Source organism: Pinus tabuliformis, chromosome Q (assembly GCF_031772625.1).
Source record: "Pinus tabuliformis cultivar Carrire ecotype Pingquan chromosome Q, CPIR1, whole genome shotgun sequence".
Classification (NCBI taxonomy): Eukaryota; Viridiplantae; Streptophyta; class Pinopsida; order Pinales; family Pinaceae; genus Pinus; species Pinus tabuliformis.
The window spans coordinates 1,387,545,992-1,387,618,080 of record NC_142296.1 but is presented as its reverse complement, the minus strand read 5'-3'; the positions used below and the strand labels follow the sequence as shown (position 1 = coordinate 1,387,618,080).

At 40.6% G+C, this 72,089-nt stretch overlaps 3 pseudogenes; all 3 read right to left on the bottom strand.

The window, feature by feature from the left end:
• Positions 1-41,535: 41,535 nt before the first annotated feature.
• LOC149225098 (protein DETOXIFICATION 41 pseudogene) lies at positions 41,536-43,338 on the bottom strand (annotated as a pseudogene).
• Positions 43,339-49,056: 5,718 nt separating this feature from the next.
• LOC149225097 (protein DETOXIFICATION 41 pseudogene) lies at positions 49,057-52,144 on the bottom strand (annotated as a pseudogene).
• Positions 52,145-56,154: 4,010 nt separating this feature from the next.
• Positions 56,155-57,693, bottom strand: LOC149225096 (protein DETOXIFICATION 41 pseudogene; annotated as a pseudogene).
• Positions 57,694-72,089: the final 14,396 nt, after the last annotated feature.

Below are 72,089 nucleotides of genomic sequence, written 5' to 3'. Positions count from 1 at the left end.
TGTCTCATATGCGATGAGGACCATTGTACGAAAGATTGTTCGCATAAAGCTAAGATCAGGAAGTTCTTTAAGAGTTCAAATACCTCAGCAGTGTTGACTGTTTCGTTTCCAAACCCAGAAACCAATCTAGTTGCTAGCGACAATGCTTTCCCATCTCAAGTGGTTATGCTATCCATTTCGAAACAACAAAATGATGCTTTGATATCGACAAGGAATAAATATTATGGGAATCCACAGCTATCGAACAACAAGGCTATAGATCAACCTAGTAGTTTGACAAAAACTTCGACCAAAGTTGTGCCACCCATCATTCCTGAGCTAACAATAAAACCGCCAAAGGGAGTAGTACACAAATTGACATTTAATCCTCGTGCTCAAGTAGCACAAAATTATAATATAGTAGAGGATCTAGCCCAATCACCATCCGCTATGTTGACACTTGAAGTACTTCAAAATTGCCCCTCCCAAAAGCAGGCTCTATTATCAGCAATAGGTGGGATTGACCCAACATATTCCAAACTTGTGGTCTTTAATCATAAAGGATACGAACCTCAGTTACCGGCTCAACTCGTTTTCCTTGTACAAGTGAAAGCCCTCAACAAAACTGTTCATTGAACAATCATTGATGAGGGGGCATCTACCTACATTATGTCAATGAGTTGCTGGAAAAATTTAGGCCCACCACCCTTATCAAGATCATCAACGACATTAAAAGCATTCGATGGATGAACATACACCCCGTACGGAATTTTAAGTAACTTGCAAGTTGAACTGGGAGGAAAGAAAGTAGAAATTGACGTCGAAGTTATCGATGGAAACCTCGATTACAATATACTACTGGGAAGGCCCTGGATTTATGCTATTGCTGTTGTTGTGTCAACATACTTTATAAAGATTGCATTTCCCTTTCAAGGAGGAATTACAATCTTTGATCAACAAACCTTCCTCCCCAACAGTTCACAAGTTACAAGAAGCATTCCAATGATCCATGGAAGCTCTCATTCGCTTCAAAATGTTGGAGTAGGCCTCCTAAAAGACCCTACCTTAATGGGTACTTTTTCCCTACCACCTCCGAGTAATCTGGCGGAAGTGGCCACGGTGGAAACCTACAATATGATATCTTTCGTATCTACACAGATTTAGAAGATTTCTGAACATTTTGTTAGCATGGATCGTCGATAGGTATTGCCTCCAAGCCCAACAGAAATTTTGTAGCAAGTAATTTTCTTGGCCTAGGCGGCAAACCCAAATCAATGCTCATCGAGTGTTTGGATAGATAGGTCTAAGGAAGATGGCACCTCTTCAGATCCTTGGTGGCATGTACATTCTACAGATGAAGGAATCATTCAGTCAATGATGATAGAAGAGGCACCATGGGAAGATTACCACCATCGTTCCCATCTTCCGGATTACAACGAAGATTATTCCAGTGACCTTAATCACCCTTCAGTTTTTTATTTTCTATCAAATACCGTAAATATGGTGGATTCCGAGCAAAATCTATCCAATATTGAAGAAACTATTGCCATAAATATCTCAACCAAACCTAATGTTGTAGAGAATATTCATGTCGGCAAATCTTGCTCTTCTTCAGAACTAAAAATATATGGCACTCTCTTTCGTGAATTCAGAGATGTCTTTGCATGGTCATATGAAGAAATTCCAGGCATTAACTCGAGCATAGTTGAACATGAAATCAAGATGTATCCAGATGTCAAACCGGTATGACAACGGCTTCGGAAAGTACACCCGAAGAAAGCCGCTGCCATCAAGGCAGAAGTTGAAAAAATTTTACATGCTGGTTTCATTTACCCGATTCCTCTAACTGATTGGGTATCGAGTACTGTTCCCGTGATGAAAAAGCAAGGAACGATTAGAGTGTGCGTCGATTACAGGGATGTAAATCAAGCTTGTCCAAAGGACAACTACCCTACACCCTTCATTGACCAGATAATTGATGAATGCGTCGGATGCGAAATATTTTCATTCATGGATGGATTTTCCGAGTATAGTCAAATAAATATCTGCCCACAGGACCAATCAAAGACTGCATTTATATGTCTGTGGGGCACATTTGCGTATCGCAAACTACCTTTCGGTTTAAAGAACGCAGGGGCAACTTTTCAAAGGGCTATGAATTATGCCTTCCATGACATCAAGAACATTGTTCAACCATATCTTGACAATCTACCGACTCATTAGTGAAAGTGGACTGATCATCCGCAGCATTTGAGAGCTATATTTCTATGTTTCCCACACTACAAGATACGACTCAATCCGCACAAGTGTGTGTTTTGTGTCGGTTTTGGTTGCTTACTTGGTTTTGTAGTTTCTAAAGACGGGATTTGACTCGACCCATGTAAGGTTCAGGCAATCATCGATATGCCTCCACCTTCAAATTTGCTTCATATTCAGAAACTCCAAGGGAAAGCAAACTTTCTAAGGAGGCTCATTCCAAATTACGCCGAACTTGCTAAAGGTTATGCGTGTCTTTTGAAAAAAAAAGTTCCCTTTAACTGGGATCAGGTTGTGCAAGCTTCCTTTGATGCTCTAAAGGAATCCCTAATAAAAGCATCATTAATGTACGCTCCTAACTATCAAAAATACTTTAACCTATATCTAGTTACAGCAGATATGACCATCGCAATGGTTTTAGTTCAAGAAGACAATGGAATTGAACATCCTGTCTATTATTTAAGTCGAAACTTAAACGATACTGAAAGAAAGTACTCCTATGTTGAAAAGCTAGCTCTTGCAGCTGTTCAAGCAGTACAGAGATTTCGACACTATATCCTCTTTTGCAAAACTACCATTTTGTCAGATTACAACCCTACGACTTACGTTCTGTCGCGTCAGTTACTTGGGGGAAAATATTCAAAATGGATAGCCATTTTGCAAGAGTTTGATATGGAATTTTTAAAATCCAAATCAAAGAAATCTCTAGTTTTCGCAGAGTTACTATGCGACTTCCCATCGTTGTCCAACGATTCAACATCCAAAGCATCAATCGTGGATGAATCTTTGTTTCTGATATCGTCAAGCAATCCGTGGTATGGAGATATACTGATCTATCTCCAAACCCAAACATACAGGCCTAATTCCTCTCACTCCGAACAACGACGTACTCGATACCAAGCAAAAGACTACATGATCGTCAGTGATACACTTTACCGTCGTAGTATCGATACAGTTCTGCGAAGGTGCCTAACGCATGAGGAGGCCGAAAAAGTCCTGAATGATTTCCATTTAGGCGCCTATGGGGGGCATCAATCTAGTTATGCTACGACGCAAAAGATCTTACGAGCAGGTTACTTTGGGCCTACTATGTTCAAATATTGCATAATCGCAGTCAGAAGTTGCCATGCTTGTCAAATCTTTGACTGCAAAACCAGAATACCACCCGCACCTCTGCATCCAGTAGTTGTTGTTGGCCCATTCACCAAATGGGGCATAGATTTCATGACATGTAACCCCACCTCGGCTGAGAGGCATGGGTATATCATAGTCGCTGTTGACTATTTTATAAAATGGGCCGAGGCGACGCCTACATTAAACAACAACGGTGAAATAACTGCTCTTTTCTTTTTCAATCATGTAGTCTCTAGATTTGGTGTTCCAAAATCTATAGTCACAGATCATGGATCACATTTCCGCAATCACATGATGGTTGAATTGGCTGCCAAATTAGGACTATCCCATGATAGTTCTACTCCGTATTATCCGCAAGCTAACGGGCAAGTTGAGGCCATCAACAAGGTCCTGAAGCGCATGCTGCAAAGGATGATTGGAGTCCACAAACAGAGTTGGCACCTAATCCTATACTCAGCCTTGTGGGCATATAGGAAATCAGTGAGAAATGCAACCGGATTTACACCCTTTCAGCTGGTGTATGGCCTGGAAGCGGTCTTACCGGTTCAGTGTGAAATTTCATCTCTCAAGCTCGTAGTCGACCTCCTCCCCGGAACTTTAGAGGAAGAGGTTCATTTCTTGGAACTAATCCAACTAGATGAAACCCGTTGTGACACTGACTTAGCTAACAAAGCTCATAAGAAACAAGTCAAGGCACAATTTGATAAAAATGTCAAACCCCGTGTCTTCTCAGAAGGTGACCTGGTCTTACTTTATGATCAAGAATCCGATAAATTGGGAGCAGGTAAGTTCCAATAATTGTGGATGGCTCCCTACATTGTTAAGCAAGTATTAGCAAAAGGAGCCTACGCGCTAGTAGATTATGATGGGATTCCACTGTCGCAACCCCGAAATGTGTTGTACCTTAAGTGTTACTATGCTTGACTAAGTGATGTAATCTCTTCATATTCTTTTGTTACGTTTTTTTTTTTGTCAAGAGTGATCGTTTTGGTTAGGTAATCCACTTTTTCATTTGTTGCAGATGTCAAACCTATTGGAATCATTTGTTGGATATGCCGACAGAGCTAGTCGTAGTACGCAGAACCTATCTTCTGTAGCCTGGGCCATTTTTGATCCAAGTGGCGAGTTAGTGAGTTTCATAAGGGTATTTATTGGTCGGTCAACAAACAACATCGCTAAGTATAGCACGTTGATAGAGCTTCTCTCTGATGCCATCGCACATGGCATACGCTGACTTGTTGTCAGGCTAGACTCACAACTCGTCATCCTACAGCTTACTGGCATCTATTCCGTTCGGAATCCAGCTATCTATCAGATGTTCCTAAGGGTTAGGATTTTGGAAAGGTAATTTGATTCTATTCAATATTAGCACATTTCCAGAAACTTAAACATATTAACTGATTCATTAGCAAATTATGTGTTAGATAGACATTTGCAGCATTTATAAAAGAAAAGCATTTCATCAACATTTGCATCAGGATCATATAACTTAACCAAAATAAAGCTTCGAAAATAAAAAATATATATATCTGTTTATAGTTTTTACAAAATGTTCTGCGTCCACGACGAAATCAATCATATGACCCAAAATCTCAAAATGCAGGGATACACCCTAGACTAATGGTGCTAGTGATAACAAGTCACCACCTGTGCGATCATACGTAAGAGCCTAGTCCATCGACTCGACATGCCAGTAGTATGGCGTTGTAATCTCAGAGGTAACTCGTCGGTCCTCACATCGTGAATACCGAGGGCGAGACCCTCGATCTGATCCTGCAGTACTGCAAGGGTCTCAGCTACATCCAAATCACAAAGGACAACCCTCCCTACAGCCTCTCCTGCTGGAACAGTAGCTGCTACCCTCAGGTGCACTGCTAGTCGCACTGGTCCAATATCTGCACAAATATATGGGTTTGATTAGTCCTGATAAAATTTAAAAAACATAAGAACATTATAAAAGCAATAAATAGAGATATGGTCAGATCTTTTTACCTATAGCACCCCACTGCTCGACAGCTGGCCGCATCAAATCTGGGTCACCCCGGAAATCCATCCCAACATATGGATACTCGACAAAGACCATCTCCTGACAGTCAAACCGCTCAAAGAAAACATCAGAGAATGAAATCTATGACTGACCAGCATGTCTGGCCATAAGATCAACCCATCTCTGCATCCGTGGTTCCGTCGGTGCTGGCAGTCCGAGTGAAATGTACTGTGGCTGCATCAGTGGGATCTTCTCCAAGGCAAAAGCAGTCAGAATAGAACCATAACCAAAGTTCTTGGATCTTCTGTTCTTCACCTTGGTAAGTTGTTCTTTTATAACCAGAAGTACTACATCACACCAGTTGAATACCTTTGGTTCAAGGCATTCCAGGGCATACTGCATATAGGACCTGTTGGCCAAGTGAAGAGCCGTGCTACCAACCAATCTAGCAAAGGTGAATAAGATAGTCCTCAAGGACTGGTTAGTGACATCTCAAATACTAATCTTGCCGTCCCTACTCGGCTGAGATCCATCTCTACAGAATCGGCGAATGTAATCCCTCATGAATTCACCCCCACGAGCGGATCCTGATAGTGAGAGAGGGGCACCATGCCTCGACAACCCGGTCAAGAAATAGATATCCTCAACTGTCAAAGGGATGGATTTACCTCTAATCTAGAGCATTTGGTTGGTAGGATCACATGCATCGAGAAGATATTGCAACAAATTGATTTGTTGCCTCATGCTGGATATGCGGAAGAATTTGAGCAAGCCAGAGTTCTGCAATGCAGTCACCGTACCCGGATCATGTAAGGCAATCATATGCTCTTCTTCATGCTCATGTTCACGCCATGTAACAACCATCTTGATCCGATGAATCTCTGAAAAACAAACAAGAGAATAATTAGGATCCTAATTTGGGCAAAAACTGGCAAAATTTCCATGAAAAACAGTGCATAAAATATCCTCCCTGCACCCATCGCACCCTATCTGTGTACTGGGTGGGATGCATACTAACTAACCAATGGCTAGCTCAGTATGCATTGCACCTTTCGATGTATACTAGGTGCGATGGGGAGAGAACGAATTGTTCAAATCCATGAGGCCAAAAAAAATAGGAAAAGATGCTTAGAATCAGAAAAGGAAAGAATGCAATTAAAGAGCTCAAGGTTAGCTCCTACCTGGTTCAAACGGCACCGAAAATAGTCCACCAAATCTCCCAGAATCAACTGATGAAAATCAAGGGGGAAAACACCTCCAGAGCTCCAACAATCCCAACTTTGAATGAAATGGTAAAAATAAGAGGTAAAAACTACTTTTATGTTATTGTTCACGTAATTCAAGTAAGATGTTGCTTTTAACTCATTTTTCAGACATGTATTTACATTTCGAATCAATTTGATGGAGCAATTGAATAGGCAGTACGACCGTCAAGAGAACATAGTGTTAATGGTGAATTGAACATCACTCACTATTATTACGAGCAATGTTTCCGCAAAGTTCAAGCTCGTTAAAAAATAAACCGAGCAACGAGCAATGTTTCTGCAAAGTTCAAGCTTGTTAAAAAATAAACCAAGCAACGAGCAAAGTTTCTGCTAGGCTCAATCTCATTAAAAAATAAACCTGCTAATGAGCATATGTTCCCCCAGAGTTCAAGCTCATTAAAAAATGAACCCACCTTCGGTAATTAACCTTTGTGATCGCATTGCTATCAGCTTTTGAGCCTTGGTCATGTTCTTAATGTCACCTCCACCCTTTTAGTCGATCATATGGCTCCACTTGATTGTTTACCCTTTTGAGGAACATCTGCGACGAGTGATTCTGTTAGCCACCTTCTTTACACTGCCATGCTTGAAAAGTTTCAAACTTACCTGTGATCTGAATTTGAAACTACTTGAAATTTGTTTGCAAGGTATCCAATTCAGAAATAAACATATTTAAAAGCTTCCCATGTCTTGCATAAATGAAACACATGAACTTTTCAGCTGATTACAACCCATTTAAGCATAGCAGAATTATTTCTTTTTACTTTTTACACATAAAAATGAATTTTTTCTGCAAAATAAACCAACCACATATGCACAAGAAGTTGATAAAGCAGTTCACCCCCTCCAGGGCTACGTCTGCTGGGTCCAAAGCCTCCTAATGGGCTTGTCCTTGTTTTTATTAAATGCTCAAATGGAAAATACAGCTGAATAGAAGCATCTACAGGAGAAATAGATGGTAGAAATGGATTCAGAACACATGAATCCTTCATGATTGACTATTGGATCACCTCCAATGGATACCTGCAACCCTGTACAGTCTTCCCAACACTGGCCCCTAGTGGCTCCTAGAACTTTCATGGCTCCAAAACATTTTCAAATGACCTCTAATGGCTGTAAGACCTGCACCAATGGCTTCAGAAGGTTGAAATTATCCAAAATAAAAAAAAAATTGTCCAAAACCGACTTTCTGGGCCAAAGTTATGGCCATTTACTCCAGACTGCCAGTTTCCCCTAAAAGAACTCTAGCTAACTTTAGTGAAAGTCCAGTTAACCCCGCCAAATATGGCGGGACCGCCAAATATGGCAGGACCGCCAAATATGGCGCCACTGCCAACTAAACTGCCAGCTGACTGCTGTTACATTTATTGTTTGCGTCGGATTTCGTGCTGACCGTTTGGGCTGGCGGTTAGCTTAAGCTCCCGGTTCTGGTTCAAGGTCATATGGAGGGCGGGCTGGGCCTTAGGGGCTGGCCCCCTTTGCTTTTCCCGCTCATCACTTTTAAAATTTAAAACAATTTGCTCCGCCCTTTGAGCAAGTCAACCACCGGTGGCGCGTTGGTAAGTTTGTTTATTGAAAAGGTAGAGGTCGCGGGTTCAAACCCGGCCCCTCCCAAATTGACATTTTTAACATGCGCCCAACGAAATTTGATGACGTCACACAGGGCCACGTGGCGCCCTCCGGGCCTGCCACATGGCATATTTTGATTGGCTGCTGTAGAGGAAATATTCCCTGGAATATTCCTCGGAATATTCTTTTTTTAATTTTTAAAAAAAAATTCCAATTTTCTAATGTTTTGGGCAAAATCGTGTTTTGGCCATATCTCCCTCATACGGCGACCGTTTTCCGAACCGTTTACGGCACCGGAATTGGGAGGACGAGAACTTTCCATTCGTTCAGCTGTGAACCAGTTCTGATCACTTTGAATTTTGAGCGTTTTTACAACACCTAGGACTTGAGCACCTGATCACGCCTCCCCATTGGGAAGCTTTTGGATCCCAAAAGCCTTCAACTACCTGTTAAAGAGGTGAGGGTACAGCTCCCTCACTCTGTCCTCCTCCATCCATTTTGCCTTGTTCAGTTTGCTGCCTTTGAAACCAACCCGAACATAATCTACACTGCCCCTCCTTGAAGTACGTGTCCTTCTGTCAAGGATTGTATCTTCTTTCAGCTCATCTAAGAATTCTGGCGAGAAATCTTCTATAGATGGCAGCAGAACATCACTTTCATGATCAGCAATCAAAGGAGGTTCATACAAACGTAAGTTCTCCACATTGACAACAGAATACATTTGCATGTAGGAAGGAAAATCTAATTGAAAAGCATTATTTCCAACCTTCTTGAGGATTTTGAATGGACCATAACGAATAGGCTTCAACTTTTTACCTTCTCCTTGCATCCTTTCCTTACTAATGTACAGCCATACCTCATCCCCTTCTTGAAACTTGTGATCGACTCTATGCTTGTCGTGCCTTTCCTTGTACTTGCCTTGACTTTTCTCAAGCTGTTCTTGAATTTGCTGATGTATTTGCTGAATTCTTTCAATGAATGAACGAGCTTTGTCAATGTCACTATGTCCCTCAATGGCGACATCTTTCTCAAGAATGAAATCAAGAGGTGATTTTGGCAAGTAACCAAAACAAGCTTCAAACGGTGAGGTGTTTGTGGAAGAGTGCTTGGCACGGTTGTAAGCATGCTGTATGTAGTGCAAATGTTCATCCCAAAGCTTGGGATGCTTGCTGCAATAACCTCTCAAGAGGTGCACAATGGTTCTGTTCACAACTTCGGTTTGTCCATCTCTTTGTGGATGGAAAGCAGTGCTTTTCTTCAACTTTGTGTCCATCATCTCCCATAAGTTGGACCAAAAATTCCCCACAAATCTAGAATCCCTGTCACTAATAATGATAGTAGGCAAACCAAAGTGAATCCATACATGATGAAAAAATAATTCAGCAGTTTGTTCAGTAGTTATAGTTTTCTTACAAGGCATAAGTATACACATTTCGCTGAAACGATCAACTACTACATATAAATAATCATGCTTCTTTCTAGATGTTGGCAAACCTCCCACAAAATCCATAGAGATGCTCTCCCATGGTCTAGAAGGTACCGGCAAAGGAGTATACAAACGAAGATTCCTATTGCTAGGCTTGCTTGTAGCACATAATGAACAACCTCTTATGAACCTTGAAACAGAATCTACCATGTGAGGCCAATAGCAATACCTCTGTAGATGTGCAACTGTTTTTCTCACACCAAAGTGGCCAGCAATAAGAGAAGAATGAGCTTCTCTCATGACATTTATCCTCTCCCCCTGTGGTATACACAACTTGCCCAAATGAAACAACAAATTGTTATGCATGTGATAATCATTTTCCTCTACATGATTCCCTTTTCTCAAGTTAGCATACACATCTTTAAAGTCATCATCAGATGCATATTGTTCTATGTAACTATCATGTATAATGGAATCATTCTTAAGTAAAGTAACAGCACCAATAATAGGCCTTGAAAGGATATCAGCAACCTTATTCAAAGTACCTTTCTTGTACCTTATTACCAAATGGAACTGTTGCAAGAAGCCCATCCATCTGAAGTGTCGTGACTGTTGTAACTTGCTTTGTGATTGCAAGTACTGTAAGGGCTGATGGTCGGTATGTATAACAGTTTCTTTGCCCATCAAATAGTGTTTCCACTTTTTTACGATTTGTACCAACGCATACAACTCCTTATCATATGTAGGATAATTTACAACAGCACCATTAAAAGTTTCAGAATGAAATGCAATAGGCTTACCATGCTGTAGAAGAACTGCACCCATAGCATAATCACTAGCATCCGTTTGTATCTCAAATGGCTGTCTCAAATCCGGTAATGCAAGGACTGGAGCTGAACTAATCTTCTCTTTCAAAGATTCGAAAGCTTTTTGCTGCTTGCCTCCCCATTGGAAAGCATGCTTCACACTTGTCACTGCATGCATAGGAGCTGCTATAGCAGAGAAGTTAGAGATAAACTTCCTCCAATATTGAGCTGCACCCAAAAAACTTCTTACCTCTGTTATGGATTTGGGAGTAGGCCACTTCACAATAGCCTCAATCTTAGCAGGATCAATTCTCAAAGAACCTCCTCCTACTATGTGTCCCAAATAAACCAAAGAAGTCTTTCCAAATTCACACTTTGACATTTTAAGAAATAACCGATTCTTCTTCAAAACATCAAGTACTTTTCTAACATGCATGACATGATCTTCTCTAGACTTGCTGAAAATTAAGATGTCATCTAAGTAGACAATAATGAAATCATCAAGAAAAGGACGCAAGACATCATCCATTACCCGCATGAAAGTTGCAGGTGCATTGCACAAACCAAATGGCATCACAAGCCACTCAAAGAGTCCTTGTTTGGTTTTGAAGGCTGTCTTCCATATGTCACTTTCTTCAATTCTTACTTGATGATATCCACTACGCAAGTCTAACTTAGTGAAATATCGAGCATCTTTCAGCTGGTCTAGCAAATCATCTATCCTTGGGAGTGGGTAATGATTCTTTACTGTTATCTTGTTCAAGGCCCTGAAATCAACACACATACGCCAAGTGCCATCTTTCTTTGGAATCAATACAATCGGTGACCCACATGGCGAAGTACTTGGCCTTATGAAACCCTTGTCCAACAAGTCCTTGATTTGCTTCTTTATTTCAGCATTCTCCATAATAGACATGCGGTACATGCCTATGTTTGAAAGAGGACAATCTGGATGCAAATGAATTTCATGCTGAATCTCCCTCTTAGGACGCAAACCTGTTGGCTCCTGAAACATCTCATGATATGCATCAACTACATCATACAGATCTGATTTAAGTTTTGGATCACAATTTTCAAATGACTCATGATTCACATCAATCTTGGGCTTAATCATAAGAAGAACAAAATTCTTACTTGAATTGACCAGGCTTTTTACCTGTCCTGCATTCACCATCGCTATATTTGTCTTCTTGCGATGAGCTCTAACAATGAACTCCTTGCCATCTTTGAACAGATGATATTTGTTTTCATGGCGATGAAAGATAGCTTTCCTGTCAAACAAATAAGGACTTCCCAAAACAATTCCTGCTATATCAAAAGGTACCACATCAAGTTCAACTGTATCAATAAAATGTGCAGTAATTGCAAAGCGCAATGTGCACTTTCTTGAAACTTGTAAATTTGCATCCTTGCAAATCCATCCAAGTGGATATGGCTTCGGATGTGGAACGGTCTCAAGTTTAAGCTGCTTGACCAAGTCTTCTGATATAAGGTTTGCTTGTGACCCACTATCAAAAAGTGTGTCAATCTTAGTATGTTTTGAAATCACCCTCACATGAAACAGTTCGATTCTTTCTTCCTCTTTAGGAGCTTGTACATGGCAGTTTGAGGTACTAGTGCTGGCTTGAGTTTCAATTTCTTTTCCCTTCAAGTTTTTCAAACCCATGGCTGCAATTTTGGTTTCATCACCTGAATCTTCCCCTAAATCTTGTGGTGTAGATGCAGTAGCAGCAGTTTTCTGTTTCCCTTTGGATTTGTTAAATTGAGGTCTTTTTTCAGGATATAATTTCCAACAGTTTTTCTCCTCATGGCCTGGTTTAGAACAGTGTTTACATATCACTTTCTCACTCTCCTGTTTGACAGATGCATTCTTTTTACCCTTTCCCTTGGAGGTTTTCTCTTTGCTTTTCCCCTTGGGGGGCTTGTTTCTACCCTCTTCAAATGTGTTTTTTCCCCTTGCCTCTAAATGGGTAGCTTGGACACAGACCTCGTCCAGGCTAGTAGGGTTAAACATCAAGATGGTGTGTCTAAGGTAGCTATGCAAACCACCAATGTATTTCAGCAAGGTGTCTTGGGACTGTAAATCTACCCCTAACAAGAGAGCTCTTCTCCTGAATTCTTGGGTGTAGTCTTGGACACTCTGACCCTTAAGTTGTCTGAAATTTTGCCAGTTCATAATGGCTTTCTGCATGTGAGCAAGAGGATAAAATTGCTTTTTAATGGCTAACAGAAATTCAGGCCATGTTAAGGTAACCTTACCAAATTTCTTGATCTCCTCTTTAGTCTTGGCCTCCCACCAGACCAAGGCTGCTCCATCCATTCTCAAAGAAGCCAACTGAATCTTTGTGGCATCATCATGCATATTTTGGATCCTCAAGTAAACTTCCAACTGCCTAATCCAGTTGTCAAGCTTTTCTGCATTCACTTCACCATTAAACATAGGTAATTCGAATTTTACATCAAGCTTTAAAAAAGGACTTTTTCCAGAGGATCTATGCTTATGAACAGAAGAAGATGAAGATGAAGAGGAAGAAGGTGAAGATGGGGGTGGTGGATCACCATTTCCTCCATGTCCTTTCTTGGAATGATCATCATCCTTCTTACCTCCTGAAGAGCCTTCTCCTTCAGGTGGATGTTTGGACCCTTCTCCAGCCAATTTCTCATTTCTTTCTTGGTACAATATCCTCACCATTTCAGTGAGATCTAAGAAAGCCTTTCTGAAGATTCTTTCTTCTTCTCTTGGATCTGTCTCTATAGGAATTTCTCCTCCATGTTCAGACATCCTTGAAGCTTCTGCTGAGACTCTTGAGGGTGAAATTGAAGGTGGAGGTGATGGCTCTCTGGCCCTCCTTGACTGAGGATTCTCTCGTTCTCTAGTCAACTGTCCTTCCCCTCTTTTAAGTTTCAACCTGGTAAGCATCAATACTTGCAAGACAGTTAGAAGATCTTTGCACAAAAACCCTGAGCTCTGATACCAACTTGATCTGAATTTGAAACTACTTGAAATTTGTTTGCAAGGTATCCAATTCAGAAATAAACATATTTAAAAGCTTCCCATGTCTTGCAGAAATGAAACACATGAAATTTTCAGCTGATTACAACCCATTTAAGCATAACAGAATTATTTCTTTTTACTGTTTAACACATAAAAACGAATTTGTTCTGCAAAATAAACCAACCACATATGCACAAGAAGTTGATAAAGCAGTTCACCCCCTCCAGGGCTACGTCTGCTGGGTCCAAAGCCTCCAAATGGGCTTGTCCTTGTTTTTATTAAATGCTCAAATGGAAAATACAGCTGAATAAAAGCATCTACAGGAGAAATAGATGGTAGAAATGGATTCAGAACACATGAATCCTTCAGGATTGACTATTGGATCACCTCCAATGGATACCTGCAACCCTGTACAGTCTTCCCAATAGTGGCCCCTAGTGGCTCCTAGAACTTTCACGGCTACAAAACATATTCAAATGACCTCTAATGGCTGTAAGACCTGCACCAATGGCTTCAGAAGGTCGAAATTATCCAAAATAAAAAAAAAAATTCGTCCAAAACTGACTTTCTGGGCCAAAGTTATGGCCATTTACTCCAGACTGCCAGTTTCCCCTAAAAGAACTCCAACTAACTTTAGTGAAAGTCCAGTTAACCCTACCAAATATGGCGGGACCGCCAAATTTGGCGCCACCGCCAACTAAACTGCCAGCTGACTGCTGTTACATTTATTGTTTGCCTCGGATTTCGTGCTGACCGTTTGGGCTGGCGGTTAGCTTAAGCTCCCGGTTCCGGTTCAAGGTCATATGGAGGGCGGGCTGGCCCTTAGGGGCTGGCCCCCTTTGCTTTTCCCGCTCATCACTTTTAAAATTTAAAATAATTTTCTCTGCCCTTTGAGCAAGTCAACCACCGGTGGCGCGTTGGTAAGTTTGTTTATTGAAAAGGTAGAGGTCGCGGGTTCAAACCCGACCCTTCCCAAATTGACATTTTTAACATGCCCCCAACGAAATTTGATGACGTCACACAGGGCCACGTGACGCCCTCCAGGCCTGCCACGTGGCATTTTTTGATTGGCTGCTGTAGAGGGAATATTCCCTGGAATATTCCAAGGAATATTCCTCGGAATATTCTTTTTTAATTTTTTTTTTTTAAATTCCAATTTTCTAATGTTTTGGGCAAAATCTTGTTTTGGCCATATCTCCTTCATACGACGACCGTTTTCCGAACCGTTTGCGGCACCAGAATCGGGAGGACGAGAACTTTCCATTCGTTCAGCTGTGAACCAGTTCTGAGCACTTTGAATTTTGAGCATTTTTACAACACCTAGGACTTGAGCACCTGATCAACCTGGAACCAGTTGCTACCCGAAAACATCACTCGTTCCTCAAAAACGAGTCTCTGGTAAGCTCTTTTTAGAATCCCGAGCAATTGGCCTCTCCAGCTCATTAAAGTGATTGGAAGTGCCATCCCTCCTCTATATTTTAATCTTTTTGGACCTGAGGGATCATTACACAAAAATATCGAGCGCTTGTCTTTTTCGGCTCGCTAAAGTGATCGAAAAAGTCATCCCTTTCATATTATTTTATACTTTTTTACACTTAAGGGATTATACTATGAAAAAGGTCTACTGGAGTTTTCTTTCCATCTCTTTTCAGACTCTCTAAAACTGAAAAGGACCGAGTTATCTTTGTCGTTAAACTCGTTAAAACAATAGCGAAAAACTTGTCCATACGGACAAGAGCGAGTTTCACTGTCGCTAGGCTCGCTAAAACATAGCGACAGGTTTTCCTGAAGGGAAAATTATAGAACAAGAATATGTTATCCTCCTCAAGATTGAAAAAAATAAAGAGGTACTGGTCAGCAATGACTGGGGAAAAAGGGAAGAAAACTTGAAGAACTTCATTGGTAGCAGGTTTCTCTTGAACATGACACTTTCACTCCATCACCATGATTGAGTCAAGTTGGGTTATTCTGTTCACCGGTCACATCACCATTGGTCCTACGTACCATCAATTTTTGGGGTTAATGCTACCAATCCATTTCAGTGTCTCCGATATGTTCAAGAGAAGTCACTCAGAGAATTCACCAACCCAGCTAATGCCTCAACTATTGCAATACCTTCATGCTCCATTATTTCATGACCGCCGCCCTGAACCTTGTATCATCGAATCGTTTTCACCTCCACAAAAACATTTGCTCTGTTTCACATCGTAGATGTGGGATTCATTAAGGCCCTCCTACGACGGGTCACTTCTTGTTGACATCAGCTCATTATCCAAGAAGTTGACTTAGGAACAACCCTTTCATTACTTTGAAGCTTGCATGCCTCAATGGCAAGTTTCTCACTTACAGTGACAAGTTTACATCAATGGCCTTCAACCGAAAGATTTTGCATGGTGTTCGACATCAACTCATGTATTCACACCATGTGAATTGTATTGCAGTACCTTGAGGGTCATTATCATTATCGGTGATTCCTCTTGTTCCTGTTAACAGCTTACATCATTGTGTGGTAATCAGGTGATGTCTTTCCATGCTCGACATCAGAACATCTTTTCACATGGACCGACTTGTACATCGGGCGAAGATTGAATGAGTTTGAAGACCCTGGATCTAGTTTCATCCATCCGGCCTGCGATATATTCAGGAAAATAAAGACATCAAATGTACTCCATAGATGCACAGATAATCATCCAAGCTAAGGGATGATGGCTCTACCAGAATCATCAGTCTGCCACACAGACGGTTGTCTGTCCTATGTACATGAAAATGAATTTATATAGCTAAGCATGGGAATGCCCACCTCAGCTAGATCATGAAAATATTATGAATATAATGTATTGTATTGTATTTTATACAGGTCACGTTGTAGTTCGAAAAACCTCGGATCCTCATGATAAATAATTTCACCCGACATCAGAAGCTTTACAACCTCATGCTTTAGGGGACAACTGTTATAAATGTATTTTGGAACTGCAACCCCAATCACATATGTCAATAAACCAAGGGCTCTCAAACCCCTAAAAGTGTTGTTTCAAACCCTAAAGGATCAAGGTCAACTGATTACATCATTTCCTAGAAGTTCTCCCTGAAAAACTGCTCAAAACTAGTCAAAACTGGACCATACAGACTGCTCCATGCTGAGGGTGCGATGCATCTCACCTGTTACACACAGAGGGTGCGATGCATACTAAAAAGCCCTTCTATAGGGTGCGATGAGTGAGAGTAGACAAATGGCAGAGGTAGTTTACTAGGTGGAAACCCAGAGAATCTTCTAGAAACTGCTCATATGACAATTGCCTCTCTGAATTCGCCCAGGGATGAGTAAGAGATCATGAAATCTCCAATTGGAACCAAGAACTATCAGTGAAATGACACTAGTCAAAATCCCAGAAGCTGACTCAACCCCTTGCAAATATCTATATATGGATCCCTCATCCTAGAGATCCAAAGGCTGGAATTTTATATTTTGTAAGGAAGTGTTGTTGGTTTCTCTGTGAGACATTGTATTGTTGGGTGATCTAGCTTTTCATGAGGTGAAGAGGGCTTTCATGCTGGGAGGATGATGCTGGATCAGACAGCTGGGTTGTAATCCTCTCTTCTACTTCTACTATCAATAAAGCTATTTGAGTTTTCCTCCATATACTTATGTACTTGTGAATTTTGTGTTTGTGTATGCATTTGTATGGTTAATGTACATCTGATTCTACATTGTTTATGGTATCATAGATCTCTATGCTTTGATGGTATTTTGCTGCTTTGACTCTACAGGTGTTCTTTGAAGCGGGACAACTAAGAAAGGAGTGGCGAAGCTCTATCAAAGGAGAGAGGAAACAAGCAAGGAGCCAAGCGAAAGACTAAGGTTGGTGCTCTCTGCTTCTCTCTTATCTATCTCTCATAAAGGAAAACACAAGTTGCTTTGAATTGTTTGTTTCTAAGATAGCTACCCATCTTAGTGGGACTAGCAGCTCTGAATAGACACTAGTTTTCTTGGAAACACATATATTAGACGCCCTTGGAGGGTTAGCAAGTTCCATATTTTCACCTCCAGATGCACTGTTATGCCACCTAGGACACCTTTGTGTTCCTTCAAGCGAGCATGCCAAGATGATTTGAGAAGTGCACTACAGTCGAGTCGCTGGGAATTTTAGGGTTAAGAAAGCAATGACAACACTGCAGAAGTATTTCTATTAGCCGAATATTTGACAGGATGTCAGGAAGTACATCATATGTTGTGTTCCCTATGCCATTTCCAAACGAACCATCAAGAAGTAAGGCCTTTATACTCTGTTGCACCCCTATTCGACCTTAGGAATCCATCTCCATGGATTACATGTCAGACCTTCCTTCTACTAAGCATGGAAATGACTTTGTTTTTGTGGTTGTCGACAGATTCTCCAAGATGGCCATTATGGCGGTCTGCAAGAAGAATATCATAGAAGAAGCCACTACTAAACTCTTCTTTGAATGAGTGTTGGTACACTTTGGGATCCCACGATATATCATCTTAGATTGGGACAACAAGTTCCTCATTACATTTTGGTCCATTCTCTAGTCGATGCTGGACACCAATCTCACTAAGTCCACAACTTTCCATCCCCAAACTGATGGCCAAACAGAGGTCATCAACAGGATAATCGCACACATTCTGCGCATGTACAACTTAAATAATCCATGAAAATGGGATGAAAGCATCCCCTATGTCCATCACACCTATAATCGGGCTCTCCATAGCTCGACTAGCCACAACCCTTTTTAGGTGGACTTGGGATTCCAGCCACTATCTCCCATTGATGTGGTCATACCATTTGCAGCTACTCAAGCAAACTCAGCTCATGTCCAGTCCGAATTCAACAAGGAAAACAACTTCATTGAGCACGTTCAGCACATCCACCAATATATCCATGACATATTGGACAAATTCAGTGTTAAGTACAAGAAGCGACATGATCAACATTAGGTGCCACACAAGTTCCAGGTGGGTGACAAAGTTTGGCTACATTTGTAGAAGGAGCACCTCGTTGGGCCCCACTGCAAGCTTCGCTCACTCTGATATGGGCCATACACCATCAACATGATAGTAGGGGACAATGCCTTTGAGCTCAATATTCCACCATTCCTTTGTTTGCAACCAATGTTTAATGTGGGCCGCCTTCAGCCCTACTTTCCACCATTGTTGGACACATCCGACATTGCAGAACAACTCATACCAATAGAGTTAAACCCAAACTACATGGAACAAGCCACAACTAATCATATCATGGACACAAAGATCAAGAATGCCTGACAGTAAAGGATCCAACTATATCGAGTTTTGAAAGCAAGCCAGCTCCTTCACTAGGGCAAGTGGCTCACCCAGGACCAAGTTTAGCAGAAGTTTCCTCATCTCATGGAGGAACTCAATGCAATGGGGACCATTGCTTCCTAAGGGGGGAGGAATGATCCAGGAAGATATTGGTGGTCACCCACCTATTCCACTTGGACACCCACCATTGTTTGTTTCATTTTTTTAGTTTCCTTAATTATAGCACAGTTTACTAATTTTGGTAGTTTATCGAGTCTTGAACTTTCAGATCCGTTTTGAGGCCCTAAATGACATTTTTTGGGAAAACCACCATGGGTGAACACAAGTTGCCAACTCATTTTTTTTTTGTCAGCAGTTTTAGTCCTCGGATAGATGTTTCTAACGAGGTATTGTGTGCGTCAAACGGAAATTGTATGCCAAAGTTACGACCCCGGGAAGTTGATGTACCAACTTACCCCAACAGGGCTCATAGTTTGGCTTTTCATCTCCTAGGGTTAGGTTTTCGGATGTTTAAGGTTTTCCATTGTTTTCAATAATAAATAGACCTTCAAGCCTCATTGTAACATGGTTCAAAGGCATGTAGCTAATGAGTGATGGTATTGAAGCAAGGATGCTGCAACTCCTGGGCTACTAGCTTTACTTATCAACCCGAGGTTTGTACAAACTTGGAGGTGACAGTGTTGTATGCACAAGTAAAAGTGATGGTTCTACCTGTCATCACTGTTTAGCTAGCAAGAGGCCATTGGGGTTCCAAGCTAGACTTCTATAGAGTCAGAAGAAGCTTGATTCTTTGATGGAAGAAATTCAAATCTACTCTAAGAGAGTTACTCTACAGCAGTAATGGAGAAAGCCAACATGTAATGCTAAACCACACCATACCCTAATTAACCATTTAAGAAGCTATGCTAAGTAGAAATTCTAAATTAACAGCAAAAAAATTCTACTATCTAAGTTGCAGAAGTAAGAAGCATCAAACAATACTAATGTGTAGGTAAAGAAACTAACTAAATATGTTTTCACTTTTGTGGTCTTTTTATGCAAAATCAAGTGTGAAAACTAATTGTTCTTGTGGATGTGACAGGTGGACTGAAGGTGTTTGAGGATGGCTAGAACGTTTATGAGGTGGTTGGATGGTGTGGAGGGCTCATAGGAGGATTTTTGTGACTTCCTATAGGTTTTCCCTCAATTCAGCCTCAAAATAGGCCATTTCAGGAAAACCTAAAGGATGTACTAGAAACCTACAGGATGATCCTGTAGGAATTGCAAGAAACCTACATGATACAACCAAGAGCTAAATGTGAGGTGTTGGAGGTGTTGGGAGGCTTAGGAAAGGTGTGTGATGGGTGGAATGAAGTGTTAAAAGGTCTAGGAGCACTCAGGAGTCAATATCCAAGATAAGGGATGGCTAGATTTGCTCAATGTGTTTGGGAGAATTTTAATGAAAAATGATGAAAAACTAGTGAGGGCAATGGTGAAAGTAAGGGATGGCTAAGGTGGATGAAGTGGAAGGTGGATGTTTTCTATTAAGTCTTGGTTTCCTCCTGAAGCACCTGCTCTGCATAAAACATGTGTGTCTTCCAAAAATTTATGCAACAAGATACATTTTTATAAACTAGAAAAGCAGAACTAATGAATCAACTGCCTATATTATGCATGAAGAAATTTGTTGAAGGGAATGAAATCATGAGTTATATATATTGCATAAATGGAGATGGAAAAGATGACAATGAAATCTACCTTGCAACATTAACCAAATATTGAATTAAAGACAACAAACTCCAAAGCTCATAAAAGAATTAGAAATCTGTGTTTTTTGGGCCACTTAAAGGTCCCTTCCTCAAGCCATGGTCCCAGAGGGAGAAAGTGAGGTCGAGACACCTGCTAACAACCTTGTGGTGATTTTTTTTCTATTTACTAACCTGCTACTTGAATTAAAGCACGAATGGAAGCAAACTATCACACAACCAATCTAATCTACACTACTTGTAATAGAAATGCATCTAATAAGAAAATTAACAATTAAGCTATGAATCTACACTAAACATACATGTACAGTAAAGAGGAGCCTTGGTTTCTAGGGTTGGGCCGTAGACCAAGAGCTTCAGCCCTCTGAGTTAACTCAGTGCTGGCTCAAAACAAAACTAATTCTTATTACCAAAACAACAAATTAGATCAATAGAACTGTCACAAGTCTTGCAGCTCATAAATAGAGTTTAATTTTACAATCAAAAATATGAATCCTACTGAGGTCCTAGGCCTCTCTACTTAAAGATCTAAAGTCTTCAACTACTTCCTTAAAATTAGGGAGACTCGACTCCCCAACTCGAGGTAAACTGGTGCTTTGTCTCTTACTTGCTCGGCTGCCTTCTAGTCCTCATGATTTGGCTGTTTGCACTCCAAGCTGATGGAGGAATATTCAAATGGAAGGGTAGTAAATGAGGAGTATTTACCTCATATAATCCCTCTCCCCGGTCACATTCAAGTTTTGACCTTGGTATTTGCCAAAATTCCTTTATTTTCTCCTTTAGTCTTGCATTAAATGCACATTAGACCACAAACAAAAATATCCAACTCTAACTCACCTCATAAACAAAATATAATCAAAAGCATGCAATAAGTTATGACAATAGTTGGTTTGACTAAGCTAGGAGGTGAGCTAGGTCCCATATAGTTACCCAATGATGAAGCTCATCATCACCCCCCTACTGAAAGTGTTGCTCATCCTCTGAGAAGCTTTGTCAATATCCATATTCTTCATGGCTCCGGTAGCCTCTCTGACATCCCATACCTCTGATGTGGTCTCGTCTTCTTGTTCATAGAAGCCTGCTTTATTTTCTACTTCTTCCCATTGCCTCTTTTCTTCTTCTTCTTTTCTCCCTTCTATCATCCCTAAGAGTAGTGGTGGATTGATTTTTAGGCCTATCCAATTGACCTTCAACCTTTGCATAGATTGCTTATACATAGTGTCCTGTTGAGTGCCTCTCTCAACCTTTGAGGGACGTGATATTCTCTTATCTTTAAACTATATGGTAGGATGTTCCATCTCCTTAGGCAATCATGTATACTATCATCTCCTAGCAACCTGAACATGTCCTCAAAATGTGAAATTTCTTGCTCTTGGGTAGCAAGATATCTAGGTGCTAGCTGAGGATCATTTGCAATCAAATTATGGGTACTGATGAGGGCCATGGGATTTGATTGTTCAGCTCTGATCAGAAGAGGTTCAATTTTCTCTCTTTCCAATATCCTTTTCATCTCTGCATCTCTTGACTCCTCATGGTTCATCCATGATGCCAAAGCCATTAATTGTAGATCTCCTAGCTTGGCATTAGGGTCCCATACATTCATGTCTGTGAGGGCCATGTTGTGCAAATAAAACTCAGCCATTTTGGCCCTATCCTCTAGTGTACTTTAATCACAAAGATTAATAAACTGCTTGTAGTCCTGAAATTGCATGGTTCCTCTATGAGCTATGGTCTTAATCTGAAACTACAACCATTGCTCTTTGAGGTAAAGGGCATAGTATTTAGCTGGCATCATACACTAGATTTCTTCCAAGGAGAGGCTGGTCATACGTGCCAATTGGTTCTCTCTTTCCTACAACTGTCCCCTCAGCCATGCATTTTCTGTCTCTAGTTTATTTCTCATTATAGCTTCTCTGTCCCTCAAGCCACTTAACTCTCTGCCCATTTCTTTGAGTTTCTCTTCCATGTGACCAATGTATTCCACCCCCTTTGATTTGGTGATATGCATCGATCGGTGAGTTCTGGCCCTCTCCTTCTCAAGCTTGAAGAACAATGGGATGGAAAATTTCTGAGGTATGACCCTACCTCCTTCAATAAACAGGTAATAGGAATCCAAGTTAGGTTGGGGGCTGGGTTATTTTGTCTTTGGGTTCTCCTCTTTAGTTTCTTGTTGCTCCCCTACCTTCCCTTCCAATTTCTATGCCTCTTGTAGATTCAACAAAGTATCTTGTAGGACTGTTTTTGCTTCCTGTAGATTTTGTTGTGTGTCCTGTAAGATTGCCTTTCCCTTTGAGGAAGTTGATCTAGTAGTAGGCCTCCTCACATAGGTGATAGGGGACTTAGGGGAAGGCATTTTGTATTTTTGTGTAGGGGAATCTTCAATCATAATAGGAATTTTGGTTGATGTTTGTGGCTTCCCCTGTCTTATTCTTGTGCTCTTTCTTGTCCTGAAATATAATGGGGTCTGCCTCTGCCTTTTTCCTTTTTGCTTGATTGGGGTGCTGAGAGCAGTGAGGGCAGCTGCTGCCTCTCTCTCAGTGGCTTCTGGAGACACCCTAGGTGACTCCTCCTTGTTTTCTGTCCCCTATGTTCCATTTCCTTCTTCCTCTATGTCCTTCCTGTCTTCTTCTTCTTGTATATCTTCATCATCTCTATCAGTTTCCTCCTTAATTTCCTCCTCTGTTTCTTCATCATCCTCCTTCTCTTCTCCCTCTTCTTCTTCATCTTCATCATGTTCCTCTGTTTCAGCTCCTTCTTCATCCATCTCATCCTTATCTCCTTCTGTATCTTCCTCTTCATGTTCTACTTCCTCTTCACTAACAGTAGGACTAACATCATAAGTGAGAGCTTTGATGTCATCCTCTGTTGGCATGTCTCTGAAAATTGTCCATGTTATAGGAGTTCTGAGGTTTTGGAGGGAATCTTCTATGAGGATCCTAATCAACCCAAGGTGAGCTAACTATTGGTAATTTCCCTCCTTCACTTTGATGCTTGAGTCTATAAGTGATTGAAGCAAGAAGTATGGTATGCCGAGCCTTTCGTGAGGGGGTGTTTATGCTCCAAATCTTAATTCTTCAAGGATCTCGAAATGATAGCCATAGAAAAAACTATACCTACCCTCGCATGAGATTTATTTGATTAGTTGGTAGCCTACCTCATTCCATGGATATGGAAGACTTTCCCTCCTTACTCCATTTTTGTCCTCAGTGGGTTCCTCACCTTCTTAAAAGAATTTTCTTTTGGAAACCTAGCTATCTCCTTTGTCTTCTTTCCTCCATGGTATTCCTAGGGGAAGTGTGGTGACTCTGTTGATGATCTCAGGGGTGAAATCTATAGTGAAGCCCCTTATTACAAAAGTGGCATGGATTCTGGTGTCTGGAGTGAGGGACAGAGAAAATTCTTGAGCCACCTCATCATCATACCCTCTGAATTTTTCAAAAAACCCCATCCAATTATGTCTTGTGAAGATTTCAAGCACTTGGGGGTGTTGTTGGATTCTCGCAATGTTTGGTGTGCTCTGTCTTATTAAACCCTCCTGTCATCTTTTTGGTGAAGTTTGAGGAGAAAATGAGAGGGGTGAAACAAATTTTCAAATGCTTTACCAAAATAGAGATGACTGTGTATTTAATTCCCTCACACAGTTGCTAAATTCACCCAAACTTCGAGGATTTATGGTTCATTTACTTGTAAAGAGTGATGTAGTTATAGAGCCTACCTCTTTAGATTGTTTGCAATGGCCAACTCATGTGATATCCCTTCTTAATTCTTCTCTGCCAATCCTGTAGACAGTCTTTGTGTATCCCGTAGACAGTATCTGTGTATCCTGTAGGAATTAATGTGCATGCTCCTGTAGGAATTCCTGTGCGGTCCTGTAGGAATTCCTGTGTAGTGAACCGATGGAGTATTTCTTCTAGTGGATTGCCTGGGTATGAGAGTGACTTGAGTGAGGGATTTTCGAGGAGGTGAAATGCATGAATGCATGGGAATGATGTTTTATTTCCTCTTATGGTGATTCAGGGTGAGCTGGTGTGCTGGAAGCAGAGGTACGTTGCCATTTTTGGACCATTGGTCCCCACTACCACCTCATCATTTCTCACTACTCGTAATCAGCTCCCACCTTATAGATTCATAGTTTAATCACTTTTTTTCCTACTCCTTCTCTGTCTTTGAGTTGACTGCAACAACGTGTGAGAGGACACTCAATTGTGCACGTGCTGACTAAATGAAGGTGGCCAAGTTAACTAGCCACCTTTTCACTTATAAACCAACTATCTCGTAACCCTTACATTTTTTTGACTACATGATGCATATGAGAGAGCGAGCAGGATACTTACCTGTGGTTCCAATGCTATGTTGTAGTTGTCGAAGACCAGAGGTGTTGCTATGTATCTTTGCTGCATGCCATTCTTCTTCCTTCTCTTGTTGTCTGCTAATGGCTTCTTTGTTTTTATAGGTACTTGGGTTTGAAGATATGATGTTGCTACTTTGGAGCTCTTGGATCATCATGGTGAAGACTTGTTGCTAGTGTGATTGGTATTCTATGGGATAGGCTACTACAGGATTTCTTACAGGATGTCCTGTGGCTACTTCTCCCTTAGAACTCTTTAATAATTTCGCTTGCTAGGGCTGTGAAGATGGTGACATGGATGGAAAGAAGGAGTGAGAGTGCGGAGAGCAAAGAATACTCAGGTGATGCTCTTTATTCCTCTCTATTTCCTTTTTTCCTTTTTTTTGTTCTTTGTTTTTTTTTTTAAGACTGAAAAAAACTCTTGAAACTATTTTTTTTTTAATGGTGAGTGCAAGGATGATGATGGTGGAAAAGGTGTGGTGCTATATCATGAAGAGGGTAAATTTTAGCAATGTTGTAGTAGTCATTATCGGGATAATATCGACGAGGGAAAAAATCAGAAAAAAATGGTAAAATACAAAAATATTCATTTTTTTTCAATTTTTTTAATATCTAAAGCATCTACAACATAAAATAAATACATTGACACATAAATATGATAAAATAACTAATATATAAGATGTGTAATATCATTTCTAGTGCTACATCACACATAACAATGAATCATGCCTTGAATAGTCAGTCCGACTCCTGAGTCCCAACTCAACCTCAAAATATTAACAAAAAATATAATAATGTATCTCATATCATGAGTCATAATGTCATATACAATTCAATGAACCAAATAACTAATACCATTGATTTCCTCTGCCCCTCTTGTGAGAAAATGCAATAGCTTTCCCTCTAGATGTAGATACTGGTGGAGTTGGCAGTGGACTCTGCTGTGCTCTAGAAGCTGAAGAACTAGGAGCTACAGGAGGTAGACCATGTCCTCTACTGGTGACAGGGGTAGCCTGGGTAGGTTGTCTCACCTCCTCCTCCTTATCACTCCAGGAAACTCTCCTAAGTTGCAGCTTGGAGATGCCTGGTAACATATAATCTTCAATATTGTTCTCTGAACTATTGGTCCAATAAATGATGGTTTGGATCAAGCCAGATAACCATTTCAACTATTTTTTTACTCAAGACATGCATGAAAACTCTCAACTTACAAGTCTTTAGACCACTAACGCTCAACAATTTGTAGATTCAATGAATGGATGGAGAATACTAACCATACTAGCAGATGCATATATATAAACACATATGAATGCGCAGACAATATGGAATGAGTGATTGTGATCGGTGATTAAACCTAGACCATCGATCATGTGTGCAAATCCATGGCCCACATCGCATTGGTGGATCACAATCAGGGAAACCAAGGGGTGGAGCCTTTACACCTTCATATGTGCAACCCGATGACCGGACCCGACGGCATTATATAACAATATTGCATAATATTTCAGGTCCGCCGGTAGGCCGGTTTTAATGAATTTTTATGTATTTTCATTATATAACGAAATACAAAGGGAACACAGGGTAGTGTCGATGTGATAAGTCCCGGACCTGAAAGGGCTCGGGAATGAAAATATATATATTTTGAATTCCGCCAAAGGCCAATTTTCAGGTATTTCCTGTGTTTTTCAAGTATTTCAAAATACAAAAGAATATAAAGGGACCTGACCAACTGCGATAGGCGACAACGACCCAAAGGGCAGACCCAATAGGAGAATAAGCCATGTATGAGGACTTTTGAAGTCCGGAAGAACAGAGTATTGGCAGGATTTTTATAGGGTTGTTGTGTTTTCTGTATTAGACACAAAACAATCATTATAAATGTTTAAAAGATCACATAGGCACGCAGACCCTTTCCATTACCTAACAGAGGCCGGGAGATAGCGACAGAGGCCGGGAAGTGATCATGGACAGCAGAGCATGACACAGCCAAAACAAATTGAAACGATCATGGGGCAGACAATGCAACACAGCCGAATCACCCAAAGAGATCATGGGGCATCTCTGACACGAGAGAGCTCCCAGACAGTGCATCAAACTATCTGAAGGTGGTTATTCCTTTGTCAGAAGGAGAAAACATCCGAGCCATGCTTGCCTATTCAGGGAATCAAACAGTTAAGGGACAAAGAGGATAGATTAAGACTCCGAGCCTTTGAGAGCTTAGGAGCATTGTAAAAGGCCTATAAAAGGCTGGAAACTAAATGTAACAAGGGTTCAACTTCTGGGGACTATTGAGACTTTGCTACTTAAGCTTCTCATCTTCATTCATTACCAATACAAGTTTCTTTTGCTGTTATATGTTCAATGTCCATTTTCTATTATGTTCTAAGCTTGCACTTGAACAGGTTGTTCATGTTTCTTCTATATCTAATGCTAGATAATTATCATCTTATCTCTACATTGATAAATTAGATTTGCAAGCTTCTTTTACTGCCTATAGCTAGCCATTCATATGTTTTATATATGCATCTGCCAGTACAGTTAGTATTCTCCATATGTTCATTGAATCTACAAACTATTGAGCATTAGTGGTCTAAAGCCTTGTAAGTTGAGGGTGTTCATGCATGTCTTGAGTAAAAACAGAGTTGAAATGGTTATCTGGCTTGATCCAAACCATCATTCATTCCAATAGTTCAGAGAACAATATTCCGAGTTGCAACCTAGGAGAGTTTCCTGGAGTGATAACAATCCTCATCAAAAAATCGACAAAATTAAAAATTAAAAATTAAAATAAAAAATAAAAAATAAATAAATAAAATCAAGATTTTTTCAATTTATCATGATTTTTTGCGAAAAAAAATTAACGTAAAAGTCAGGCGATAATATTGCCAAACTCAAAAAATCGGGATTTTCCGATATTATCGCGATTTTCGCAACATTGAATTTTAGGGACCTAACAAGTCCATCATTTGCCTTTAGATTGCTTTCTGTAGGATTTTTGGGTCACTCTAATTCCTACAGGATCATCCTGTAGGTTTTTAGGGAATCATGTAGAAAACATAGTCTTTATATAAACTGAATCAATGGAGTGGAAAAATGACAAAAATGATGGAGGGATGCATGGTAATGAGTGAAAAAATAAATGTGAGTGGCAGGGGTCTCCTTGGGATCCTCTTTTGCTCCTTGACGATCCTTCCTTCTCACTTGCAAATGGAAATTTCATGATTAAATTTATATATTAAGACTAGGCTGCCTCAGAGAGGTTTTCACCCTAGCTATTTTCCCTGGGCACCTCAAGAAAGGTTTTCACCCAAGGATCTTCTTATTCTCTTTTTCTTTTATTTTTTTTATATTTTTATTTTTGTCATCACTAAGCCGCCTCAAGAGGTTTTCAACCCAATGATGGGACTCAGGTGCCTCATGGAGGTTTTCACCTGAGTCATTATAATTTTTTCTTTTTCTCAGTTATTTGATGAGGGAGGAGTTGGAACTTGCTCCACTATCATCACTATTTTATTGATATCATCAATGAACTCTTGTTTAGATAAAGGTCTCTTGTGGATTTTCAATCGGTGACCATTAACAAGCAAAGGAATGGCTTCTTCATCTATGGTTATGATTTTCACTGAACCATTATCATGGCATCTTTCCACAACATAAGGTCTGAGCCATCTTGTCCTTAACTTTCCCTTGAAGTCTTTATACCTAGAATCATATAACAATGCCCAATCGCCTTCCTAAAATTGCTTCTCCTTGATATTTTTATCATGCCAGATCTTCCTCTGAAGTTGAACTACCTCTATATGTAGGAGGGCCTGAATTCTAATTTCATCCAAACCATTCAATCGAAACAATCTCTCTTTCTATGCACTGCTGAGATCTAGATCTAGCTGGGTTGCCATCCTTAATGTATTATATTCAAATTCAATGTACAGCAAGTCCTTTTTCCCATAGACCAGCTCATAGGGTGTGAATCCGGTGGTGGTCTTCAATGTGGTATTATAGGCCCAGGTGGCTTCAACTAGTCTTTCTGCCCAATCCTTCCTACTGCTGCTCACCACTTTGGTCAAGATTCCTTCCAGTTCCTTGTTGGTCACCTCCACTTTCCCATTAGCTTGTGGATGATAGGGAGTGGAGGTTCTATGCTTGATCTTGTGATGGTTGAGAAAGTCTTCAATGATGTTGGAGGTAAATTGGCTACCTTGGTATGTGACCAGCTCTCTAGGGTACCCAAATTTGGAGAATACATTCTCCCTTAGGAACTCAACCACCTTCTCTTCTGTTGCTGCCTTAATTGCCTTGGTTTCAACCCACTTAGTCAAATAATCAGTGCACACAATAATGTACTGCTTTTTTCTTTGAAGGAGGGTCAACAGGCCCAATGAAGTCCATGCCCCACTTGTCAAATGGCTCAAAAGTCACTTGAAGTTGTAGAGGCATTTCATCTCTTGGAGTAGGCCTTCCCATCCTCTGGCATTGATCACACTGACTAGTGTATTTTTTCACATCCTGATGAAGAGTGGGCCAATAATAGCGTGCTTGTAACACTTTGAATGCTATCCTCTTTGCGGCAAAGTGACCTCCACAAGGCCCATCACGACAGGTCAGAAGGATGTCAAATACTTCCTCCTCCCTGACACACCTTCTCAATATTTGATCTGGGAAAAGTTTGAAAAGATTGCCCCCAATCCAAGTGAAGGGGGGGCTTTTCCTGACTATCTTGCTCTTTTCTTTGGAGGACAAGTTTGGTGGGAATTGTGTTGATACCAAATAGTTTTCTATATCAGCAAAACATGGAGAGAGAACTGAAATAGCAAATAAGTGCTCGTCTGATAACTGGTCATCCACCATTCCTTCTTCACCTATAGGAAAATTTACCCTAGACAAAAGGTCTGCAACAACATTTTCCTTACCAAGCTTATCAACAATGGTTAGATCAAACTATTGTAATAAAAGTAACCATCTTATAATTCGAACATTCACATCTAGGTTTTTCATTAAATATTTGATTGCAGCATGGTTAGTGTGCACAAATGTTTGATAGACTGCAATATAATTATTGAATTTGTTTAATGAATGCACAACAACCAGGAGTTTTTTTTCTATCACTATATAATTTAGTTCAACCTTCGATTAGTTCTTACTAATAAAATACATAGCATAAGGTAGTTTTTCATCTATTTGACCTAGGGCTTCTCCTACGGCTTTGTGTGAGGCATCAGCATAAATATGAAAGGGGAGGGCCCAATTTGGGCCTCAGAGAAGTCCTTTATGAACCTTCAGTACTATCCAGCTAACCCTAGGAAACTTCTAACATCTCTTTGCTTTTGAGGAGGTGGGACCCTTTGGATGATAGCTATTTTGTTTGGGTCCACCTGCAGTCCTTGCTGAGATATTGAATGACCTAGCACGGTCCCTACAGTCATTAAGAATTCACATTTTTCAGGACTGAGAGACAGGTTCATTTCAATGCATTTGTGCAGTACTTTGCCTAGGTTAGACAAGGCTTCTTGAAAATCACAACCATAAGGTGTAAAATCATCCATATAAATCTCCACCACATCATGGACTAATTTGGCGAAAATACTCAAGATTGCTCTCTGGAAAGTGGTAGGAGCATTGCATAGGCCAAAAGGAAGGACCCTATAGGCAAAAGTACCCCAAGGACAAGTGAATGTGGTCTTATCCTGGTCTTCTGGGCAGATCTGGATTTGGTTGTACCCACTGAATCCATCTAGGAAAGAGAAAAACCTTTTCCCTGCCAGGCCATCTAGCACTTGGTCAATGAAGGGTAGAGGAAAATGATCCTTCTTTGTGGCTTTTTTCAACTCCTTATAATCGACAAAAATTATCCACTTACCATTTTTCTTGGGAACTAACACCAAAGGAGAGACCCACTCACTGTCAGAGATAGGGTAAATGAAACTGCATCTAGCAGTTTTTTCAGTTCTTCTTTGACTATATCTTTAACAGCTGGATTCATCCTCATTTGTGGTTGCTAGACCATATTGCAACCTCCTTTGATGTATATGTGGTGAGTACACACTGAGGGGTGTACTCCCTTCATTTCCTTGTAACTCCAAGCGAAGGCTTCTAGATTTTTCGTTAACATGTTGCATAGCTTCTCCTCTTCGAGAGAAAAAAGAGATGGATTGATCTTCAAGGTTCTCTCTGGGCCAAATTCTATGGTTTTGACACGGATTGGGTTGGAATCGGCCAAGCATAAGTCAATTAGATGATTGTTTTGGGTTTCCTTTACTGCTTCTTCTAAGAGTAATGAACCAAGAGTTGGACTTTGGAGTAGGTGTTCAATCAAGTCATCCTCATCTTGTTGTCCTCCTCCCATGGTTGCTTCTAAAGCATAAAGTTGGGTGGAATAAAATTCATCTTCTTCCTCCTCACTCTAGAGAAGTTTGAGTAGGAGGGTATAGGTGTTACACATCATTTTGTCACTGTCCTTGTACTCCCCATTCCTTGATCCTGGAGGACCTCTACATTGAACCCCGCATGCTTTGCCTTCGTGGAGAAACTCCCATTATGTCCCTCTTCATGAGCAGAGCATTTCCCTTTTGCACCATTTCCACTGAAACTTCTGTTTTTCCCATTTTACAAGACCGGTGCTAATGGACTTTGTCTCCCTCGCTCTAATGTGTAGAGATTAGAACTATTCCCCGCGTTGATCGGTGAGACTGAGCTATGTCCCAGTCACACCGGTCTATTTATGTAAATTTTTTAAATTAGAGCTGAAGCTTCCATCTCTAGAAGCTCTGTAATAGAAGTCTGGTAAATGGTTTGGCCAAATGGGGTCGAGGATGAAAGTTTGGGCTCCTTCCCCCTATAATGATGGAACTACCTCAAGGGATAAGTCCTTCTCCCATGAGAAGAGGATCCATCTCCCATCCATATTTCCTATATAAACCTTCCTACTCCCCAAGCACAAACTAGTGTTACTAGTTACAGAGTTAGAGTGTTGGCTGAGTGTGAGTATAGTATTTTGAGTTGACAAGCAAGCTATTACTAGTTGTAGCCATCTAGTTGTGTGAGGGAGAAGTGTGTTTGGTTTGGAGTGAAGCCTAAAGGGACGAATCTTTAAACTATTGTTGTTTGAAGCCATCATGAAGTGCTAGCAGAAGTGTGTGGGAACTTGGTCTTGTGAGAGGAAGACTGCGACGTCAAGACGAATGTTTGTAATCTCTCTTTGATATTAATATATGCAACTATCAATTGATTTCCTACATGTTTTGTAATATTACATATTCGTGTTTTAATGCTTCCTGACCCATTAAGTATATTGAATTGCAATTTGTCTATTATTATGTTTGTGTGTTGTTGTTGTTTACCTTTTTCAGGAGCTTGAAGAAGGAAGCGAGAGATTGCTGGAGCGATCAAGCGGGGACACCATCAAATAGGATAAGCAACCAAGAGGTAGGCCCTCTTGATTGATTCTAATCTAAGGAAATCTTCCATAGAATGTAACTGTTGTGGCTAGACCCGTCATCGGGCTAGAGGAATTCATTTGTGTCCGCACTTATAATTTTACTTCACCACAAATCAGCGACCACATTGGGGAGATCCCATCCTTTTGTTTGTTTTGGATTTCATGATTTCGTGAGAAATTTTCTAGTTTCACATTTTCCATTTTGTTATGTTGCTTTCCTCTTGCTAATTGGCCTAAGTCTAAAATCCATAGTAGCATATCTGGTCCTTGTTTTGAATTTTTTTTATTTTTCCTTAGTTTCCTCAGACATCGCATGTAATCGGCTGACAGTCGCGCCAATCAACGCAAACTGCAGAGGAACAGCCACACCAACCCACATCTATTTCTTGGTGTCAGTTAGGCAGTCATGCCAATTACTGTAAGTGAAGATTATTGCTAGACCCCAATATTGGCCACTGTGTTCTACTCTTGTGTTTTTGACCCTGTGAGCCTTTTGACTATTTTTCTCCCTAATTAGAAAACTACTTTTCGTTTGGTTTTTTACTTGCTTGTAGGCTTGTCATCTCGCTGTTTGATTGATCGAGTCATTGAATGGCCAGCGACACTAGGACATCTAGTTAGTCGTGCAGTTAGCAGCTTGTAGACTCATCAAGTCCGGTTGTGGGTGTGTTTTCTCCTTGCATTTGTTTTTGGTCCTCTCTACGATTTTGACCTCTTTGCACAAGTTTTTGAAAAGTTTCATTTACTAAGTTGAACATCTTTTTTCGACATAGATTACATTGTCGGTCTTGTGTTTGGAAAATTCGGTGCTTCGTCAATCTGAATGAACTTTTCTTTTCATGTTTTCATCTGCTTGAAGAGCTCATAGTCTCGAAAATTTTCTCATTGAAAGATTGTATGTGAAAGTTTGTCTCGTTGTTTCATGAGAAGATATGAAATTCTAGCTTGTCATTTCATTATGATTCGCATCTCTTAGAAACTAGAATTGCATCAGCATTTGAGAAGGAAGAGAATTTTTTTCATTTCGAAAGGACTAATAGATAAGTGCTTGTCAGGAAATTAGGAATTGGAATGCATTTTTCATTTAATTTATTTTTTCAAAAAAGTGAACTAGTGAAAAATCATTTCGTTTTCAATTGCTTGATTGTTTGCATTTGATTGAGTAGTTTCTACCCTCTCTAGTGTAGGCATTTCATCGAATTGAAAGGGTCTTGTCCCATTTAGTTGCATTTTAGGTTTTTCGAGTAGCATCGCTAAGACCTGAAAACTGAAACTTAACTCAAGATCAAATCTAAAATGAATTCAATTTACCTAAGGCAAATTTGACATTAACGATCACATCTAGAAGGTCTAGTCTAGAGACATGTTCTGGCATCTATAATCCTCGCAGCTATCATTAGCTTCAGCATTAGACAATGTTAGCATGGATTTGTGCTCCCTGTACTGTCAAGTATATAATGAGAGACCCCACTAGGATGCAATCCTTTTATCCTTAGGAAGCCGAGTCAGCCGCCTTGCGAACGTGATACACCGAACACAACATTTGGGGAGATTGCCTACTCGTACTTCTTGGTTCGCCAGGAGGTATTCTGCAGTTCATGGTTGCCTAGTAATCCTGTTTACCTAGATCATCTAGAGTAGTCATTTGATATTTTTGACTCATTAAACTTAAAATATCATCCAAGCACTTGTCCTTTAGAGCTCGTTTCCAATCGAAAGTGATAGAGTCATCTTTATTTCTTTCTCGACTCTTAAAAAACAAAAGAATGTCAGTATTCTATGCGTCTTAAATAATTGATTGCCCACGATCCAAAACATCTTGTTAGATTTTTGACCAAATTGTGATTTCCCTTAAAAGGAAATTTTAAAGCCTTGAAATTATTTGTTCTATCAACTAAGACAAGGTCATCATGGCTGAACCATCTGGTTCACCCAATTCCTCTTCCTCTCCTCCATCTGAAAGATTGTCCAAGGATCCACTTCCTAAGTTATCAGAGCTATTTGAGGACCAAAATGTTGAAATCATAATTGTTTCGTGTGTTCAACCATTATCATCTCATCCTCTGCCTTCTTTTGATTCAGGGTCATCTGCTAATCTTGGCCCAGAATCTCTAGATAATCCCGTTCGAACGCGAGAGAAATCGCCAACCACTGAAGGTCAGCTTGGACTGGTTATCTATCGTCCAAACCCTCTATTTGACACTGTTGAGATATCACCACAGCGCCCTTAAAGTCCGTACAATCAACCAGGTGTTCCTTTGGAACTATCCCCCAGTACACATTCGTCTATTCATCGTCATTTGTTTTTAGATATGGAACTAGAAGGAAATGATCTAGTCACCTCTCCAGATGAATCCAAAGTCTCGACTCCACACACTGTTGAGGGAGAATAATTGCAGTTGCAGTTCCCTCTCGAGGGTTTCCCTTATTCATAAGGTATTCCCACCGGCCTGTCACCCGGCTATCTTTCTTTAGGGCACTTAGTTTCAAGCATACCTAGTGCCTCATCACTCTACCATAATCCTATTTGGGCATCGGGCGTCAGGCCCACATCAGGTCCATTCGTCACGAACACAACCTCCCAACCAACTATTACTTCATTCTCGGTGCAACCCACCATCCCGAACTCTCTTGTACCATCAATCCTAGTTACAAGTCAATCACAACCGACGGTTTCAAAGATTGTCTCTACCAGTTCCTCTGTCCCGTTAGTCAGTGGCCAAATTGTGCCACTGCCTTGGGGGGGAAATTTGAATGTCTTTATGGTGTCAGGTGCCACTAATGTGAGCAGCTCATAGGCTCACATGCTTGGTATAAACCACCCCTCTTCTGGTATTATCTACAACCCTGATGACCCCACTAGATCGAGCAATGTCCAGTACCAACAAGTTCAGAATTCTAGTGGTCCATCTGGATCAAACAAAGTTCAGTATTAGAAGCCCTATGGGGCTTAGGTCAAGTACCAATATCCTTATGTTCCATATGGTTCCAAAGGATTGGTTAATCAACCTTACACCATCCCGTCTAGGCAGTACATCTAGCCTGGCTACGGCCAAATTTAGTTTAGTAATTTCTCGGTCACTGTTCAAGTACCCTTGCAATAGTAAAGACAGCCTTTACAACAACTAGGACGACCTTTGTTACCACAAGGGTAACCCTTGTTGCAGCAAGGCCTCTCCGCGCAACATCAAGGGTAGATTATCCGGCAGCAAGGTCACCTACAATAAACGCAAGGTCAACCCTTCCAACAGTTGCAGCAGGCAACAACAGATGTAATATGCTCTGCATACCTCTCAACCTATACCCTCACAAGGCCAACCTCTGCAAACCCAGGGACAAATTTTGCAACCGCAAGGCTAGAAAAACCAACTTGGAAAATAACAACCCTTATATACCTATCAACAAGGGAAACCCTTGCAAGGACAAGTTCAAGGTCAAATCTTGCAGAAACAGGTACAAAATCCTCTTGTCTAGGGTCAACAGGTTCAGAATCCTACTGGCCAAGGGCACTAGGTACAAAATCCTTACGTCCAAGGGAAAAAAGTGTATCAACCTCATGCCTAAGGGCTGCAAGTCCAGAACCCTCTTGTTTAGGGGCAACAGGTTCAACAACCTTATGTTTCAGGACACCAGGTCCCATAGCAGTATGTCCAAGGTCAACAGGCTTAGTAGCCTTTTAACCCATACGTTGCCTATCAACAACCTATGCCTAGACCATTTCAAGGTGTTCAAGGTCCAAACCCTCCTTTTAGTCAAGGTAACCTGCAATGGGGGAAGCCTCAGATGCCATATGGCCAAGATCCCCCACTATGGGGCCAAAATCCTTACCAGCAAGGATGGACTCCTCCTTATGGGACAACTTATCAACTATCCATGCCTTTTAACACTTAGTTACCTTTCTTGGCTACACTTGAGTTTCCAGATGTGTCGCATCTTACAAATGATCTGATCCTCCATTCACCATACTAGTCTCCGGTGCCATACAAGATACCATTATATTGTCCAAAGTTTGATGGAAAAGCCAAAGAATATCCTCAGGCCCATGTGATGACATATCACCTCTGGTGCTCGTCGAACTCATACGTGGATGATTCCATTCGTCTTCATCTTTTCCAACGAACCCTTATGGGTGTCGTAACAAAATGGTACATCGAGCTACCTTGAAGTACTTTTCATGACTTCAATTCGTTATCCATGGCCTTTCTCACACATTTTCAACTGTCGGTTTGTTATGAAACAGGCACCTATCTGCTCACATCGCTTAAGCAAGACACTGCGACACACATCTCTGATCATATCCATGAATGGAGACGTAGACGTCGACTGATCAAGTTTGAGATAGTTGATTTTTTGCTCACCGAATGGTTTACCAAATTGTTCATTGCCTTAATTGATCATGATATAGCTATGGGTGGATGCGTCACTGAAGAGCAAGCCCTCGCTCGTGCCCAGTACTTGGACTTGGTCTACTCTTAGTCTGGCACCTTATATGAATTGTTACCTAATGCTCCACGGCCATCATCTGATCCTGCAGCATCAAAGTCACTTGTTGTCCCTCCCATTGATGGAGTGATTGGTTCGGTATCCCAAGCCCCTGCCAAAACTTCTTCCAAACAAAAGCTGGTCTCAAATACTGCTCCCAACAGTTCATCTCAAAACCCTCTAGGCCTTGGTAAAACCTCATAGGTCCACGCCATCCAGTCTACCGCAACGGACAAATCCTTGAAAGGAAAAAAGAAAGGCAAAGGCAAGGCTAAATTTGATGCCCCGAAATAGGGTCCTCCCAAATCATCTGCTGATGAATCATCGCAACAGAAAACCAAGTGTCGTTGCCTCAATTGCAAGGAGCATCACTATACTAAGGATTGTCCTTGACAATCTAAAGTTAGTCGATTGCTCAAGGGGACCCCTGATGTTCTCAAAGAACCCTTTCTATCTCAGTAGACTCAAATGGTAGACCAACCCTGATCTGCTTCCTCTGGATCCCAAGTCTTCATGATGAGCATGCCCATTAATGTGGCTACCCGGTTGAAGGATTATCAAATCCTAGCTCCTACAGCAAGGAAAGAAAAAGAAGTTCCACCTTCTTCTTCTACCTTGAGTTCTAACCCTCTACAAATCAAGCGCCCTAACCCTGATTCTACTTCATGGCCACCCTCTTGAGGTGTGCTAAGGAATCCTCATACAATCCCAATGCTTGAGCTGCTCAACACTACAATATTATTGAAGATTTGGCTCAGGCGTCGTCATCCATGTCAGCTCTCGAGGTACTCCAAAGCTACCCATCATAGCGGAAATATTTGTTGTCAGCTATCATGGGCATCAATCCCACCGATTCTAATTTTATTTTTTTCGATCTAGAAAACCATGTTTCGAGACTTCCTCATTAGATTTCCTTTCTTATTCAGGTAATTATTAATGAAAATACCATCCACCACACTGTCATTGATGAAGGTGCTTCTACCTGCATCATGTCAATTGCGTGTTGGAAGGATATTGGTTCCCCTACGCAAAACCAGTCTCCAAACACAATGGAAGCTTCTGATGGGTGTGATTCGTGACCCTTCAGTGTCTTACCCAACCTTGGCATCACCCTGGAAGGCAAGACAGTGCAAGTCGAAGTAGAGATTGTTGACGCCAATCTCAATTATAATCTTCTACTCGGCCGAAGTTGGACTCATGCCATGCACGCTGTGACCTCCTCTTTGTTTCATATGATCTGTTTCCCCCATCAAGGGAAGATTGTGACCGTTGATCAGCTATCTTTCTTTGCCTCTTCCTCATTTGATGGCAATGTTCTGTATGTCAAGCACTCTGGTGCTCCCTTTGAGAGTGTGAGGGCAAGTCTCTTCAAAGGTTCTGCCTTAATGGGGATTTTTCAACTCCCACCTCCTCATGTTGCCTCCGTTAACATGATCTTAGTCAAATATGATCCCTGGGTCATACCTGCACCAGATTTGGTTGATGCTTGGGGCAACATCATGCCACTTAGTCCCACCGAAGTCAATTACATGGAAATTGTTTCGGCTGCGAACTATGCGTCCTTTGATTCACATATTTCGAAGACCTCTTTCGATATGTATTCTTAATCCCCCTACCTTGGAACTTTGGAATCATTTGATCCCTTAGCCAAGACCTTCCTCGCTGATGAAGGTATCATGGAAATCATGTCTCTCGAGGAACTGCCATGGATCGATACCCATCATCGCTCCTCATTCCTACCTCACCGAGCGGTCATGTCTACCTCTTTTGAAGAGCCCTCTTCTCCATTTCCCCCACCAATTGTTACTCATGAAATATGGTTGGAAGGAAATTTGGGTCATATTACCCAAATGATGTTGATTGACATTTCTATCAAACCTAGTGTCATTGAACATGTTCATATTGGGGTATCTTGTTCCCCAAATGAGATCAAAACATATACTCGTCTTTTTCAAGAATTTCATGATGTGTTTGCGTGGTCTTGTGAAGAAATGCCTAGCATTGATCCCAGCATCGTGGTGCATGAAATACCAACCTATCCGAATGTGAAACCCGTTCGCAAACGGCTTCATCCGGTACACCCTAGAAAGGTCACCGCTATTAAGGGTGAAGTCGAAAAGCTTCTCAAAGATGGATTCATTTATCCCAATCCCCTTATAGACTAGGTGTCCAATATTGTCCCGGTGAATAAAAAGCAAGCCACGATCCGTGTCTACGTGGATTATCGGGATCTTAATCATGTGTGTCCTAAAGACAACTATCCTACTCCCTTCATTGATCAAACCATTGATGAATGTGATGGGAGTAAGATCTTTTCCTTTATGGGCAGTTTTTCTGGTTACAACCAGATCAATATTGCACCGGCTAACCAAGAGAAGATAGTCTTTATCTACCCATGGGGTATGTTCGCATAGAATAAGCTCCCTTTCGACCTAAAAAATGTTGGGGCCACATTTCAACAGGCAATGTCCTATGCGTTTCATGACATTCGCAACATTGTCCAACCTTACTTGGATGACCTTCCTACCCATTCTTGTAAGTGATAAGATCACCCAAACCACCTTCGATAGATTTTTCTACACTGCAAACACTATAACATCTAGTTAAATCCGCACAAATGTGCTTTCTATGTAGAATCAGGGCGTCTCCTCGAGTTCATCATTTCCAAGGCTGAGATTCACCTGGACCCGCTAAAAATTGAGGCCATTGTAAACTTACCCCCTCCATCTTCACTACACCAACTCCAGAGCCTCCAAGGTGTTATCACTCGAATCTGCCTTAGGCTGAAGGAGGCTGAGGTTCAAGGCAACATCAAACCAAGCTCAGCCTCGTAGCTAGCCCTACGAGGACAGGAGAGGGCTCTCTCCGGTTCTATCTTGATAAAATGATCAATAGAGTCCGAGATGACTTACAATGGGAACTGATTTTAGGCTAGTAAATGAATTTGAATGAGGGATATTTGATTTAATGACTAAGTTGCTGGGCTATATGGGACAAGGACAGCATGAGCAGAGATTTAACCAAAGGCACAGAATATTTCATAAGGCGAGATAAGCATGAGGTTTTAGCAATCGAAATTGAATTTAAATGGGGTGAAAGACTGTTTAAGAAAGCTGAAAAGGGCATTAATGTATGAATCCTTTCCAGTGATTTGGTCAAGTCTTTTGTTGAAACGCTGGCGTCACTGCGCTGGACTTTATAAAACAAGTTCTGTGGAGCCAACGAAATACTGCTTGAGGGTATATCATTCTCAGTTGTGGGCATGTGATAGTCAGCATTTCTGAAGTAAGGAATATGAAAAGATGTCTAAAGCAAAGAATTCATGTAGCGTGTCGCCCCTTGATTCTTCAGCACAACAAACCCCGTCTTCTTTTATGGATCATTAGCCCACTAATCAGGTACCCTTCGTGTGCTGGCTCCTGCTTCTGCAATCAAAGTGTCGTCTATCAACTATTAGGTAAAGGCATGAATGATGGGTATCCCCACTCGCTCTCCCGAGCATTGAACAGGTATTGTGTTTCTTTCTAGGCGGTGAACTTGTGATGAATCTGATTTAACAATAGCCACACTGAAAAAGGCATCTCTGCTCCAACCATAAGGTAATGTAGCGGAGGTTGCCACAACTAAGTAAATGGATAGGTGGTCCAGGTTGTTTCCTTTGAGGAACATCATGACACACCATCTATAACCGCCTGCTATAAAAACATCCGAGTAACACTTCTTTACATTCGATCTAGAAACATGCTCAATCGGCCAAGTGGATTTGGATACTGGGCCCTCCTTCATGGGCTGATTGTCTGCTATACTAACTAATGCATTTTGTGCTGGTTCTATTGTATCAATGACCCCGAATCCATTTTTATGCAAATCCTTTCATAAAATACACAACTGATTCAAAAATCTGGTGAATGATTTCCTTTGGCTCTTGGAGAAGAATTGAGCCGCAACAAATTGAATTTTTGATGAATCGATGATAAATTTCGGCCTTGGGGCTATGTGTGCCGTGCTTGGTGAGTGTGCCACGCTAGTGCAAAAAATGCACTGTGGAGGAGCGCCCAATGTGCTGCGTGGTCCATGTGCGCCACGCCAGTCATCCTATGCGCTGCGCTGGCCAATTTCATCCTTGATTCTCTTGTTTTCTTCGTTTAAATTTGATGTTGTTTCAGAAGGAATATCCTCTTAAGTTCTGTTGTCCAATCACCCAAGGTTCGGATGTGGACACTCAAGTAATCGTTTCCTGGAGCTGAGGTAATAGAAAAAGGATGCCATTCAAAAGAGGATACCGCCGGGCAATCGACAAACATGTACTGTCCACTCTCATACTTGAAACCTTGTGGTTTTGACACGTGAAGAGACAAAACATTGCCTGGATAGATGGCTACCTTGAGGATTTTAACGGATTTGTAACCTGATCTGAAAGCTCTCAGAGTTCTTTCTCCACCATATAACAACACCAGAACTGTAGGGTACATTCATGTCGTTTTCTTGTACCATTTATGACTAAGGTACGGATATATACCATGGACTATCAACAACACATAGACGATTACGAATGAGTGGTGTGAATACCAGAAAGAATTGAATCTTGTGAGCCTTTTCAATGGTTTTGGAAGATTAAGTTTATTCCTTCTGAACCACAGAGTGGCCAGAACAAATGCAAATTTCCATGAAGACCACCATCATAACACCTGTAACGCCCTCAACTTCTTTGACAAACTACCAGTAGTTGGGAGGCCTATTATGTCCAAAGAACTGTTGCAATTATAGCTCTAATGAACATATAAGGAACATGCTGACTATGTAATACATTTTTGTTTTAAAAGCAGTACAAGAACCGACCATTTCTCCACAATAATCAAAAGTTGAGCACGCGTGGCCTGAACTACTTTCGTTTGAATACGCTATAAAGAAGAAAAGAAGCAGCCTGTGGTAGAAGAATTGAATTGAGTAACTTCTTCAATTTCCGTTGTCCCATTCGATGTACCTCACATCATACAAAACGATTTGCCATCAAATTGGGCATGCCTTTTTCTTTGCAATGCGATTCACTCTTAATTTCAATAATCCAACTTATGGAACCACCACTCCGTTTGAGTTATCTGCAGACTCCCCGTACTGGGAACGCTCAACTCTCTCCAACGCCGATTGGACCTCTTTGTTCCAATTAGTACGTGCTGTCAGAATAATGAGTACTAATGTCTGCAGTGCCACTCCTAGGATTAATCCCCACCAGATTCCATCAATTCCAAGACTGGTCTTCAATCCTAAAGCAATTCCAACTGGTAAGCCAACAAGATAGTATGTCACTAAATTCACATATGCCACCACAGCTTGCCCTCCACATCCAATTGCCACCCCTGAGAGAATAGGTTGGGTGCCATTCAAGAGAACAGATATTGCAAGTAGAGGTATCAATGCATAGACTGCGCGTATAACCACAGTGGTGCTTGTGAATGCCATGACGAGTTCTTTCTTCAGTATCAGAATCCCAATGGCAAGTATGACACTTATTATGAAGCAAGTGACCACCACAACTATAACTGAAAATCTTGCAGTTTTAGGTCTCCTGGCTCCCAGCTCATTACCCACTCTTATACTTGCAACTATACTGAGACCCAACATTTCCATCAACTCCCAGTTGTAAGAATTCATGCAAACAGAAATGGAATCCAGAGCGACCTCTGCATTTGGCAGCAAACCCGATACAAGCACCAATACTTCAATGTACCATATTTCCAAAGTTGGCATAACAGCTGATGCCAGAGTTAACTTGAAGTATGACCAGAGTCCTATGAAGGCCTTCAGGGTGAAGCCCATCCATGTATGCCTGTAGTATGGGCTATAGAATATATACTAGGCAGTAGTAATGACTAGAACCCACCAAGTCAAACTCACTATTAGGGCTATCCCTAGCAGGCCAAATCCTAGCATGTCTACTGCCACCCAGGTGATCAATATATGGAATAGACATGTCCCAACAACAATATAGGCAATAGGAGCCACTATGTTTTGAGCCTGCAAAAACCTCTGCATGGGGCAATTTAGGGCAAAAGCAAACAACTGAGGAATAAGACCTTTGGCAAAAATACCTCCTGCAGTAGAGATTTCTTTACTCTGCCCTATGGCAATCAATACTGGATCTGCAAAATAGTAGAGGATGCCCAGGAGTATTGCAGTTCCAGTCATTATTATCATGGACCTCTGGCAGATGACTCCAAGCATGTTGTACTGTTTAGCACCGTAAGCTTGCCCACGCACAGTCTGGACTGCTATTGCCATTCCAAGCATAATTCCATAGGCCAATCCTTGCATGGCCACACTAGCTATGGATGCTCCTGCAAGCTGCAACTCTCCAAGATGACCAGCAAACATTTGTGATATGGCAGATGGCATAAAATTAAAAACACTAACTATTATAGAAGGGGTAGAGAGAATCTATAGTTTCTTGGATTCAATAATGGCAGCTTGAGCAACTCTGGACCAAGAAATATGTTCTTAAGATAACACTGATTCTATGAAGGCCAACTCCTCATCAGACTTCTGCTGACTCTTGATATCCTCATGTTGAATCAATGGGTCCACAAGATGATCAGCTCCATTGTGCTCCATGGCAAAATCCCAAATTAGTTTACAGGGCACAAATCACAGTAAGTCCTAGGATGTTTACTTTATAGGGCCTGAATCATAATTTCACTATTGTTCCTCTTGTTTACATAGACTGATGGAGCTGTTGAACCTAGAAAGATGACCAGGGCCTGCATTTGAAGTACTCCATGATGGAAGACTTTAGTCAATTTCTTCTCCAAAACTGAGTTTTGGAGAAGGATCATTTTCGAGCATTACTGATGATGAAACTCTTGAAGTAAGAGACTTATTCAACCTCCCTCTGGCCTGCAAGCATTATTTCACACTTCTGGAGATAAAACCCTGGACTCAAGAATTTAAAATGACTCTTTTTGACCAAAATGGCATTTGGTCACTGCAAATTACGACAAATGAACCTTAGCGAATTTGACCCTGACGGAGGACTGACAAGACTGAGTCTAACATTAGCTCCAATTGGGATGGCAGCTGCCGCTCCGTGGAGGTGCCAAGAACAACAGATCTCTGGAAGAGCTAGACAGTGCCTTCATCCATTGGGCTATGGAGTCCATTATTCCGACAAACTAACATGACTCTATTTACTGACTAAAACTTGACTCAAACTAACTCAATGAGAACTGACCTGACTGAAAAACTTAACTCTAGCAAACTAACTCAAAATACCAAGACCTGAACTTAAAACTTAAAGCTTCATGGCAGTACCTGGCCACCTGTGTTTCTTACAAGGCCATATACGATTAAACTATATCAAAATGCCAATGTAACCAATCAAGCAGATGCCTTCTTGCTTGATTCTCCTGATCAGATCTCCAGGTCAACAGTAGATACTTGTAACTGGGCATCCAAAAAGCTAATTGACCATGATCCCCTTCATCACTGAATACTGCAATAATCACCTTCACTGCTGACTGCAACAAATCTGCCATTGGATCTTGAAAAACATGGAAATTTTCCATTGCCACGTCTTGCTGAGAAAACGAGATGTCTTTTTCTCTTGCTTCTGATTTTTCTTCATAAATAAGAGCACGTTCCTGGTCTTCAAAAAATTCTGAACAAGTAGATGAGCAAATTTCTTCTTCAAAGAACGTTTCAAAACACGAAACATATGAAGAAGAATCTGAACTGGAATCCATAATGGTCTGGTCGGCTATAGTCTGAATATATTTCTGATCATCTTGGCATGATATGACAGCTAGATTCTCATTACATTCATCAATCATGAGAAAAGCAACTTCCGATGTTTCTTGAAACTCAAGCATGACATCTCTACCATCTATCATAAATTCATCCAGAGAAACTTTTTCACCTACTTGAACAAAGATATCCTCTTGCTGTTCATGAATTGACTATATTACCTTGGTAGGAAGACTGTGTTCTGAGGAGATGAGGGCAGTTAAGCCCGTAACTCTGTCTTCTTCATTTGGGGCAGCCTCAACAATGCACTTCTCTTCTATGAGATCTGGAGCAACATGTTTTTCCTCATCACGTTCTGTCTCTCGATCTGGTTTATCATCATCATTTTCGGAGATTGGAGCATCATTTTCCTGTGTATCCTTATTTATTTCAACCAGATTTGAAATATTACTTCTTTTTTCATCATTTTCAGTCATATGGAAATCTTTAACCTACTAATTTTGATCCTACTTCAAATTTTCCTCTAAGAGTTTTGTAGGCTGCTGAAATGGATTTTCATACAATGCTTCCATGATTTCTTCGTCCATAAAATTATCATCTTCATAGTATTTTTCAAGGCTCTCAATAAAACCATAAGCATGCTTGCAACAATACTGAACTAAATTTAATGATGGATAAGATTCTTTATACTTCTTAAAGAATATTGAATGAAAATCCTTTAGACAATAAATGGAAGTAGGTGGCAGACTTTCATACCAAGATCGGGCTTCGTCTTCCAGAGTAGCCATAAACATTTTCATCAAACAGTCTTTAGGAAAATTGATCTTCAATATATGAACATGAATGTGAAATTTCACCAGATGAAGAGCAACGTCATTACCTTCCACATTTCTGAACACAGGCAAATTCTTTGACCAATCTACCTTGGGCATTTTATTTGGAAAGCCTGGGATGTGATCTCGTCTCATAGGAGCGTATCTTCTTGCAATCCGATCCATCTTAAAAATGTCAAAGCTACTGATCTTTCTGCAATGGAGTCACCATGAAGCACCGATTGTTGGATTCTTCAGTGAATGGAGTCGCGAGGTGAATGATTTCAGTCGTCTTCTTATGTCTGATCATTGTTCACCATCAACCATCAGCTTTGAACTTGAGATATGTACTGGGGCAAAAAAATCTTCAAGCAAACTTCTTCCCCAGTGGAGTCGCCACTATGTTAGCACTCGAATCTACCTCAGGCTGAAGGAGGGCGAGGTTCAAGGCAACATCAAACCAAGCTCAGCCTCGTAGCTAGCCCTACGAGCACAGGAAAGGGCTCTCTCTGGGTCTATCTCAATAAAATGATCAATAGAGTCCTAGATGACTTACAATGGGAACTGATTTTAGGCTAGTAAATGAATTTGAATGAGGGATATTTGATTTAATGACTAAGTTGCTCGGCTGTATGGGATAAGGACAACATGAGCAGAGATTTAACCAAAGGCATAGAATATTTCATAAGTCGAGATAAGCATGAGGTTTTAGCAATCGAAATTGAATTTAAATGGGGTGAAAGACTATTTAAGAAAGCTGAAAAGGGCATTAATGTATGAATCCTTTCCAGGCAGAAGAAAACACATAAAGACTGGACACTTCCTCAAGGCAGAGCAATGACTGAATTCTACCTTTCTCACTTAAAAGTATTCAGCTGAAACGATCATGAATGAACTGCAAAACATCACAGGATACATATAAAACAGAGAGAAAAAACACATGCCAAAACTCATACCGCAAGAATCTTATAAATCAGAGCTGTGCCATTTAATTATTTCTCTGTCAAAACTGTACAGTGATAGTACTGGGTTTTTCCTTCCCACACTTTTTCTCAGAACTCAGAACCCTTTTCAAATTTTTTTTATACAATAAATAGACTCACTCTATCAAAAAATGAATCGACTCAGAATATGGGATGATTTAATCATTACTAACTGAAGATGAAAATCCATCCATCGCTAAAGGAGCAGCGTTACATTTTGCTCGGATCTAAAAAAGTGACATCTGTAGGTGTGAATCCCTTGAAATTGTAACTGAAGTCAGAAATAGACCATCGTTTCCTATTTTTCGGCTATGGTAGGTATTCTTCATTTAATTGGGCTTTTGACCTTTCACCTTCTCTTTTGCCTTCGAGCTAATTGAATATTTGGAACTCTCTGTTGGCCAGCTCATTTACACAGGTAATCCTGAATCGCCCGGATGTATTTAACATACTTGTTCTGTGCAGGACCGAAGGTCATATACTTAGCAACGAATTGCCAAGCGCTCTAAATGCTTCGCTTCATTCACAATGTATAATGGATGGATACCCTCTCATGAGCCCCATCAAAAAATTCAGACTCGAATGCATACTTTCAACCGCAACATATTCCTTCCTTTCTTCCACGCACTGATCAATCTGTCCAGACGTTCAATCACCATCTTACTTTGTGCCTTGTACCCCTCAATAGCCATGCCCTTCTAACTTTTCTGCAGAGTACTCGGTTCAGCTCTTGCTCATCCTGTTGTATGAAAAAAAATCATATGTGCCCAATCCGAATGATTTGGTCAAGTCTTTTGTTGAAACGCTGGTGTCACTGCGCTAGACTTTATAAAACAAGTTCTGTGGAGCCAACGAAATACTTTTTGAGGGTATATCATTCTCAGTTGTGGGCATATGATAGACAGCATTTCTGAAGTAAGGAATATGATACGATGTCTGAAGCAAAGAATTCATGTAGCGTGTTGCCCCTTGATTCTTCAGCACAACAAAACCCGTCTTCTTTTATGAATCATATGCCCAATAATCAGGTACCCTTCGTGCGCTGGCTCCTGCTTCCGCAATCAAAGTGTCGTCTATCAACTATCAGGTAAAGGCATGAATGATGGGTATCCCCACTCGCTCTCCCGGGCATTGAACGGGTGTTGTGTTTCTTTCTGGGCGGTGAACTTGTGATGAATCTGATTTAACAATAGCCAAACTAAAAAAGGCATCTCTGCTCCAACCATAAGGTAATGTAGTGGAGCCTGCCACATCTAAGTAAATGGATAAGTGGTCCAGGTTGTTTCCTTGGAGGAACATCATGACGTGCCATTTATAACTACCTGCTATAAAAACATCCGAGTAACACTTCTTTACATTCGATCTGGAAACATGCTTAATCGGCCAAGTGGATTTGGATACTGGGCGCTCCTTCATGGGCTGATTGTCTGCTATACTAACTAACGCGTTTTTTGCTGGTTCTATTGTATCAACGACCTCGAATCCATTTTTATGCAAATCCTTTCAGAAAATACACAACTGCTTTAGAAATATGGTCAATGATTTCCTCTGGCTCTTCGAGAAGAATTGAGCCACAAAAAATTGAATTTTTGATGAATCGATGATAAGTTTCGGCCTTGGGGCTCTGTGTGCCGCGCGCACTCCCAGTGCCCCGCACTTGGTGAGTGCACCGCGCTAGTGCAAAAAATGCACTATGGATGAGCGCCCAATGCGTCGTGCGGCCCATGTGTGTCGCGCCAGTCATCCTATGCGCCGCGCTGGCCAATTTCATCCTTGATTCTCTTCTTTTCTTCGTTTAGATTTGATGTTGTTTCAGAAGGAATATCCTCTTAAGTTCTGTTGTCCAATCACCCAAGGTTCGGATGTGGACATTCAAGTAATCGTTTCCTGGAGCTAAGGTAATAGAAAAAGGATGCCATTCAAAAGAGGATACTGTCGGGCAATCGACAGGCATGTACTGTCCACTCTCATTCTTGAAACCTTGTGGTTTTGACATGTGAAGAGACAAAACATTGCCTGGATAGATGGCTACCTTGAGGATTTTAACAGATTTGTAACTTGATCTGAAAGCTCTCAGAGTTCTTTCTCCACCATATAACAACACCGGAACTGCAGGGTGCATTCATGTCGTTTTCTTGTACCATTTGTGACTGAGGTACAGATATATACCATGGACTATCCACAACACATAGACGATTACGAATGAGTGGTGTGAATACCAGAAAGCATTGAATCCTGTGAGCCTTTTCAATGGTTTTGGCAGATTAATTTTATTCCTTCTGAACCACGGAGTGGCCAGAATGAATGCAAATTGCCATGAAGACCACCATCATAACACCTGTAATGCCCTCAACTTCTTTGACAAACCACCAGTAGTTGGGAGGCCTGTTATGTCCAAAGAACTGTTACAATTATAGCTCTAATGAACATGTAAGGAACATCTTGACTATGTAATACATTTTTGTTTTAAAAGTAGTACAAGAACCGACCATTTCTCCACAATAATCAAAAGCTGAGCACGCGTGGCCTGAACTACTTTCATTTGAATACGATATAAAGAAGAAAAGAAGCAACCTGTGGTAGAAGAATTGAATTGAGTAACTTCTTCAATTTCCGTTGTCCCATTTGATGTACCTCGCATCATACAAAACGATTTGCCATCAAATTGGGCATGCATTTTTCTTTGCAATGCGATTCACTATTAATTTCCATAATCCAACTTATGGAACCACCACTCCGTTTGAGTTATCTGCAGACTCCCCGTACTGGGAACACTCAACTCTCTCCGATGCTGATTAGACCTCTTTGTTCCAATTAGTACGTGTTGTAAGAATAATGAGTACTAACGTCTGCAGTGCCACTCCTAGGATTAATCCCCACCAGATTCCATCGATTGCAAGACTTGTCTTCAATCCTAAAGCAATTCCAACTGGTAAGCCAAAAAGATGCTATGGCACTAAATTCACATATGCTACCATAGCTTGCCCTCCACATCCAATTGCCACCCTTGAGAGAATAGGTTGGGTGCCATTCAAGAGAACAGATATTGCAAGTAGAGGTATCAATGCATAGAATGCACATATAATGAGAGTGGTGCTTATGAATGCCATGACGAGTTCTTTCTTCAGTATCAGAATCCCAATGGCAAGTATGACTCTTATTATGAAGCAAGTGACCACCACAACTATAACTGAAAATCTTGCAGTTTTAGGTCTCCTGGCTCCCAGCTCATTACCCAACCTTATACTTGCAACTGTACTGAGACCCAACATTGCCATCAACTCCCAGTTGTAAGAATTCATGCAAACAGAAATGGAATCCAGAGCGACCTCTGCATTTGGCAGCAAACCCGATACAAGCACCAATACTTCAATGTACCATATTTCCAAAGTTAGCATAACAGCCGATGCCAGAGTTAACTTGAAGTATGACCAGAGTCCTACGAAGGCCTTCAGGGTGAAGCCCGTCCATGTATGCCTGCAGTATGGGCTATAGAATATATACCAGGCAGTAGTAATGACCAGAACCCACCAAGTCAAACTCACTATTAGGGCTATCCCTAGCAGGCCAAATCCTAGCATGTCTACTGCCACCCAGGTGATCAATATATGGAATAGACATGTCCCAACAACAATATAGGAAATAGGGTCCACTATGTTCTGAGCCTACAAAAACCTCTGCATGGGGCAATTTAGGGCAAAAGCAAACAACTGAGGAAAAAGGCCTTTGGCAAAAATACCTCCTGCAGCAGAGATTTCTTTACTCTGCCCTATGGCAATCAATACTGGATCTGTAAAATAGTAGAGGATGCCCAGGAGTATTGCAGTTCCAGTCATTATTATCATGGACCTCTGGAAGATGACTCCAAGCATGCTGTAATGTTTAGCACCGTAAGATTGCCCACACACAGTCTGGACTGCTGTTTCCATTCCAAGCATAATTCCATAGGCCAATCCTTGCATGGCCACACTAGCTATGGATGTTCCTACAAGCTGCAACTCTCCAAGATGACCAAAAAACATTTGAGATATGGTAGAGGGCATAAAATTAAAAACACTAACTATTATAGAAGGGGCAGAGAGAATCTATAGTTTCTTGGATTCAATAATGGCAGCTTGAGCAACTCTGGACCAGGAAATATGTTCTTGAGATAACACTGATTCTATGAAGGCCGACTCCTCCTCAGACTTCTACTAACTCTTGATATCCTCATGTTGAATCAATGGGTCCACAAGATGATCAGCTCCAATGTGCTCCATGGAAAAATCCCAAATTAGCTTACAGGGCACAAATCGCAGTAGGATGTTTACTTTAGAGGGCCTGAATCATAATTTCACTGTTGTTCCTCCTGTTTACATAGACTGATGGAGTTGTTGAAGCTAGCAAGATGACCAGGGCCTGCATTCGAAGTACTCCATGATGTAATACTTTAAAATGTGAATTTATTACAAAAACAAATTTGTCGATTTCTTCTCCAAAACAGAGTTTTGGAGAAGGATCATTTTCGAGCATTACTGATGATGAAACTCTTGAAGTAAGAGACTTATTCAACCTCCCTCTAGCCTGCAAACGTTATTTCACACTTCTGGAGACAAAACCTTGGAATCAAGAATTTAAAATGACTCTTTTTGACCAAAATGGCTTTTGATCATTGCAAATGATGAGATATGAACCTTGCGAATTTGACTCTGACGGAGGACTGACAAGACTGAGTCTAACATTGGCTCCAATTGGGATGGTAGTTGCCACTCTGTGGAGGTGCCAAGAACAACAGATCTCTGGAAGAGCTAGATAGTGCCTTCATCCATTGGGCTATGGAGTCCATTATTCCAACAAACCGACATGACTCTATTTACTGACTAAAACTTGACTCAAACTGACTCAATGCGAACTGACCTGACTGAAAAACTTAACTCTAGCAAACTAACTCAAAATACCAAGACCTGAACTTAAAACTTAAATCTTGGTAGCAGTTCCTGGCCACCTGTGTTTCTTACAAGGCCATATACGATTAAACTATATCAAAATGCCAATGTAACCAATCAAGCAGATGCCTTCTTGCTTGATTCTCCTGATCAGATCTCCAGGTCAACAGTAGATACTTGTAACTGGGCATCCAAAAAGCTAATTGACCATGATCCCCCTCATCACTGAATACTGCAATAATCACCTTCACTGCTGACTGCAACAAATCTGCCATTGGATCCTGAAAAACATGGAGATTTTCCATTGCCACATCCTACTGAGTTAACGAGATGTCTTTTTCTCTTGCTTCTGATTTTTCTTCATAATAAGAGCACGTTCCTAGTCTTCAAAAAATTATGAACAAGTAGATGAGCAGATTTCCTCTTCAAAGAACGTTTCAAAACACGAAACATATGAAGAAGAATCTGAACTGGAATCCATAATGGTCTGGTCGGCTATAGTCTGAATATATTTCTGATCATCTTGGCATGATATGACAGCCAGATTCTCATTACATTCATCAATCATGAGAAAAGCAACTTCCGATGTTTCTTGAAACTCAAGCATGACATCTCTACCATCTATCATAAATTCATCTAGAGAAAATTTTTCACCTACTTGAACAAAGATATCCTCTTGCTGTTCATGAATTGACTGGATTACCTTGGTAGGAAGACTGTGTTCTGAGGAGATGAGCGCAGTTAAGCCTGTAACTCTGTCTTCTTCATTTGGGGCAGCCTCAACAATGCACTTCTCTTCTATGAGATCTGGAGCAACATGTTTTTCCTCATCACGTTCTGTCTCTTGATCTAGTTTATCATCATCATTTTTTGAGATTGGAGCATCATTTTCCTGCGTATCCTTATTTATTTCAACCAGATTTGAAATAGTACTTCTTTTTTCATCATTTTCAGTCATATGGAATTTTGGAAATCTTTAAACTGTTGATTTTGATCCTGCTGCAAATTTTCCTCTAAGAGTTCTGTAGGCTGCTGAAACGGATTTTCATACAATGCTTCCATGATTTCTTCGTCCATAAAATTATCATCTTCATAGTATTTTTCAAGGCTCTCAATAAAACCATAAGCATGCTTGCAACAATCCTGAACTAAATTTAATGATGGATAAGATTCTTTATACTTCTCAAAGAATATTGAATGAAAATCCTTTAGACAATATATGGAAGCAGGTGGCAGACTTTCATACCAAGATCGGGCTTCGTCTTCCAGAGTAGCCATAAACATTTTCATCAAATAGCCTTCAGGAAAATTGATCTTCAATCTATGCACATGAATGTGAAATTTCACCAGATGAAGAGCAGTGTCATTACCTTCCACATTTCTGAACACAGGCAAATTCTTTGACCAATCTACCTTGGGCATTTTATTTGGAAAACCTGGGATGTGATCTCGGCTCATAGGAGTGTATCTTCTTGCAATCCGATCCATCTTAAAAATTTCAAAGCTATTGATCTCTCTGCAGTGGAGTCACCATGAAGCACCAATTGTTGGATTGTTCAGTGAATGGAGTCGCCAGGTGAATGATTTCAGCCATCTTCTTATGTCTGATCCTTGTTCACCATCAACCATCAGCTTTGAACTTGAGATGTGTATTGGGGCAAAACAATCTTCAAGCAACCTTCTTCCCCAATGGAGTCGCCACTATATTAGCACTCAAATCTGCCTCAGGCTGAAGGAGGGCGAGGTTCAAGGCAACATCAAACCAAGCTCAACCTCGTAGCTAGCCCTACAAGGACAGGAGAGGGCTCTCTCTGGGTCTATCTCGATAAAATGATCAATAGAGTCCGAGATGACTTACAATGGGAACTGATTTTAGGCTAGTAAATGAATTTGAATGAGGGATATTTGATTTAATGACTAAGTTGCTGGGCTGTATGGGATAAGGACAGCATGAGAAGAGATTTAACCAAAGGCACATAATATTTCATAAGGCGAGATAAGCATGAGGTTTTAGCAATCGAAATTGAATTTAAATGGGGTGAAAGACTATTTAAGAAAGATAAAAAGGGCATTAATGTATGAATCCTTTCCAGGCAGAAGAAAACACATAAAGACTGAACACTTCCTCAAGGCAGAGCAATGACTAAATTCTACCTTTCTCACTTAAAAGTATTCAGCTGAAACGATCATGAATGAACTGCAAAACATCACAGGATACATATGAAACGGAGAGAAAAAACATATGCCAAAACTCATATCGCAAGAATCTTATAAATCAGAGCTACACCATTTAATTATTTCTTTGTCAAAACTGTACAGTGATAGTGTTGGGTTTTTCCTTCCCACACTTTTTCTCAGAACTCAGAACCCTTTTCAAATTTTTTTTTATACAATAAATATACTCACTCTATCAAAAAATGAATCGACTCAGAATATGGGATGATTTAATCATTACTAACTGAAGATGGAAAGCCATCCATCGCTAAAAGGAGCAACATTACATTTTTACTCAGATCTGAAATAGTGACATCTATAGCTGTGAATCCCGTGAAATTGTAACTGAAGTCAAAAATAGACCATCGTTTCCTATTTTTTGGCTGTGGTAGGTATTATTCATTTAATTGGGCTTTTGACCTTTCACCTTCTCTTTTGCCTTCAAGCTAATTGAATCTTTGAAACTCTCTTTTGGCCAGCTCATTTACACAGGTAATCCTGAATCGCCTGGATGTATTTAACATACTTGTTCTGTGCAGGACCGAAGGTCATATACTTAGCAACGAATAGCCAAGTGCTCTAAATGCTTCGCTTCATTCGCAATGTATAATGGATGGATACCCTCCCATGAGGCTCATCAAAAAATTCAGACTCGAATGCATACTTTCAACCGCAACATATTCCTTCCTTTCTTCCACGCACTGATCAATCTGTCTAAATGTTCAATCACCATCTTACTTTGTGCCTTGTACCCCTCAACAACCGTGCCCTTCTAAATTTTTTGCAGAGTACTCGGTTCAGCTCTTGCTCATCCTGTTGCATGAAAAAAATCATATGTGCCCAATCCGAGTGATTTGGTCAAGTATTTTGTTGAAACGCTGGCATCACTATGCTCAACTTTATAAAACAATTTCTGTGGAGCCAATGAAATACTGTTTGAGGGTATATCATTCTCAGTTGTGGGCATGTGATAGTCAGCATTTCTGAAGTAAGGAATATGAAACGATGTCTAAAGCAAAGAATTCATGTAGCGTGTCGCCCCTTGATTCTTCAGCACAACAAAACTCGTCTTCTTTTATGAATCATACACCCAATAATCAGGTACCCTTCGTGCGCTAGCTCCTGCTTCCGCAATCAAAGTGTTGTCTATCAACTATCAGGTAAAGGCATGAATGATGGGTATCCCCACTCGCTCTCCCGGGCATTGAACGGGTGTTGTGTTTCTTTCTGGGCAGTGAACTTGTGATGAATCTGATTTAACAATAGCCAGACTGAAAAAGGCATCTCTGCTCCAACCATAAGGTAATGTAGCGGAGCCTGCCACATCTAAGTAAATGGATAAGTGGTCCAGGTTGTTTCCTTTGAGGAACATCATGACACGCCATTTATAACCGCCTGCTATAAAAACATCCGAGTAACACTTCTTTACATTCGATCTGGAAACATGCTCAATCGGCCAAGTGGATTTGGATACTGGGCGCTCCTTCGTGGGCTGATTGTCTACTATACTAACTAACGCGTTTTGTGCTGGTTCTATTGTATCAACGACCCCGAATCCATTTTTATGCAAATCCTTTCAAAAAATACACAACTGCTTTAGAAATCTGGTGAATGATTTCCTCTGGCTCTTCAAGAAGAATTGAGCCGAAACAAATTGAATTTTTGATGAATCGGTGATAAATTTCAGCCTTGGGGATTTGTGCACCGTGCGCACTCCAGTGCGCTGCGCTAGTGCAAGAAATGCACTGTGGAGGAGCGCCCAATGCGCCGCGCCAGTCATCCTATGCGCTGTAATGGCCAATTTCATCCTTGATTCTCTTGTTTTCTTCGTTTAGATTTGATTTTTTTTTAGAAGGAATATCCTCTTAAGTTCTGTTGTCCAATCACCCAAGGTTCGGATGTGGACACTCAAGTAATCGTTTCCTGGAGCTAAGGTAATATAAAAAGGATGCCATTCAAAGGAGGATACCACCGGGCAATCAAAAAGCATGTACTGTCCACTCTCATACTTGAAACCTTGTAGTTTTGACACGTGAAGAAACAAAACATTGCTTGGATAGATGGCTACCTTGAGGATTTTAACGGATTTGTAACTTGATCTGAAAGCTCTCAGAGTTCTTTCTCCACCATATAACAACACCGGAACTGCAGGGTGCATTCATGTCATTTTCTTGTACCATTTGTGACTGAGGTACAGATATATACCATGGACTATCCACAACACATAGACGATTACGAATGAGTGGTGTGAATACCAGAAAGCATTGAATCCTATGAGCCTTTTCAATGGTTTTGGCAGATTAAGTTTATTCCTTCTGAACCACGGAGTGGCTAGAACGAATGCAAATTGCCATGAAGACCACCATCATAACACCTATAACGCCCTCAACTTCTTTGACAAACCACCAGTAGTTGGGAGGCCTGTTATGTCCAAAGAACTGTTGCAATTATAGCTCTAATGAACATGTAAGGAACATGCTGACTATGTAATACATTTTTGTTTTAAAAGCAGTACAAGAACCGGCCATTTCTCCACAATAATCAAAAGCCGAGCACGCGTGGCCTAAACTACTTTCATTTGAATACGCTATAAAGAAGAAAAGAAGCGGCCTGTGTAGAAGAATTGAATTGAGTAACTTCTTCAATTTTCGTTGTCCCATTCGATGTACCTCTTATCATACAAAATGATTTGCCATCAAATTGGGCATGCCTTTTTCTTTGCAATGTGATTCACTTTAATTTCCATAACCCAACTTATGGAACCACCACTCCGTTTGAGTTATTTGCAGACTCCCCGTACTCGGAATGCTCAACTCTCTCCGACGCTAATTGGACCTCTTTGTTCCAATTAGTACGTACTGTAAGAATAATGAGTACTAACGTCTGCAGTACCACTCCTAGGATTAATCCCCACCAGATTCTATTGATTCCAAGACTGGTCCTCAATCCTAAAGCAATTCCAACTGGTAATCCAACAAGATGGTATGTCACTAAATTCACATATGCCACCACAGCTTGCCCTCCACATCTAATTGCCACCCTTTAGAGAATAGGTTGGGTTCCATTCAAGAGAATAGATATTGCAAGTAGAGGTATTACTGCATAGACTGCGTGTATAATGAGAGTGGTGCTTGTGAATGCCATGACGAGTTCTTTCTTCAGTATCAGAATCCCAATGGCAAGTATGACACTTATTATGAAGCAAGTGACCACCACAACTATAACTGAAAATCTTGTAGTTTTAGGTCTCCTGGCTCCCAGCTCATTACCCACTCTTATACTTGCAACTGTACTGAGACCCAAAATTGCCATCAACTCCCAGTTGTAAGAATTCATGCAAACAAAAATGGAATCCAGAGCGACCTCTGCATTTGGCAGCAAACCCGATACAAGCACCAATACTTCAATGTACCATATTTCCAAAGTTAGCATAATAGTCGATGCCAGAGTTAACTTGAAGTATGACCAGAGTCCTGTGAAGGCCTTTAGGGTGAAGCCCGTCCATGTATGCCTGCAGTATGGGCTATAGAATATATACCAGGCAGTAGTAATGACCAGAACCCACCAAGTCAAACTCACTATTAGGGCTATCCGTAGCAGGCCAAATCGTAGCATGTCTACTGCCACCCAGGTGATCAATATATGGAATAGACATGTCCCAACAACAATATAGGAAATAGGGGCCACTATTTTCTAAGCCTGCAAAATCCTCTGCATGGGGCAATTTAGGGCAAAAGAAAACAACTGAGGAATAATACCTTTGGCAAAAATACCTCCTGCAGCAGAGATTTCTTTACTCTGCCCTATGGAAATCAATACTGGATCTGCAAAATAGTAGAGGATGCCCAAGAGTATTGCAGTTCCAGCAATTATTATCATGGACCTCTGGCAGATGACTCCAAGCATGTTGTATTGTTTAGCACCGTAAGCTTGCCCACACACACACTGGACTGCTGTTGCCATTCCAAGCATAATTCCATAGGCCAATCCTTGCATTGCCACACTAGATATGGATGCTCCTGCAAGCTGCAACTCTCCAAGATGACCAACAAACATTTGAGATATAGCAGAGGGCATAAAATTAAAAACGCTAACTATTATAGAAGGAGCAGAGAGAATCTATAGTTTCTTGGATTCAATAATGCTAGCTTGAGCAACTCTGGACCAAGAAATATGTTCTTGAGATAACACTGATTCTATGAAGGCCGAATCCTCCTTAGACTTCTGCTGACTCTTGATATCCTCATGTTGAATCAATGGGTCCACAAGATGACCAGCTCCATTGTGCTCCATGGAAAAATCCCAAATTAGTTTACAGGGCACAAATCGCAGTAGGATGTTTACTTTACAGGGCCTGAATCATAATTTCTCTGTTGTTCCTCCTGTTTACATAGATTGATGGAGCTATTGAACCTAGCAAGATGACTAGGGCCTGCATTCGAAGTACTCCATGATGGAAGACTTTAAAATGGAAATTTATTACAAAAAAAAATTTGTCGATGACTTCTCCAAAACAGAGTTTTGGAGAAGGATCATTTTCGAGCATTACTGATGATGAAACTCTTGAAGTAAGAGACTTATTCAACCTCCCTCTGGCTTGCAAGCGTTATTTCACACTTCTGGAGACAAAACCCTGGACTCAATAGTTTAAAATGACTCTTTTTGACCAAAATGGCATTTGATCACTGCAAATGACGAGAAATGAACCTTGGCGAATTTGACTCTGAGAGAGGACTAACAAGACTGAGTCTAACACAAGGAAAGGCCAATTTTTTTCGTCATTTTATACCCAACTACACCAAGCTAGCTACAGGATTTACCCAGTTGCTCAAACAAGGAACACCCTTTGCATGGGATGAGATAGCCCAAAAATATTTCGATGATATTAAAGCTATCCTCATAAATGTTCCTCTATTACATCCACTGGATTATTATTGAGATTACCTCCTTCACCTAGTCGCAGCCCCTAGCAACATCGCTATGGTGTTGGTTCAAGACGATCACGAAGGTGGTGAACACGTGATCTACTACTTGAGTCAAAATCTCCTCGACACTAAAACGCGTTATGGACATGTCGAGAAGTTGGCTTTGGCCATCGTCCAGGCTATTCAAAATTTTTGGCATTATATTCTCTTATGAATAACTACAGTGATTTCTGAATGCAACCCTATGACCTATATCCTGACTCGTCAGTTGCTAGGGGGAAAATATTCTAAATGGATCATTAACTTGCAATAATATGATTTGGTCTTCACTACAGCCAAATCTAAGAAGTCATTTGTTTTCATGGAATTGATTTGTTCCCTTCCCTCCAAAGCTCTTCCTGCTAGTGCAGATGAATAACTCCAAGATGAGACCCTTTTCCTGATTAGCACCCTCGATCCATGGTACAATGATATCATCGTGTATCTCCAAACCTCCACGCTTCGGTCTGCATTGACCAAAGATGATCATCGAAGGATTCAACATCATTCTCAACCCTACCACATTATTGGTGATACTTTATACCATACCGTGTTGATTCTATTCTTCACCAATGCCTCACGATTGAGGAAGCTGAGAGAGTTCCCAATCATTGCCACTCCGTGGCATGTGGTGGTCATATGTTTGGTTATGCTATAGCTCAGAAAATCCTTCGCGATGGTTATTTCTAGTTGTCCATCTTCAAAGACTACATTCTTATTGTCTGTAAGTGTCACGAATGCCAAATCTACCAACGCAAGATGAGTGCCCACCCGCTCACCTACACCTCGTCATTACCGTTGGTCCCTTTGCCAAATGGGGCATCGATTATATGACATGTCACTCTCGTTCGACCGAAGGGCATGACTACATTATCGTTTCTGTGGATTACTTCACCAAATGGGTTGAAGCGATGCCTACATATTCGACAGATGGTAAGATGACAAATCAATTCCTTTTTAACCATGTTATTTCCAAGTTTGGTGTACCCTAAGCCATTGTCACAGATCATGGCTCCCATTTCCAAGATTACATGATGGCAGAACTAACATCTGCAATGGGCTTGCGCCATGATGGCTCGACCCCACATTACTCTCAGGCCAACGGCCAAGTTGAAGCCGTGGACAAAATTTTGGTCACCATGCTTCAGCATACTATTGGGATGCACAAGTCAAATTGGCATCTCATGTTTTTTCAGCTTTGTGGACCTACCGAACTTCAACCAAAGATGCCACTAGTTTCACACCATTCTAGTTGGTCTATGGTTTGGAAGCAACATTGTCAATCGAATGTGAGATTCCTTCACTTAAGTTAGCTGTTGAACTCCTCCTCGAAACATCACCTCAAGAGGAACGCCTCTTATATTTGGAACGACTAGATGAGACTTGCAATCTCACTGTCGTGGTCATCGAAGAACAAAAGAAATGAGTCAAATCCCATTTCGACCAGTCAGTCTCCCCTCACATTTTCTCTAGGGGTGATTTGGTCCTGTTATACGACCAAGATAATGATATGCTAGGGGCAGGCAAGTTCCAACCTATGTGGCACGAGCCCTATATTTTAAAACATGTTTTGCAGAAAGGAGCCTATGAACTTATTGATTATAAAGGAAATCCTCTCGATAAGCCCCGAAACGGGCTTTACCTCAAAAATAACTATGCTTAGGTCATATTGCATGGTTACTTATGTACATTAGTGTGTGATTCATTTCTATACAACGTGGTTTTGTATGGAAGTTTTCAAAAAACTTTCCCGTTTACTATGCTTTTCGTGCTTTGCAGATGTCTGTAGCTCCTCACGTCGGTTTCATCAATGGTGCTTGCCGAAGTACCCGGAACCTATCATCCATGGCATGGGATATCTACAACCCTAATGATGAGTTGATTGATCTTCAAGGTATCTACCTAGGTCGTACAACCAACAACATTTTTGAATACAGTGCGGTCATCGAATTGTTATCGGAAGCCATCACCCTGGGCATCAGAGAATTGGTTCTCAACCTAGATTCACAGCTTGTCATCCTTCAACTCAATGGGAAATATTCTGTTAGGAACCCTCAAATATTATGAATGTATCTCTATATCTGTTTGTTGGGAAGACATTTTGATTATATCACATATCATCATATTCCTAGACACATGAATACATTAACAAATGTATTAGCTAATTACGTGTTGGATAGATATTTGTGAAACATGTAAAAGATAATACAAACCATTTGTACCATAATAGATAGGAAAATATCACATATATACATATGCGAGAATGTTTGATACATCAAAAACCCAAAAAATAATATGTATGTCCACAATAACATCGGCGGCTCGCAGGCCTCGTACATCCATGGCACGCAGGCCTCAAAAAATATGTAAGTACTAGACCTAGGAACTACTCAGCATGGTGGTCATGATAGCATGAGACAGCTCATACTACGTGACTTAGCAATCGATGGATCTGATCTGAGACTCCCATTGTGTGCCTCTGGTACCACTGAGGCATGTCTCCTATCCGAGCATACTCAGGGATACCATGAGTCAACCCCTCAAGGTTCCTCGTAATCTCCTCCTCATTATCACTCCCTTCCTGATAAGGGGCGACAACATCAATAGGATAGGGATAACGCCTAGCTATCGGGGACATCCCGGCTGGCCGCTCTGGTCCAACATATGCATACATAAAAGAAACGTTATAAGCATGCATATACTAAAAACAATTAAAAAACATCAAAATCAAAATTTGGTTTGGTTTTTTACCTTCGTCATCGAAGTCCTCCCCATCTGGCAAGGGCATATCCGAGTCTCCACGGAAATCATTGCCGCTATATGGCCAATCCTCCATGAAGATTTTCTGTCATCATAACCACGAAAAGTATGTTGGTCGATAGGATATCTGCAGACCCCCAGTGATCCTGGGCATCAAACGACTCCAACGGGCCATCTGCGGATCGCATGGCACAGGAGGATCAACCTCAGTCAACTGATACTGGAGCTGTGGCACTCGTTCCAGGGAAAATGTCACAAGTATTGATCCTAAGCCAAATTGCTTCAGATTTCCTGCCTTCGCCTTGGACAACTGGCTCTTCATATTCATCTTCATGGCCTCTGCCTTGTTGAAGATCGTCGAAGTTGTACAGTCTATAGTGTGAAGGAACTTTGACTTATTAGTTTCATGTTCCGCTTGGGACCTTTCCACTCTGTTGATGGTCAACATAAGCACCCTCAGTGTCAAATCCCATACACTGGAAATCTCAATCTTCTAGCTTTTGGATTTCAAGGCCTCAGGACAATGCGCGGAAAGCAGGGAAGATATGCTTTCTCCGACCGGACGTGATCCATACAAATTCATTGGTTCACCTCTGCAAGACAGCCCAGTGATGAAGTAAATGTCTAAAGTTGTCAACTCCAGCTCTTGGTCCCCAATGACAAAAATCTCACGATTATTGTCCCAAAGGCTTATCAAATACTGAAGCAATTTGGACTGGGCCCGCATCCCTGGTGTAAGGAAAAATTTGAGGAGCTCGCAAGCCCTCAAAGCCTCCAGGCAATTTGGATCATTCATTGCCTGGGTGTCCACATCTTTGTGTTCTCTTTCCTTCCAATCCACCATTTTCGGCGATTTCTCTCCTATAAAAGCCATTTATTTGAGTCAAACATCAATTTTGGTACATGAAAATAAAATTTTAACAGTCAGTTCTTGAGAAAATTTGTTTTTTCCCTATCTACAGTGATGACACATATTTTTTGGAAACAATGGCATCGGTCGATATGAATGGCCGTGCAAATAACCCTCAGCAGGTGTGATCCCTTGCCCAGAAAATTCGTTGAACGAGGGCGAAATAATTTCTCAAAAACCTCCCTAAAAATCCAAAAAATGGTTAAAATCATAAATGAATAGCATGAAAATGGAGCTCAGGGCTTCGATTGTTACTTGGAATTGATGGCTTATCAATTGGCCTCCTGGATCTCTAGCAATCTGCTCCGAAAAACTAGGGAAAAAGTGGGTAAAAGTCTTCACTGCAAAGGTAAAAAAGGTAAATGCTAAAAATGTATTTACTTTGCCCTTATTTATTCATTTTTTCATGAAAATATCAGGTTTTGTAAACATGTTTCACCAATTTTGGCTCAAGGACTCGATAATACAGTTTGCCTTGCTTGCGCAACGATAGGGAATGGACGTTCAATGATGACGATGAGTCATATTTCAGCTCTTTTCTCGACTCATTAAAACTCATATGAAAATATCGTCGAGTATTTTTTCCTTTTTGACTCGTTAAAGAGAATAAAATGGGGGGTCCGCTTTCAGCTCTTTTCTGACCCTTTAAAAATGAAAAGATGGCCGAGACCTTATAGTTTCGAACTCGTTAATGGATGTGAAACGTCGTGTGCCTAGTAAAAGTTTACCCCTTTTTCAGGCTAGGAGGCCCTATTTACGAAAAAGGTACTCCTTGACTGAAATGGTCAAGCAATTCTCTCAAGTATTGTTTTCTACCTTCTTGGGCTTGAGAGACACAAATGTATGAAAATGGACCACATGGAGTTTTCTTTTACATATCTTTTTCAAACTCTCTAAACATGAAAAAGATATCGAGTTACACCTTTTTCGGACTTGTTAAACTATTAAACGACATCGGATTCATTACCATGATGAACAGGAGCTTCTTCTTCCTAGGGCTCATTAAGCTTACTAGGTTGGATTTGTCTGAAGGATGAACTTATAGTGCAAGCATATGTTATCCCCTTCAAGCTTGCGAATAAAAAATAATTGGGGTACCTGCCAGAAATGGTGGGGGGAAAATTTGGAAATCTATCGAGTCATGTCGGCAGCTCACCCTTGAACATGACACTCTTTGCTCCATGTTGGGCTGGGACATCCTCCTCTGTATTGTTGACCTTCCTAGGTTTGGGCCTTTCATTTTTGCCTTCCATTTTATCTCTGCCATGCCATCATGACCACCGATCATATGAATCCAAAAGCTGCCAAACTTCCAGTTGTGTCACCGGTATGTTCAAGATTTGTCCTTCTACAGTTACACTTACCTCTGAATTCTCTATATCATCCAAAATCATTTTGCATCCTATCATCTCACATCAATGATGTGGGATTCATTATGGCCCTCCTTCAACACGGTCACTTTTCATCGACATCATCTCATTATTCGGGAAGTTGATTGAGAGACTCCCTTCCAAGTACCTTCGAGCTTGCATGCCTCAATGGCAAGTTCTTCGCACTCGATGAAAATTTCAAATCATTGGCTCTCGATCAAGTGATTTCACGGGTGTTCGACTTCAGTTTCCATATTCACATTCCGTGGATTGTACTGATAGTACCTTGAGATACATTATCATTATTGGTGGTTTCTCTCGCGATTGTTAATAGTTTACATCATTGACTAGTAATCAAGTGACTTTCTAGCATGTTGGATTTCACCACATCTATTCGCATGTTAGAATTTGTACTTTGATTGGGTCATGTTGGAGCGCAAGACCCTGGACATAGACCACACAAGTCCAGGTTGCGAAGTGGTGTGACATGGTTTATGATGATATGCATGTCTCTTTTAGATGGCTAGCTGCGCTCAGACCATGAGTTATCATATGTGATCCTTCTCATTATTGGATGGTTGCGACCATACCTTAGTTTCATTATAATCCTCTTTAACGGATGGTTGCGCCCATACCTAGATCCATTTACATGATCATTCTCTGGATGGTTGTGTTCATGCCATGATTCATGTATCATTTGACAAAGATCTTAGTTTATGTATATGTATCTGTACTTGCTTGCAGGTTTTCCAATGGCAGACCGGTTCCCCGCACTGATTTATAAAGCATTTCATCCCTCACTCTGACTCGGCCTTCACGCTTTATGGGGCAAATGTTACACAACATTTTGTCACTGTCCATGTACACCTCATTCCTTGATCTTGGAGGACCTCTACAATGAGCCCCGCATGCTTTGCCTTCATGGAGAAACTCCCAATATGTCCCTCTTCATGAGCAGATCATTTCCCTTTTACACCATTTCCCCTGAAACTTTTGTTTTGTCCAATTTACAAGACTGGTGCTAATGGCCTTTGTCTCCCCCACGCCGATGTGCAGAGATTCGCACTATTCCCCGCACCGATTGGTGCAACTGAGCTATGTTCCAGTGGCGTCGGTCTGGTTATGGAAAGTTTTTTAAATTAGATCCGAAGCTTCCATCTCTAAAAGCTCTGTAACGGAAGTCTGGTAAATGGTTTGGCCAGATGGGGTCAAGGATGATAGTTTGGGCTCCTTTCCCCTATAATGATGGAACTACCTCAAGGGAGAAGTCCTTATCCCATGAGAAGAGGATCCATCTCCCATCCATATTTCCGATATAAACCTCCCTTCTTCCCAAGCACAAACTAGTGTTACAAGTTACAGAGTTAGAGTGTTGGCTGAGTGTGAGTATACTATTTTGAGTTGACAAGCAAGCTATTACTAGTTGTAGCCATCTAGTTGTGTGAGGGAGAAATGTGTTTGGTTTGGAGTGAAGCCTAAAAGGAAGAGTCTTTAAACTATTGCTGTTTGAAGCCATCATGAAGTGCTAGCAGAAGTGTGTGGGAACCTAGTCTTGTCAGAGGAAGACTGTGACATCAAGACGAATGGTTGTAATCTCTCTTTGATATTAATATATGCAAGTATCGATTGATTTCCTACATGTTTTGTAATATTACATATTCTTGTCTTAATGCTTCTTGATCCATTAAGTAGGTTGAATTGAAATTTGTCTATTATTATGTTTGTGTGCTATTGTTGTTTACTTGTTTCAGGAGCTTGAAGAAGGAAGCGAGAGATTGTTGGAGCGAGAAAGCGAGGACACCATCAAGCAGGATAAGCGACCAAGAGGTAGGCCCTCTTGATTGATTTAAATCTAAGGAAATCTTCCATAGAATGTAACTGTTGTGGCTATACCCATCATTGGGCTAGAGGAATTCGTTTGTGTCTGCACTTATAATTTTACTTCACCACAATAGGACTAACTGCTTGGACATATTCCCATTCTTGATGGTCATATTCCTAACTCTGCAGCTAATGTAAGCATCGACAGTGGCCAACCATGGCCTCCCAAGGATGAGAGGGTAACAAGTAAGCTTATCCTTAGGCTGGAGAACTAGGAAATCTGCAGGGTACTCCCAGGAGTCAATGGAGACCATCACATCCTCCACAATTCTCTCAGGGGTTACTATGGAATGGTTTGCAAGTTGCAGAATTGTTGTGGTATTCCTCAATGAACCTTGGAGGTTGAGCTTGAGCACAGTGTCCTTGGTTATCACATTAATGGCAGACCCAAGATTGATCAGAGTGCGTGGGACAATGGTGCCATTGATGTGCACATCTACTACAGGGCTTCTAGGGTCCAAATATTTTGGACAGATTACCTGCCCCAGCATTAAGCCGGAAAACTTCCCAATGATATTAATGGTAGGGGCATCCCTTTTTCACCTCCTTCGATGCTTGAAGCACTTCTCCTAAATCAACTTATTTTGAATGGGAACATCTTTTATTGCTTGGAGAAGTGGGATCTTTACACATAAATTTTTCAATTCTCCCAAAAGTTCAGTCTCTTCTGGGGTAGGTTGGAGTGGTTGGGCTAATCTCTCAGGAAAGAGTGGATTTACTTTAAGATTGCTTTCCTCTCTTTCTTCCTCAACCTCCCTAGGTGGAGGTGGAGATTGGTTATCTGGGAGAACTCTCCCAGATCTTAGGTTAATCTCCTAGATTTCCACAGCATAAGCTAGATATGATGTCCTTCCATTGTATACTTGTTGAGCCTGCCTGTTGTTTGGCTTCGGATTTGGCTAGGTAGGAATCTGGGGTTGCTTGGGTGGAGCAGAGTGTAGGAGTTGTGGTTGGGTAGGTGGTGGAGGCAATAGAGCTAGAGCATTGTTGTATTGGGGCCTCCACCCCTGGAGTGGTGTATTCCACTGAGGTTGTGGTGGAGCATAAGGTTGAAATGACTGGCTGGCTGGATGGGAGTGATACTGAGATGCATAGGACCAAGGAGGGGGTGTATACCAGGAAGGATGAGTAGGGGGTCCCCAAGAAGGTATGGTTGTGGTTTGGTTGGGGTTGTAATATGCATGGGACGACCCTTGCATGCCCTGTTGGTATGGTCTAGGCCCATAAGGTCTCCTTTGGTTAATATAGCAAAGTTGCTCAATGACCCCTTCAACTCCTTAATATACAACTTTAAGTCCGGGTAAAGAAGGGAACTTGTCTGTGGAGTGGTTTTCTTCACAGACTAAGCAAATTTCAATACAGTTCAATGGGCATTCATTCCTAGGATGCCTCCTGGTGCATCTAGGACAAAACATGGCCATGGCTCTCTCTATTCCCTCCTGCTTCCTTTCAATGTTTATGGTGTCCATTTTCAAGGCAAGGGTTTGCAGCATCTCACTTTTGAAATCTTCCAGCATGTTTCCAATTTCACCCTTGATGGATGAGTTGGAAGATGATGTATTGGCCATAGGTTGACTACCCCTACCCTTTTTCCTGGCTACCCTAGAATGATTTCTAAAGACAATCTTGATATCCTCATAGGGTAATTGGTAGATATCTCCTCCTGCTAAAAAATGTAAGGTATCTAGAATATCTTCTCTTACTCCCCTAAGCAAGACCAGCTTTAGTGAATCAGGGTCAAGTGTGCACCTAGCTCTTTTGTAAATAAGTTGGAATATTTCTTCATAATCCTCTAAGGATTCATCATTGCCTATGGTCATCCTGAAAATTTCTTCTTTAGTATCCTTTGACCGACAGTAGTCCCGATATTTGTTGTTAAAGGCTTGCTGCATCTGAGCCCAAGTTGTGATGCTATCTCTAGGTAAACCCATGAACCAATGGAACGCTGCATCCTTGAGGGTAGATGGAAATAGTTTTAACTTTTACTCGTCATTTGTAGAGTCATAGGTTTGACATATAACAAAAAACTCAAATAGGAAAGTGTTGGGGTCCTTTGTGGTCAGGCCATGGGAATGAGGTGGGGCAGAGGGGCTTATACTTTTCATGTTAGTGTCCCCATTAGTTTCCCTAATGTGGAAGGCACCCTCAACTATCTCTCTATTCCCTCTGTCATTTCAATTTTCAGCCATTGGTTCAGTAGGAATGGGCTCCTCTTCTTCTTCCTCCCCTGTAGGTTCTTCAAATATGTCAGGTTGCTCACCTAAGGGTTCCTCCAGTTCATAGCCACTAAAGAAGAGATAAGGTTGGTTGTTGGATGCAGTGGGGGTATTTGGCAAAACATTCCCTAAGTTGTCCCTATTCCTACGAGGAATGAAAGCAAACATTTTTGGGTTGGTTTTGTATTTTTTAAACTTGGAAAGTACTTCTAGAATTGAAATTTTTGATTGAATGGGAATTACTGATAGAATGAAAAATCTACTTACAGAACTAAAATCCTACTTGCAAAATGGAAAGGAAAGAAGATAATGCAAAATGAAACAAAGGAAACAACTAGATTACTTTTGTAGAAATAAATTAATGGTAGAATATTGAAGACAAGAAATAAAAGAAAAGAAAGCAGTAATCATGTTCTACACAGACACCTCCCTGTCAACGGTGCCAAAAAGCGATGAGCACTAGTATTGCAGCAAGGATGCTACAACTCTTGGGCTACCAGCTTTACTTATCATATCGGGGTTCATACAAATTTGGAGGTGACAACACTGTATGCACAAGTAAAAGTGATGGCTCTGTTTGATGTCACTACTTAGCTGACAAGAAACCACTAGCAGTCCAAGCCAAACTTCTATAGAGTCAGAAGAAGCTTGATTTTTTTGATGGAAGAAAGGGAAATCTCCTCTAAGAGAGTTACTTTACTATAGTAATGGAGAAAGCCAACATGTAATGCTAAACCACACCATAACCTAATTAACCATTTAAGAAGCTATGCTAAGCATAAATGCTAAATCAACAATAAAAAAAAGCTACTATCTAATTTGCAGAATTAAGAAGCATCAAACAATACTAATGTGCATGTAAAGAAACTAAACTAAATTTGTTTTCACTTTTTTGGTCTTTTTATGCAAAATCAAGTGGGAAAACTAATTGTTGTTGTGGATGTGACAGGTGGATTGAAGGTGTTTGAGGATGGCTATAAGGTTTATGAAGTGGTTGGATGGTGTGGAGGGATCCTAGGAGGATTTTTGTGTCTTCCTATAGGTTTTCCCTCAATTCGGCCTCAAAACAAGCTATTTTAGGAAAACCTACTGGATGTACTAGAAACCTACAAGATGATCCTATAGGAATTACAGGAAACCTATAAGATACATCCAAGAGATAAATGTGAGGTTTTGGAGGTGTTGGTAGGCTTAGGAAAGGTGTGTGATGGGTGGAATGGAGTGTTAGAAGGTCTAGGAGCACTGAGGATCAAGATAAGAGATGGCTAGATTCGCTCAATGTGTTTGGGAGAATTTTAATGAAAAATGATGAAAAAATAGTGAGGGTGATGGTGAAAGAAAGGGATGTCTAAGGTGGATGAAGTGGAAGGTGTCTACTGGCTATGAAGTCTTGGTCTCCTCCTGAAGAACCTTCTTTGCATAAAACATGTGTGTCTTCCAAAAAGTTATGCAACAAGATACATTTTTATAAACTAGAAAAGCAGAACTAATGAATCAACTGCCTATATTATGCATGAAGAAAGTTGTTGAAGGGAATGAAAGCATAAGTGATATCTATTGCAGAAATGGAGATGGAAAATATTGCAATGAAATCTACCTTGCAACATTAACCAAATATTGAATTAAATACAACAAACTCCAAAGCTCATAAAAGAACTAGAAATATGTGTTTTGGGGGCTTCTTAAAGGTCCCTTCCTCAAGTCATGGTCCTAGAGGGAGAAAGTGAGGCCAAGACACCTGCTAACAACCTTGTGGTGATCCTTTTTCTCTTTACTAACCTGCTACTATAATTAAATCACAAATGGAAAAAAACTATCACACAACCAATCTAATCTAGACTACTTGTAATAGAAATGCATCTAATAAGAAAATTAACAATTAACCTATGAATCTACACTAAACATACATGTGCAATCAAGAGGATCCTTGGCTGCTAGGGTTGGGCCCTAACCCAAGAGCTTCAGCCTTTTGAGTTAACTCAGTGCTCGCTAAAAACAAAACTCATTCTTATTACCAAAACAACAAGTTGGCGTTACATCAACAGAACTATCACAAGGTTTGTAGCTCGAAAATAGAGTAGAGTTTTACAATGAAAAATTTGAATCCTATTGAGGTATTAGGCCTCTCTACTTATACATCTTATGTCTCCAACAACTTCCTTAAAATTAGGGAGGCTTGGCTCCCCAACTCGAGATAAATTGGTGCTTTTTCTCTTACTTGCTCGGCTGCCTTCTAGTCCTCATGATTTGGTTGTTTGCACTCTGAGCTGATGGAGGAATATTCAAATGGAGGGGTAGTAAATGAGGAGGATTTACCTCCTATAATCCCTCTCCCTTGTCCCATTCGATTTTTGACCTTGGTCTTTGCCAAAATTCCTTGATTTTCTCCTTTAATCCTGCATTAAATGCACATTAGACCACAAAGCAAAATATCCAACTCTAACTCACCTCATAAACAAAATATAATCAAAAGCATGCAATAAGTTATGAGAATAGTTGGTTTGACTAAGCTAGGAGGTGAATTAAGGCTCATATAATTACCCAATTATGAGGCTCATCAGTAGCTACCAAATCTCTTCTCAGAGATAAGCTACCATCGCCCGAACTAGTTTATTTCCATTCTGTATGTAAGCATATTTCAGTTCTTTGATATTAATGAAATTAAGTTTTATTTCTACTACATCTATGTGTGTATGGTTATATCTATAATTTTTTGCGTTTCTGTTTAAATTCAGATCAACATGACACGTGGTAAACAAATATTCCTTTTTGGATGGCTAAGTGATCAGTTTTTGGATGACACGTGGTCACCACTATAGGACATTGTAGAATTGGGTGAGGTGGAAGTTACGCTGACATGATATTAAGTGACACATGGTAGTGATTTGTGGTGTTGGAGTGGAGTGCTACGTGGTACTGATTTGGCATCACATGTGGTTGGGAGCCATGTCATTACGGATATCAAGATCATAAAATAATTTGTAGTTCATTTCTACTATAGGGCGCAAAGTAGACAAGGTATCAGGATGGGGACTGTCACCATGATTTAACACAAAAATGTGTAGCACACCATGGAGGTTTGAATGGGATGTCATTCTAAAGAAATAATGTGGGCACGGTGGAACTAATAATGGTGCTATGACATGGAAGGTTCCATGGTCGAACCCATAAGAGGTGCATTTATTTGTTGATATGAAAAGGCTAAGAGCACAAACCTTTAAATAAGCATAACTTTTGATACTAGATTCAAATAGAGATAAAATTCCTATTACCAGAAATATCTCACTGAGATGAATGTGATGATGTCATCCACAATTATTTTCACACACTTTGGGTGAGAAAAATTTTCTAACCCTATATTCATAAGGAGACTCTAAAGGTTAAGTCAATTGAAGGTATCACCTCCCACTAAGCTTGGGAAACCCAAGAGGGTACAGAGAGTATTATCCCCACAATCTTTACACTTTATATGAATAGATTTCTTAAACGATTTGTAAAATAATTTGTACATCTACTCTATAATCCTACATTTGAAATACATTTCAATAAAATAACCATCCATTAAAAACTCTATAACAATTTTAATAAAAAGTTTACCAAAAATATCGATAATATACAAATGCTTTTTTTTTCAATATCGTTATTGAATAGTCAAATGTTTTTTTGAATATCCTTGGTAATTATCATAAAAGCAAATTTGTTTGGCTTCATATTTATTATTTAATATTTTTTCAAAGGCCTCTTAGCCATGTCTATTTCTACACCATGTCCATTTTTGGAACATCATATGTGAACAATGCAATGAATGAAATTATATCTCATACATTCATTATGTGAAACTATTGTGAGGCATTATTTATGTGCTTACTTCTAACATGAATATTAATTATAAATATGTTAAAGTTATTCAATTATATATGTTTTAGATAATGTGCGTAGAGATTTATGAAGAATATATCTAGTTATTTAAATTTAAAAAATGAAATAAAACCATTTGTGAAAGTCATTTGGACTATTTTGATAATTGTTTGACATTTTCTTCTCAACATGCTCATGCCATTAGATTTTTATGTATATCATCTCATATTATAGTTTTTTTGACCATCACCATCTATAAATTTACATTAATTTTTTTCTTTTATGAATTTCTTAAAACTATATATCTATCTATATATATATAATCTATTAAAATAATAATTCATTAATTTTTTTTGTTGTTTGATTATTAAGAGATGTCAAGTTCCTCTTTCCTTTGACCGAGATGTTCTAGCAGAGTTTGACTAGACTTTGATTGTTGTTGACTTTTTGGTTAGTGAATAATTTGACTGTTGTTGACTGACGACAGAATTTCATATTTGACTGGGTTGTTTTAGATAGTGGAATTGCATCATCAAATTGCTAAGTCAATTTTGACTTTGACTTTGTATTATTGTATATTCTCTCTTTATTGAACATTTGATATTTATAATAAGAAGAATTGATAAAGGGTTTTCCCCATTTTGGGGTTTTTCCCTAGCTTGAGCCAAATTCTTGGGTTCTCTTGTCTTGGCTTGTCTTTTTCATTTTATTGTTTATGTTCTATCTATAG